The sequence below is a fragment of the Cervus canadensis genome, chromosome 21, assembly GCF_019320065.1.
Source record: "Cervus canadensis isolate Bull #8, Minnesota chromosome 21, ASM1932006v1, whole genome shotgun sequence".
In the NCBI taxonomy this organism is placed as follows: Eukaryota; Metazoa; Chordata; class Mammalia; order Artiodactyla; family Cervidae; genus Cervus; species Cervus canadensis.
In genome coordinates, this window is record NC_057406.1 from 58973133 (window position 1) to 59044673 (window position 71541).

At 47.2% G+C, this 71541-nt stretch overlaps 1 protein-coding gene and 1 pseudogene across 1 annotated transcript; both read left to right on the forward strand.

Annotated features, from left to right (window-relative positions):
• Positions 1–14551: 14551 nt before the first annotated feature.
• Positions 14552–32653, forward strand: NCF4 (neutrophil cytosolic factor 4). Its single transcript, XM_043441316.1, has 10 exons — positions 14552–14748; positions 20908–20992; positions 21388–21541; positions 23711–23781; positions 26721–26848; positions 27862–27919; positions 28594–28692; positions 30658–30788; positions 31055–31120; positions 32288–32653. Exons 1-10 carry the CDS (start codon positions 14717–14719, stop codon positions 32481–32483), a joined length of 1020 nt encoding a protein of 339 aa, XP_043297251.1. The 5' UTR covers positions 14552–14716; the 3' UTR covers positions 32484–32653.
• Positions 32654–42351: 9698 nt separating this feature from the next.
• Positions 42352–42871, forward strand: LOC122423206 (annotated as a pseudogene).
• Positions 42872–71541: the final 28670 nt, after the last annotated feature.

Genomic DNA, 71541 nt, shown 5'->3' on the forward strand with positions numbered 1-71541 from the left:
AATTTCTTCCGCCCCTCTGCCTTTCCCCTTTGGTAACCATAAATTTGTTTTCTAAGTCTGGAGTCTGTTTCTGTTTTACAAATAAGTTCATTTGTATCACTTTTTTAGATTCCACATATAAGTGATATCATATGATATTTTTCTCTGACTTCCTTCGCTTAGAATAATAATCTCTAGGTCCATCAAAAATAGAAATATAAGCTTTTTATTTAGAAATATAGAGACACTTGAAGGAAATAATGAAAAGGGTTTAAGTAGTTCCTTTGGGGATGAGAAAGACGGGGCAAGGGCTTCATAATTTTCTTTTTTGTTGTGAAATAAATGTCTACATCTTCTGTTCACGTGGTGACAGAGGGATGAGAAGAAGTAGCAGGTGCAGTCAGAGTCACTGAATAGAGAGGAGAGCTGGAAAAGAGGGCTCACAGTTGGGAGAAGATTCCTGCAGGGGGCCGTGCGTCCGGCCCAGGACAGAGAGCTGGCAAGCAGCCCCCTACCCCCTCCAGTCATGCCCGTGCCTTCCAACCTTCCTGGAAGACTGTCACTGCGGTCTGAGGGCGATGGGGGCAGAAACTGCCCCATATGGGACACCGCAGGGCCCTGGGGTCGGGCTGGAAAGGTGTGGCCGCAGAAGAGTAGAGGAGACACTGCTCATCCTTGCAGCACGTTTCCGCGGGTGGCACAGAGTCAGTAGAAGCAGGAGCTGGTCAAGCAGAGAAGCCGTGGACATGATCGGGGACCGACCTGCAACGTGAACTGGAATTAGGCGAGGAGGGGAATGAGGCCTGAGTTGGGCTGGATGGAGCCTGGCTTGAATGGAAGCAATCTGGGCTTAGTGTCCTGAGAGCCAGAAGGATTGGAAGGCTGAGAGTCAGATATATTTAGGGAAGGCCTCCCTGGAGCCAGTATGGATGATAAACTGCAGGGCTGAGATGGAGGAAGACCAGTTAGGCAGCTGTTGAAATAACTCAGGCCAGACAGGAGGGAAGTCTGAATTAAGACCAGACTGGGGACTTCCCTGATGGTCCAGTGGTTAAGAATCTGCCCGCCAATGCAGGGGACACAGGTTCAGTCCCTGGTCTGGGAAGATTCCACATGCCCCAGGGACAACTAAGCAGGTGTACCGCAACTACAGGGCCCGTGTTCTAGAGACCAGGAGCTGCAACTACGGAAGCCGGAATGCCCACGAGCCCCACACACCACAACTAGAGAGTAGCCTCTGCTCTCTGCAACTAGAGAAAGCCTGCATGCAGCAATGAAGACCCAGCACTGTCAAAAATAAATAAAATTTTAAAACTATAGTAAGGTCCAAGCTGTAGAGATAGAGAGGTGGGGGAAGTTGGAGGGAACTTGGACAGTAAAATACATTCCCACCCAGTAAGATATAGCAGCTAGAAAGGGATGAGAAGGCCACAGTGACTCCCAAGTTTCTGGCTTTGGTGAATTCGGAGACAGAATGTGTGAGGAGGATCCACTGTGAAGAGAGAGGGAGGCCACCTTTGAGGAGCTGGGGGCACCTAGATGGAATGTCCAGGAGGCATTGGGACTCACAGGCCTGAAACTCTGGGGAGAGTCGGGGGAACCACCAGTGTGCACATGGTCCTGGAGGCAGGGAGTAGATGAAACCCACAGCCAGAGAGAGCATGGAGGGTGAGAAGGGGGCTGAGGAAGCAGATGGCAAAGAGCCTGGGGTGGAGCCCCCAGACTCATAGGAGGAGATGCCAGAGAGGTGGTGCTGGGGAACAAAGGCAACTTCGTGGGCATCAGAAGAGGCCAAGGCTGGAGAACGGGTGCCACAGAAGGCATGGAGTGGACGCACCAACGGTACCACTGGTCACCGTGGTAGGAGGTTCCATCAGGGATGGGAGTAGGTCACCAAAGAGTAAGAGGATGGAAGGGCGGTTATGGGATTTCTCAGACCTCATGTTGCAAAGCTGTCCAGTTCCTGGGTTGCATGTCTGGGAGGTGGAGTGCTCTGGGAAGCTCTTGCACATTGTGGCCTTGGAGAGAGGAAGAGCTTCCTTTAGCACAGAAGGTGGAGCCTTGAGGTGGAGGAGACATATTACCTCAGTCACCAGGGTCCCAGCCTGGCCCAGGGAGTGGGGAGTTCCTGGGACCGGACGCCCAGCCCCAGTGGTCTCCTTGGCCCGCATCCGATTGCCCCCTTCCTCACATCCTCCCTCCCATGACTCCTGTTGGTCCTGCTTTGGACATTGGACTTTGGAGACTCATAGATGAGTATGACACAGTCCTTGACCTAAATGTGTTCATGGTACATAATCCTCAGCAGGAAGAGATGGAAGTCTAGAAGGCACTCTCACAGAGACCCACAACTCCCAGGAGCTGGGAGAGAGGCTGCCCAGTCTTTGACCAGCTTAGGTGATGCAAAGAATTACGAGAATGAGGAAAAGCCACAGAATCACAGCAGTGGGAGGGATGTGGGAAGAAGGCATGGAGAGAGGCCAAGGTGATCTGTAGGAAATATAAAGAAAACATTCCATGGGTGCTTGGGCTGGAGGGAGAGCCTGGGTGAGGGAGGCTCCCCTTTTGGTGCCTTCAAGAAAGTCAGGTTCAAGGGGAGGAGGAGGAGCAAGATAGAGGTAGGGTATGAAGAGTACAAAATACTATAAAGAATCTGCTGCCAATGCTAGAGACTTGGGTTCGATCTCTGGGTCAGGAAGATCCCCTGGAGAAGGAAATGGCAACCCACTCCAGTATTCTTGCCTGGAAAATCCCATGGACAGACGAGACTGGCAGACAGTCCATGGGGGTCTCAAAGGGTTGGACACGAATTAATGACTAAACAAAAACAACAACAACAATATATTGTACAACACAGGGAATATAGCCCATAACTTAAAATAACTGTAAGTGGAGGATAACTTTAAAAAAATCGTGAATCACTATGTTGTACACCTGAAACTTATATAATGTCATAAATCAATTCTACCTCAATAAAAAAAAAATGTGAAAAGAAATGGAATCATTAAAAAGAAATGTGAATTTCCAACATGGCCAGGCTGTGCAAACCACCATCAGAGGAGCCCTTTCTTCCTGGGGCAGAGTTCCATTAGAGGCAGTGAGACAATGGTGGCTACAAGAAAGAGCAGTAGACCGCCCAGGGAGGAGGGGGCTTGGGTCGGGGAGGGCACGCACTCCGGCAGCTGCTCAGCCTCATCTCCACCTGAGCGCTCCTCGGCTCTCCCTCTGTGAACTGTTAGCATGGACACTCTTGGCTCCTAAGTCTGGTGCAGGGATCTGCAAGTACGGGCCGAGGGCCACGTCTGCGACCTATTTTTGTAAGTAAAGTTGTATTGGAAGTCAGCCACACCCATTCAATTATTTATTGTTTATGACTGCTCTCATGCTGTGACAGCAGAATCCAGTAGTTGTGACCGCCGGACACCGGCGCCCTGCAAAGCTTAAAATATTTACTATCTGGCCCTTCACTAAACACGTTTGCCAACACTGCCCTAATGGATACAGTAGAACACAGGCTTCGTTGCTGCAACGAAGGTCAAAATCTCAGTGGCTTGAACACAACAGAGGTTTCTTTCTTTCCCATGAACAATCTGAATGTAAGCTGTGCAGTCTGGTGACAGACCCAAGTGCCCTCACCCGTTCCTTCTCCACCCCGGGCCTATTCAGCTAGCAGGAAGGGGAGGAGCAAGGCGGAGGACACGCCTTCTTCCTTTGAGGGTACAGCCTGGAAGTTGTGCCCGTAGCTTCCCCTCCCATCCCGCTGACGGGCTGTCGGTCACATGGTCACATGTAGCTGCGAGATAAATTGGGAAATGGTACCTTTACCAGAGGGCCATGAGTCCGGTCCAACTTCTTATGGACTTCATTACCAAAGGAAGAAGAGGAAAATGGATTCTAGAGCATTCTCTAGTCAAGAACAGAGTGAGGAGGGAGAGGAATTTGTATTCCCTGGAGGGTCTTGGAATAAAATCTGTAACATGCCCAACTTGAGCAGGTGTTTGTAATATAAAATGTCTCCTTCTCCCATTTTCTTCCTCAAATATTTATTGAACCCTTGATTAGATCAGGCTCCAGCTGGGTGTTGTTTTTTTTTTTTTTTTAACAGATAAGCTGATGGTAAGAGTGGTTAGGTGAGTTGTCTGAGGGCCTGTCTTTTGCTCCAGGCGTGAGCCTCCTCCTGCCTGACCATCCTGCTTTCCTGGAGACAATCTAGCTGGGAGCTAGACTTGTGGCCTGTGAGGCTGCCTGAGTATTGCGGGAAGAGCAGACAAATTATTTTAACAGTCAGAATTTAATATAGGGGATTGGTTGAATGGATCTCAGAAAACTGAAAAGGCAAAAGGAGACACTGAGGTAACCAGATAGTAACTGCTTCCTATAGCCATGGGAATAGGAGGAAGAGGGTGGGGTTGTCCTGACTTAGAAGCCTGCAAGAGGGAGCTGGTGGAGGGAGTGTTGGTGCCCAGCTGGGGCTGGTGTCTTAGAAGCTTGGAAAAGGGTTCTCAGGGAGCTGGGACTCAGAACTTCAGACCTCTGAGGAGTGGGGAACCTCATTCTGGGAATGTGGAAAGAACTAGAAACTAGAGTCAGTGGTTACTGGGACCAACTATGGCTTCCAGGGCAGCAAGACTGCTGGGAACAGTAAAGACATATGAAGGGTTGAATGCCTTCCTCCTCTCCCTCTAGTAGCCCCTATTGGCAGAAGCTATTGGGAATCAGCTGGCAAAGCAGAAAAGTGGTTTGGAGACCCAACTCCCCAGCTCCAAAAAGCTGAGCATAGAAGGGTAGATTTGTTTGTTTTGTTTTTTGGCTGTGCCCCATGCAAGATCTTGGTTCCCTGACCAGGGGTCAAACCTGTGTCCCCTGCAGTGGAAGTGTGGAGTCTTAACCTCTGGACCACCAGGGAAATCCTCAGAAGGGTAAGTTTGGAGCTGAGAGGAGATAATAACTAACCCAGAGGCTATAGCTGCACTTAGACCCCTGGTCTTTACAGATGGAGCCCCCATCTCTGAGCCAGTGTAGACCTGGAACCTTGAACATCTGCCACTTAATACACTGGCTGCCAGGAATGCAAAATGATGCAACCACTTTGGAGGTGTTCTTATAAAGTTAAATATGTAAGTACTAAACGACCCAGCATCCCCCTCTTAAATATTTACCCAAGAGAAATGAAAACTCATGTCCTCACAAGCATTTGTGCTTGAATGTTTGTAGCAACTTTGTTTTAATAACCCCAGGCTTGGAAACAGCCCTGATGTCCATCAGCTTGTGAATAGAGGCCAAATTATGGTATGCTCCTACTATAGGCTGCTACTTAGTGATAAGAAGAATAATTACTGATGTACACATCAACACTGATGACTTATACCCTGTGAAAGGAGCCAGGCACAGAAGACCGCATACTCTGTAGTTAATTCCATTCATATGAAATTTGAGAAATGGCAAAGTGGAATGATAGCACACAGATCAGTGGTTGCCAGGGCCTGGGGTGGGGAACGGAGGAGATTGATGGCAACAGGGCATGATCCTTTGGGAGTTTTTCAGGGATAATGGAAATCTCCTGTATTGTGATGCAGTGCCTACATAATTGTCAAAACTTGTTGAATTATACACTCAAACTTGGCGAGTGTTTTGTTTGTTCGTTAGGTTGTGCTGGGTCTTCGCTGTAGCTCAAGGGCCCTCTAGTTGAAGCACATAGGTTTAGTTGCTGCTCAGCATGTGTAATCTTAGTTCCCTGACCAGGGATCAAACCTGTGTCCCTTGCATTATAAGGCAGATTCTAAACTACTGGACCACCAGGCAAGTCCCTAAGTTGGTGAGTTTTATCATATGTAAATTATACCTCAATAAAGCCAATTCTTAAAATGCTGTTAGAATGGGGCACATAGTCTATTTACTCCTAATACCACCTCCTGGGAGCCTCCGTTTGAGCAGCAGACAAAGGGATCTTTTTAAAACATTAATCAGATTACATCACTCTTTATTTAAACACTCTCATGGATTCTCTTTCCTTTTTTGAATGACATCCAGAGGATTACTGGGACCTACAAGTCCCTATGCCTTGCTTACTGACACCAGCACCACGGGGACTGGAGCAGTAGGACAAATGGAGGCCCATGTACTGTGTGTTTAAGTTCTTATGACTACAGAGCGAGCCAGCAAACTGCTAACAAGACAGTTCTGTTCTTCTGCCTTGAAATTCTTATGACTGCAGAGCGAGCCAACAAACTGCTAATAAGACAGTTCTGTTCTTCTGCCTTGACCAGTAGACCTTCATGGCGAGCTGGAAGGCCAGGTTCACATTTAGAATGCTTAGAATCTTTGCAGTCCTGTGCCAGAGGTGATGGCATGGAAGGCAGACCCTAAGCCACAGTTTGCCCCACCTCCTTGAGCTTTCCATCCAGGCTCCAGCCGCCACTGAAGATACCTGCCAGGCCCCTGGAGACATCTGTGTTTGACATCCCCTGGAGGCTGAAGACAGCATTGGGCGCAGAATCAGGGAAGCTGGATTCTTAACATGTATCTCCTGATTTCTCCCCAACCTGTGCTTTGCTCTGAATGCATGTGTATATATGTGGGCATGCATGCATGTGTGTGCGTGTCTCCATGCGTGTGTGGGTGCACCGTCTGTGTATGTCCACTTGTGTGCAGGTGCATATGCATGCATGTGTGTGCTTGTGTGTATGCACACATGCATACGTGTGTACTTCAACAATGGTGTGAATTCCCTGAAGGCAACCACTGGGCCAGATTCATCTCCATATCCTTTCCACCTATATAGAAGAGATGCTAAATGCTTGTGAGGTGAATATATGAATGAATGAGCCAGTCCAGCACATTTATTGACAGTGTGGGTTTGAAATCAGCCAGATTTAAGGTCAAAATCTTACTTCATCACTCATCCACTAAGTCACTTTGGTTCAGTCTCCTAATCCCATACAGCCTCAGTTTCCTTATCTCAAGAGCAGAGGGAAAATAATGACATAGGGGTTGGAATGAGGATTAAGTAACAATAATCAGAGCCAACATATATTGAGATGGACTTTGAGCCAAGCACTGTAGTTAGGCATTGAAAGTGCTAACTCATACTCGCAATTTTGTGGTGGATGGTTGGTTAGACAGTAAACTCTGAGTATCTTAGCCATTATCATATTGTGATCAAAGGGGAGAAGATTCCAGATCCTTAAGCCTCAGGGGGCTTCTTCTCATGAATCCTGCTCAGATTCTGGCTGATGAGGCCGTGTAGAGATTTGGCTGTGGAGTTCAGCAAGCAGCCCTTTGCCAAGCTGGCTCTCACTATTTGACCCTCTTTTTGGACCGGTCCTTTCGCTTGTGACTTATGATATTTCCTCCTCCAGGTGGCGCTGCAGAGTGGGAACTGGGCTTCTGGGTCGCAGCGTCCCCTGGTGGTCAATTTCCATCAATGGTTTTGATTAGGTACAGAGCAGTTTCCACAACTCAAGTGCAGTGACAGTGGATGATATACATGGGGGAAAAATAGAATTTGATGTAATAAGTTTTAAGTCAGAGGAGAGTGAAGTGTGCATGGGGAGATAGACCAAGAAGGGACCAAACTGTATCAAGGAAATTATCATCAATAATAACATTAACATCAATGACTTACTGTCCATCTTCCACGTGGCAGGCATTATACTGAGTACTTGGCATTCACCAACTTATTTAACCCATCTACAGAAGGTTTCATGAGAACAATGGCTTTCATTGAAGCTGGGCACAAAGTAGGTGTCTGGGACATAGTAAGTGCTCACTACATTTTGAGAAATGAATAAGGCAATAATCCTATGAAACAGGTATAATCATCTCCATTTAGAAAAATGAGCAAGGAAACTGATGGTCAGAGAGGTTACATAACTCAGGTGTGTCAGAGCCAGTGTACCTAAGTTCCAGACCCAGCTCTGCTGCGTGCTGAGACGTCACAGAGGCGGGCAGGCCCTTCTGCCTTCAGGGAGCTTGCTGTCTAGTTGGCCTCATCCACACCCTTCTTGTCTTCAAATGCTGCTTCCTGGGGCCTGCCAGGGTGGCTATTTATGGCTCAGGGAGGAGGTCAGTGAGGTTCCCCTCATAAATTACAAAGAGAGACACATGTGGGTCAGGATTGGGGAATCCAGTACGTGAGGGATCCCCAGGAACCTTGCTCAGTCTAATCTGGGATTCTCCTTCTCTTCCTTAGGAGAGTCATTATTCCAGGCGGTGGGCACTTGCTGACTTCCTGTAAGATGGGCTCCAGGGCCATCTCCCAGTCCTGCCCCAGCCCCTGATCATCATCATGCTCCTGTTTCTGCCACTGGAGCTCTTAGCCCTGATAAACAGCTCCTCAGAGGTGGGCTTCTTCATTTTATCTTGCAGACCTGCAGCACTTGAGTGAGAAAGGTTTGAAAACTGCTGTGCATTTTGTGACATTAAGATCTAGTCTTCATTCAGGACTGGCAGCCCTCAGGTATGTTCTGAGAGTATTGAACCTTTCCTTGGAGACATGGTTATAAATGGATATTAGTGCATACACGCATGCTAAGTCACTTCAGTCCTGTCTGACTCTTTGTGACCTTAGGGACTGTAGCCCGCCAAGGCTCCTTTGTCCATGGAATTCTTCAGGCAAGAATACTGGAGTGGGTTGCCATTTCCTCCTCCAGGGGATCTTCCTGAGCGGAAGAGCCAAACTTCCTCTCCCGAATTGCAGGCAGATTCTTTACCACTGAGCCTCTGGGGAAGCCTATTGAATGGATCTTAGTATACCTTCATAATGCAGCGATGCCCCTTCTCTGGGTGGCCTCTGGTGTTTTTATTTATTTATTTTTTTTAATATATAGCTTCAGTGTCTTCCATTTTTTTCTTCTTTCTTTGTTTACTGCTGTGCTGGGTCTGCATTGCTGTGCAAGGGGTTTGTCTAGTTGCAGCGAAGAGGGGCTGCTCTTCCTCTTGGTGCTTGGGCTGCTCGTTGCAGCGGCTTCTCCTGTGGCGGAGCACGGTAGCTGCGGCTGTAGGATGCAGGCTCAGTAGTGGCCGCACCCAGGCTTACTTGCCTCACACCATGTGGGCTCTTCCTGGACCAGGGCTCGAACCTGTGTCCCCTGCATTGGCAGTTGGATTCCTAACCACTAGACCACCAGAAAAGACCCTAGCATTTGTTTTTGAGTCCTTGAGCCTCTTTATCTTTCAGCATTCTCTTTGGCACTTTACTGTCAGAATGTCACTTTACTGTCATTTGCTTCCTACTGACCCTCGCAGTTTTCTTCCTCCTGACCTCTTGGCCTCAAACCCCTGAGCTGTTAGGTTTGGGTGTACATTCAAAGTAACCTGGTGGGAAGGGAGGGCCTGCAGACTAGCTTCTGTGAGTAAAACATGTGAGCGTTACTGCCTGGACCAAGAGCTACCAACTCGGACAGTTGAATAACTTGTGCATGAGTTTTTCCCACAGGCTGTGGAGAGGGGAGGTTATCACAAGTCAGCTCACAAGATGCAAGAGGTCACTTCAGGCATTTCTTTGTACCTACTCAGAAAGACTCAATACAAACTTGCCGCCTGGAACATGGGAAGGGTTTGGCTTCTCTTCCTGGCAATTCCTCGGCCTCATTCTCTCACCACAGCAGCAGCAGCAGACCAGTGGTGGGGCTGAGGGACACAGGGATCACAGCCGCAGCAGGACCAGGGCCCGCTGCTGACGGAGTGTCTGGCCTCAAATTACACTGTATCAGAGCTCGGGCATAAAATTAGCAGCAGTGTTCTGTGTATGAGGAGCCAGAGAAAACAGCCAGATTCAGCAGAATTATGGGCAGAAGAAAGGGAGAGAAGGAGTTGGGGAGGGGAAGAGCTGGCCCACTGCAGCCCCCCTGGACAACCCTGGACCGCTGCCCCGAGGCAGAGGCAGCTGCCCAGTGGCTGAGTCAGGTCCCCAGGAGGCTTTTTGGGGTGGAGGGGGCTGGGGATGGGAAAGGAAGATCTTGAGAAACCCGGGAAGGTGAAATTGAGGGCTTATCCTACCCTGCACACACACACACACACACAACACAACACACAACACACACACAAACACACTGAAAACTCGGCACAAAATTTAGATATTCCTGTATCTAGGCACTTTTCATGCATTTTTTCTCACTAAGTTTTACTACAACCCTATTTGGTAAGCCTATTTCACAGATAAAAGGATGAAAAAGGACATATTCGCTTGCTCAAGTTCATGTGCTATGGATATATTCATGTTTATGCTCAGTTTGTGCCCACTCAGATTCCAGCATTTCAATATAGCCTCTCTGCAGCCACTGTCGAGAAGAGGATGGAGGTTCCTTAAATGGCTAAAAATGGAGTTACCATATGATCCAGCAACACCACTCCTGGGCATATATCCGGAAAAGACGAAAACTCTAACTTGAAAAGATACAATCACCCAAGTGTTCATAGTAACAGTATTTACAGTAGCTAGACATGAAAGCAACCTAAATGTCCATTGACAAATGAATGGATAAAGATGTGAGATCATACACCCACACACCCCCAATGGAATATCGCGTGCATGCTCAGTTGCTGAGTTGTGTCTGACTCTTTGCAACCCCATGGACTGTAGTCTCCCAGGCTCCTCGGTCCACGAGATTCTCCAAACAAGAATGCTGGAGTGGGTTGCCATTTCCTTCTCCAGAGGATCTTCCTGACCCAGAGATCAAAGATGATCTTTGATCAGAGATCATCAGAGATGATCAGAGATCAAAGATGTCTTCTACATCTCCTTCATTGGCAGGCGGATTCTTTACCACTGAGCCGCCTGGGGGAACACAATGGAATATTATTGCTCAGTGATAAAAAATAATGAAAAAAAAATGCCATTTTCAGCAAGATGGATGGACCTAGAGATTGTTATACTAAGTGAAGTAAGTTAGACAGAGAAAGACAAATACCACGTGGTATGGCTTATGTGTGGAATCTAAAATAATGATATAATGACCTTATTTACAAAACAGAAACAGACTCACAGATACAGCAAACAAATTTATGGTTACCAAAGGGGGAAAGGGGTGTAAATTAGGAGACTGAGGTTAACAGATACACATGCATGTGTGCCAAATCCCTTCAGTCATGTCTGACTCTTTGAGACCCTGTGGACTGTATGCTGCCAGGCTCCTCTGCCTGGGGATTCTCCAGGAGAGAATACTAGAGTGGGTTTCCTTGCCCTCCTCCAGGGGATCTTCCCGACTCAGGGATCAAGAGTCTTATGTCTCCTGTATTGGCAGGTGGGTTCTTTACCACTAGTACCACCTGGGAAGCCCAACAGATACACACTACTGTATATAAATCAGATCAAGAACAAGGACCTACTGTATAACGCAGGAAACTGTATTCAAAACCTTGCAATAATCTATAGTGGAAAAAGCCTGAAAAAGAATACATATATATGGATATTTATATATATATATAATATATCTGGATCACTTTCTATACCAGAAACTAGCACAATATTGCAAATAAATTATGCTTCAATAATAAATAAATATATCTTCTCAAACTTACAATGTCACTTCTGTACACATTGCATGTTCTTAATATATACAATATAAATACCCTCACACTTGTCTACACAGACTCATATATGTTTATAAACATGTTTATATAATATATGTTTTCAACTAAGCGCATGTGATGATACACTCGTATGCCAGTGCTAGGTCATACTTTGTTGCTAAAATCATTGTCACTTCTGTTTTTCCTGACCAGCTGCAAGCCAGTGTCCTCCTGGTCCCCAGCCCCAGCTAGGTGCTTATACCTCTTGGAACTCACAGACATCTGCCACCCGCGACCCCGTCCTGTTACTGCTCATTTGGTTTCATCCTCCAGATGGGGAACCCTGAGTCACTATGACTGGAACAGAGTCATCATTTATATTATTTCTAGTTCTTTGGGTGTGAATTCTTTGGTATGCTGAGTCTATAAGCTATTTTTCATAGTGGAGAGGTTCTTTCCACAATTTGCAATTTTGGTCTATGAGTCTATAGGGAAGTTTTGTTATTGCCTTGCAAGCTCATGGCATCCAAAGTATTTTGATGTTAATTCTTCATCTTGGAATGTCTATACTGCATGGGTAGCTTAGATCTGGGTCTGACACCAGCGCATATTTTATGCTTGAGGCTCTGATCTTGTATATGTATCTCTCATTCTGCCCATGTCCTGGGAGAGTATCTCAGCTCCTGCAGTGAGCCCAGGCTGATAGCGGAGATGTTCTATTGCTTTAATCAGTTCTGACACCCAGCTTCACACTGGGAGTACAGATTTGATTTCCTGCCAGCAGAGCAGGACTTAGAGCCTGAACCTAGTCCCAGACTGGTGGCTAGTCCCTGATGCCTCAGACAGTAAAGAATCTGCCTGCAATGCAGGAGAAATGGGTTTGATGCCTGAGTCGGGAAAAACTCCTGGAGAAGGTAATGGCAACCCACTCCAGTAATTTTGCTTGGAGAATTTCATGGACAGAGGAGCCTGGCAGGCTATAGTCCATGGGGTCACAAAGAGTTGGACAGGACTGGGTGACTAACACTTTCACACTTTCAGTCCCCGATTACGCATTAAGATCTTACCCCTATGAGCCTATTTCTACCCTTGGTTTTCCCACTGGGTGTGGGGTGCCTCTCACTGGTATAGGTTCCCTTCTTTTAGAATCTGAAGATTATTACCCTTTCTTGCTTTTGAGCTGGACTCTGTACGTTTAAAATACTTAAAGATATATTATCTTGCAGCTTTTATATGCCTGGAGTAGGATGGGAAATTTTGACTTGGGTTCACCCTGCCATGTTTATTTCTGTATTCCAAATGCTTCCTGTTTGATAAATAGCTGATTGGGTATATCCCTCCATTTTTCTCATTTCTTCTCTTCTGTCCTCCAACATTGTTCCTGCTTCCCAAGGAGTCCATAAAGAATCTTGATTTCTGAAGAGCCCTTGGCCCTGGCCAGGCTGCAGGAGGAGAGGCAGATCCTCATTGGGTCAGGGTTGTAGTGCCGGGCCCAGGGCAAACTCTATTTAGGGCAGAAGGTCCCTTGGGATGGCTGGGTAGAGTGGGGACAAGGTTCACAGGAAGGGCTTGAGGCTGCCAGCTGCCCTTCATTTGTAAGCCAGACAGCTCTTGGGATCCTAAGAATGACTCATCCCCAGTCTCTGTGTCTGGGAAACAACAGAAGAACTACAGTTGGGAGATCTTGGTTCCAGGCTCCACTGGGCTGGCTCTGTCCCCACAGAGCCTCGTCCCAGCCCGGGGAGTCTTAATTCAGCTTGGGTTTGGGACAGAGCGGGCCAGAAGGGCCCGTTCTGTGACGCCAGAAGGCATGTCTTCTCCATCATCCATATCCTCTTCCTGCTGCTTTCTACTTTGCATCTGTGATGCATGAGTGAATGTGAATGTGTGTGTGTGTGTGTGTGTGACAAGTAGGTGTGGCTCTCTTGGGAGCGCTCCCTTCAGAATTCTATAGCCATACATGTTAGAAGGGCCACAAAATCATATTCATTCCCTGTATGTTGGGTGAGCACTTGCAACATGCTAGGCACTGCACTACCTGGGAAGACAGTTGTCAGACATAAAAATACAAATATGGAGCTACAATAGTTCTCAATGCTCTGAAGCAAAAGTACAGGGATCTGGGAGAGAATAGCAGAGAGAGGGTGATGTATTTAGAGTTCAGGTTCCTGGAAGGTCTCCCTGAAGAGGTGACTTCCCAGATGAGCCCTAAAGCAGACAGGGAAAATCATTCCAGCAGAAACAGCCTGCATGAAGGCTAAGAGTGGAAGACATCTTGGACCATTCTAGAAATGGACTAGAGGCCAGTGTGGGAAGGAAACAGCCCAGGAGAGGGGGCTGGGGAAGCCAGTAGGGTGTTCAGAACTTTGGAGGCAGACAGGACTAGAAGTTTGGGCTTTCTCCTAAGTGCAAGGTGAAGCAGTTAAAGTTTAGGCAGGGAAGAGTATGCTCATATTTGTAATGTGATGCTCACTCTGGTTGGCAGCCCTGTAGGGAGATATGGCTGTGCCAGGCCCAAGTAGGCTTGGGGATCTCGGCATGAGAGAAGTGCAGCCCAGAACTCCAGGAAAGGGGGAATCGGGAAGGGTGAACCAACCCTCACATTCCAACATGACACAAGTGCCTGCGAGCACTAACTTTGTTGGGAGTACCAGGAGGGCTTCCTGGAGGAGGTGGCATCGGAGCGGGGACTTTGGGAAGGAAGATGAGGTGGAGGCCTGCACCCCCAGCCTGGGGAATAGGTTGGGTAAAGTCTCGACAGTGAGGGGGTGCAGGTTGGTGTGATGAGTCAGTGGATGTGAAGTGACTCCCCAAGGATGTAAGCCCCCCTGGTGGCTGAGTCAGCACTGAGGCCCAGTCTCTGGTGAACAGGTTTCTGATGCCCAGCCAAGATCTGGCACCGAGAACTGACATCGAGAAAGTCCCCAATGCCCCCCCAAATCAGTGTACCCCACACACCCAGCGTCAGAGAGTGTGTACTTCCCCAGTTGTGGTACAGCTGCAAGGTGGGGAAGAGGAAGTGTGGGCCACAGGCCAGCCCCAGAGGGCCTGGAGGAGGAGCCTCTTCTAGAGCTGAGAGAAGCTTGGCTGGGGCCTCCCCAGAGGCAGCTCTGGGGACTCCTGGGACCACAGCCGAGACACAGGGGAGCTCGAGGGAAGTGAGAGGTGATCTGGGCCTGGGCCCAGCCGTGAGACCCTCCGCCACCCCTCCCCCGGACTAACAGCCATGGCCAGGGCGCAGCAGCTTCGGGCTGAAAGGTGAGTGCAGGGGCGCTGCCCACCCGGGGCCTCCTCGCTGTTCCAGGCAGGCCTTGCAGGGCAGAGGCCCACCTTCCTGCAGCCGCTTACCAATGTCAAAAGTTGAGAGGTTGGAGTTGAGTCAGACCCCAAATACTCAGAAATACAGACTCTGAGAACTTTTTAAAGGAAACTCCTAGTCGTGGCTCACTTCCTTCAGGCACGGATGAAGATACTGAGGCTCAGAGAGGGGGAGTGACTTTCCCAGCGTCACGCAGGGGTGGGTGGTGGAGTCTGGATGGGAACTCAGGTGTCTGGGGCCCAGGCTGGGCCTCGGTACTCCACACTGTTCAGTAATGGCTTTTCATCTTCTGTTCAGATGGAGGCACAGAATCTGGCTCTTTTCCAGGGCTTGGCTCAAATGTCAACTCCTCCGAGAAATCTTCCTTAACAGCCCCCTCTGAACACTTGCCCTGTTTCCTTCTTTTGTGTAGTCCCTACTTCTCTGGCATAATAGTCTATACACACCCATCTGTTTTCTTTGTCACTGGCTCTGCAGTTAGAAGGAAGTTCCATAGGGTATTTATCTCTTTTGATCATTGCTATATCCCAGGTCCATCTAGTCAAAGCTATGGTTTTTCCAGTAGTCATGTACAGATGTAAGAGTTGGACCATAAAAAGTGCTGAGTGCCAAAGAATTGATGCTTTTTCATTGTGGTGCTGAGAAGACTCTTGGGAGTCCCTTGGACAGCAAGGAGATCAAAACAGTCAATCCTAGAGGAAATCAACCTTGAATGTTCACTGGAAGGACTGATGCTGAAGCTGAATCCACTACTTTGGGCATCTGATGCGAAGAGCCAACTGATTGGAAAAGCTCCTGATGCTGGGAAAGATTAAGGGCAGAAGAAGAAAGGAGTGGCAGAGGATGAGATGGTTTGATAGCATCACCAACTCAATGGACATGAACTTGAGCAAACTCTGGGAGATAGTGGAGGACAGGGAAGCCTGGTGTGCTGCAGTACATGGGTTCGCAAAGAGTCGATATGACTTAGCAACTGAACAGCAAATATCCCAGGATTTGAACAAGGCCAGTACTAAGTGCTTAGTAAATGCTGCTGAGTGAGTGAGTGAATGAATGAATAACAGACTGATGGATGGATCTTTGAGCTGGAAAGTGTCTTTAGATTATTCTGGTCCAATCTTGTCATTGTATGGATGAGAAAACTGAGCTCCAAGGAGAATAAAATATTCACTCAGGGTCACATGGAGTGGCAAGGCTGGGGCTCCCAGCATAGCCTTGCCAGGGCCTCGCCTCATTACTCAGGAGACATTCTCTGAGTTTCCTCAGTAGGCCGGCCTGTGCTCCGAGCTGTGGGGGGATCTGAGGACATAGGGCTTGGCTCCTGCCTTTCTGGATCAGAGCTGCAGATGACATCAGAAAGAGTGTGTTAAAAGCATGGAAGTGGCTCAGAGGGTCACCGGGGATGGGTCAGGCTGGTCTGGCCGAAGTGGGCAGCAGAGGGCCCCTAGTGGACTTGGCGGCTAGAAGTGGGAGCTGGGATGGAATTCCTGAATGTCAAATATCAGAAGGAAGGTACGTGCATGCACAAACATACACACGTGTGTGTGTGTGTTGCAGGAGGGGTATCAAATGCAAATGCTTGGAGGGTGATTCAGGAATGCCCTTCCAGGGATTTTCCTGGAAGTTCAGTGCTTAAGACTCTGCACTTCCACTGTAGGGGGTATGGGTTTGATCTCTGCTCAGAGAGCTAAGATCCCACATGCTGCACAGTGCAGCCAAAAAAAGAAGAAGAATGGTCTTCAAGAGCCACAGAGGGGGGTGCTGGGGACTGGGGTGAGGTTCAGGAAGGCAGGAGCCAAGCCCCATGTCCTCAGGTCCCCCCACAGATTCCAGCTCCTCCAGCCCCCAAGTCCTCAGTGGAGACTGGGCCTGGCATGTGAACCTGCACCCAGGAAATCGCTGCTGTTTGAGGCTGGTGGCACCTCCTGTTTCTCAGGGCACGTGGGTCAGAGAGATGATGCCCAGAGCGGAACCCTGCCTCCCAGTCCTGGTCTCCTGGGAGCTGTGCTTGCCCGTCTAGGGAGGAAAGGTCCCTTCCCCCCTCTTTCATGGGGCTGTAGAGCCGGGTCTGGGGTCTCTGTCTCCCCGCACCTGGAAGCCTCTTTGAAAGTGAGGTCTGGATGCCTGAGACCGAAGTGGAGGATGTAGTGGGAGGGCAGCAGATTTCAGGTAGCAGGACTTTCTAAGTCCTGAGACACCTGAAAGTGGAAAGGACTGCTGTGAGGGCCTTGAGTGCACTTCCCACAAGCATGTTTTGAGCACCTACTGTGTGTAGGAGGCAGGAATCCTGAATTAGCTGCTGCTCTAGGGTCTTTCCACCCGTCACCCAGCCCCTCCTGTCCAGGCCTCCCAAATAGATTTTTCATGAGCAGTATCAATCTATGGGCCCTAAGTGGGCTTCCGTTCAGAGGCGTTCTGGGTGAGGTCTTCAGGGGGCAACTCTTCTAGGGGGACTTGCTGCCCATTTTTTTGCACCCTTGCCTTTGCCCAGCACAACACCTTCTTGGTTCAGCTCCCTGGCCCTGCCCTTCAGGCAGCCAGGCTGTTCCCACGCGGCCCACAGTGGTGGCTTTGTCGCTAAGTCGTGTCCGACTCTTTGCAACCCCAGGGACTGTAGTCCGTCAGGCTCCTCTGTCCGTGGGATGTCAGGCAAGAATACTGGAGTAGGTTGCCATTTCCTCCTCCAGGGGATCTTCCCAACCCAGGGATCTAACCCACGTCTCCCTTGCCTCCTTCAAGTCTCCTACACTGCAGGTGAATTCTTTATGGCTGAGCCACACTGTCAGCCCACAGTGGACTTGCTGTGAAACAGACACAGGGAGTGGGCTTGCATCTCCCTGAGCACCTACTATGTGCCATTGCTGTTCCGGGCACTGGGGATACAGCAGTGAGCAGGGTCCGTGCTTTTGTGGGGCTTCTCCAGCTGTGCTTGTTACAGATGTGACCTCCAAACCCTCCTGGGATGTAAATACTTCCATGGGCCCCGTCTCAGAGTGGTGGAGGGGTCAGAGCTCAGAGAGGAGTCTTCCCAAGTCTGCTGACCTTGCAGTGTCAGAGCAGGAGTTCAGGTCTTCATCTTTCACCTGTGCCCTCCCCTCTGTGACACACAGGTCTCCCAACATAACCCCTTCCTCGCCCTACCACCCCCAGGCGGGGCACAAGTGCCCTTCGTGAGCAGGCGCTGCTGGTCTCCCTGGCCTCGTCCCTTGTAACTTGCCCCTTCTTGCACAGTTGAGGTCTCTGCACTCACTCTTTCTCTTGCCTGTTGTCCTGGGTCGACTCCTCTTTACCTGGTGCCTCTTCTTCTGGGAAGCCCTCCCTGATCACCCTCAGTCTGAGCACACCTTGTCCTCCTTGCAGGTACAGCATCCTTGCTTCTCTCTCTGAAAAACGTCACCCCCATCTTAGAAGTGTCAGCTTGCCGAGCTTTCTTGCCTGCTGCACTACTGATTCTTCAAGGGAGGATAGTAATGGCTGGGCTCCTGCTGCAGCTTGAAACATTGTGGGCTTTTCCTTCACAGCTTCTATGATCACTGAAATTATGTAATTATTTGTCCAGCTCCTCCAATCAACCATGAAACCCAGGAAGGCAGAGGCCACATCCTAGAATTCTTAGGACAGTGTCTGAGCTACAGTAGCTGCTGACAATATTATTACTGTTGTTATTATTTCAGATGGGAGACTGATGCTGTGAGGGGCTGGCATTTACCTGAGTTTAACACACCAGGGCCAGTGTAGCAGTGACTGGGAACAAAATTCTGGAGCCAAATCCCAGTTTTTTTGTTTTTTTTTTTTCACTTTTTTGGGACAAGTTCCTTAACCTCTGTGCCTCAGCCTGGAAAAAGGTTACACTGTCTTAGGAGGGCGCCGGTGCTCCGTGCACTTAGGGCATCATCAGCTATAGTTACCATTACCTGTTTCCCTGCAAAGGGCAGGTTGCTGCCTCTCTGGTTCCTTCCTGCCCCACCGGCCTCCTACTGCAGGTGAAATAGTCAGGAAATTCACCGTCTCCGGGGAGAAAGGGGAGGCGGAAGCTTCTCACAAGGGTGTTACTACAGGACCCTGTGTGGAAAGTGAGTGGGGGAGGCTGCTAGCCTGGGAGCGGTGGGGATTTCCTGTGCATGCCCACTGCCAGCCTGAGTGACCTCTTGTGCCAGCCTCCAGAGTCCGGAGTTAGATCCCAGCAGTCCAGGTCACGTGGGGCCCAGCAGGGGCTGGGACTGGTCCCTGCTGGCTCTGAGGTTCAGGCAGCCCTGCCCCCCCACTCCCACCCTGTTTCCCAACTGCCGCAACAGGAACACGGTTGCTGATGGCTTCTAATTTCCTCATCTGTCCACAAGCAGCTGGACTGGGTGACCCTTAGCTGCTCCTCCTCCCTCGCCTTGGTGTTCCGTTTTCTCTTCCTCCATCCATCCCTCTCAGTCTCCTCCTCTGCTCACTGATTGCTCTTCCCTGGGGATTTTAACCACTAGTCACAGGGCAGAAGGTTCTTACCACTCCCACTCCAGCTGGGACCCCCTTCAACTCCACTCCCTGCCAGACACCAGCTTTTGCAGGACCATGACCTGGGTGCCCCAGGGGCCTCTCAGATTAGCACGTCCCAAAATGAGTCCATCAACCCTCCTCCCCTTCCACCCATCCTGGTCACAATACGGGTAATATGTGGGAGTCACTCTTGACGCTGCCCTTTCTTTCACCTCTATATTCTAACAGTCCCCAAACCCTGCTGGTCATAACCCTGGAATGACTCACAAATTAGCAGTGTATCTGTTGGACATGCAGAAGGCTGCAGAGAACAGAGGAACTGATAAGTGGCTGAAACAAACAGAGGTTTATGCTTTCATATAATGAGAAGTTCAGAGGTAGGCCACAGCTGGTTCTGCTGTTCAGTGACTTCAGGACCAGAATCCCAGAGATTTCTGGGACTTGTTTCTCAAAAACGTGATTGTTCTCACGTTTTTGCCTCATGAATGCAAAGTGGCTGCTGCAAGTCCAGATGTCACATCTGCTTTCCAGGCAGGCAGTTGGGGAAAGAGGAGGAGACCCGACTAGCTTTGTCCATCTCTCTGGATGTTGAAGCAAACCCTCTCCCAGAGGCTCCTACAGCAGATTTCCTCTTAGTCTCAGTGGCCAGAACAGGTCACATGGCTGCTCCTAGCTGCATGTGGCTGCAAGTGGGTCTGGGAAACAGCAATGGGATTATTATGTTTGGCTCAGGCCAACTGTGATCTATCACCTTGGGGCTAGGCTTTGTCACCGTGGAAAGAACTGGAGCTTGATTAGCTAGGAAGAAACTGGGGGCACGAAAATGGAACAGTGTCTGCCGAGGTATCCCTCGTGTCTGTCCTCTCTTCTTGTCCCTGCTGTCTGGCTCAGGCCCCCCTCATCTCTCAGCTGGACCACTTCAGGGCCTCCCAGTGGTGCTCTGTGCCCCAGTCTCTGCCCTCCTTTTTCTCTCCACGCAGCTGCCCGAGTTGGCCTCCTATAGCCAGAGCCCTGTAGTGTTTTCACTCTCTTCTGAAGCCATCCATGGCTCTCTGTTGCTTGTTAAATTCCTCAGCTCTGCGCTGGAGACCTTCCTCAACCTGGCCTCATCTGCTTGTTCAGACTCTGATCCCACCAGACTCCAACCATAGTAGGCTTGTCCTTAGAGCCTTAGCCCGTGCATTCCCTCTGCCAGGAAGGAGGGCAGGCGTTCCCCTGCCCTGGTCCTACCGTGTGGACGCCTATGCCTCCTTCTAGACCTGGCTCAAATGTCAGCTCCTCTGTAAGGATTTTCTCAACCTGAGTATAATGAGCCGTCCTCTCTGGGAAGAATGTGACCCAGTGCCTAGAACAGGATCTGATAGGCAGCGGTGCTTGATGCTCTGTTCCTGAATGAATAACGCAGCCCCAAAGCGATTTGCTAGATTCCAGTATGGTTGTTGACATGTGGCTCCGACTCCAGACGCCTGGTCTGTGTCACAGCCTGGCATGTGAGGGGTGTTGAACGGAGAACGCCAGGTACATGGGTTCCCTTGGCACAGGGCCTTGCACGTACCAGCCCCTCAACACTTCAGGATGATGACCAGCATTTCTTCTCCTCCCACCTCCCTTAGCGACTTCGAGCAGCTTCCTGATGACATTGCCATCTCAGCCAACATCGCTGACATTGAGGAGAAGAGAGGCTTCACCAGCCACTTTGTAAGAGAGACCCCTGCACCCTCACCCTCTGACCTTTGAGCCTCCAATGCTCTCCTCTCCTAAGTTCTATCCTGGTGGTTCTCACCAGAGCCATTCTACCCTCCAGGGGACACTTTGCAGTAAATATCTGGAGACAGTTTTAATGACCACAACCCTGGGTGGGGCATCTACTGCGTGGCATCCAGGGATTCTGGTTCATGTCATGCAGTGCCCACGACAGGGAAATACCTTGCCCCCAAAGTGATACTGAGGTCGAGAAATTCTGATCTAACCCTAGGACCTCTGGACCTCCACCCTCCTCTCCCTCTGGCCTGTGAGGCTTCCCCCAAACCCCTGATCTGCAAAGCCCCAGTCCCTGGCTTGCTGGCTCAGTCTGTGGCCTATGTCTTCCTTAGGTTTTTGTCATTGAGGTGAAGACGAAAGGGGGGTCCAAGTACCTCATCTACCGCCGCTACCGCCAGTTCTACGCCTTACAGAGCAAGCTGGAGGAGCGCTTCGGGCCAGAGAGCAAGACCAGCCCCTTCACCTGTATCCTCCCCACGCTCCCAGGTAAGCCGCGGCTGGCTGCCCCAGGTCAGAGCCCGCCTGCTGGCCTCTCCTCCCAGCTCTGTGGGTGCTGTTCAGTGCTTCTGTTTTAGCTAAACCGTTCTATTTTAGTGAAAACTGTTTGTTTAATCCATGGCCCCCTCCTGCCAGTCACAGGCTGCCGCCTCTAGCTCTCCGGCCTCGGAACCCTTGACCTCTGAACCCTTGACCACCTGTGCTCTGTGACCTTCACAGCCGCCCTGCTTTAGCCAGCCACCACCAGGTTTGAGCGCATCAGCTCCGGCTTCTCCTCCTGGAAGCAGGAATCCCTGTGTTCCCCATGGTAAACACAGACTCATCTTACAGCCCTGTGACTCCTCAGTACCCCATGGGTGCGCCTCCTTCCCTGCTCGGCTGGGACACTGTGGGGGGTGCACCCATTGCTGCTTTTGGACGGGCCTCTCACCCCCTGCCTCCTGGCCTTCCACCCCTACTCGGTCCTGACATGCACCTTGGAAAGGTGCAAACCTCTCGGCTTCTCAAGGCCAGCCTTCGCGAGCCCAGCAGGAGAGAACCCTGACGGAGTGGGGTGTAGGGGTCATGGGGTGGTCTTGGCTGTGCCTGCCACACCCCACAGGCTGTATCCAAGCACCCTTTCCCCAGACAGCAAAATCCTCTCTGATCTTCCCTTCTTCAAGCTCCAAACCCTGCCTCCAGCTGGGGTTCCTGTCTGCCTCAGCCAGTGCCCAAGTTTCCCAGCCAGCACCCAGCCCCAGGGAGGAAACGCACGCATTTCCTCACCCCACCCCTTCCCCATCTCTGGGTGGCAGGGAGGAGGCGTCCTCCCTGATCGCTTGTCTCTCGCGGCCCCTGTAGATTCACCTTCTCCTTCATCTACTTACTGTCTGCGAAGCTTCACCACGGGCGGGCTTGGTTCTCTTTCATCTTTAAGCAAAAATGTATCCTAAGTGAGCATTCTGACCAGAAGCCTCCGTGAGCCCCAAGGGCCCTCAAAGATCTTGCCTTCCTTCCACGATAAATCTTGACTTACTGTCTGACTTTCTCATCTTCCATCCTCTGCTCAACCCACCAGCTGGGTTTCAGCTCTTCCTGCTCTGTGAGTTCCTCTGGGGACAGTGGCCCATGACCTAATCCATGGGTACAACTCAGGCCTCATCTTCCTCATCCCACTTCTTCCTGTGGGATGCTCTCTCCAAACTTCTGTGGTGCCAGCCTCTCCCAATTCCCTTCCTATCTCCCATGACTCCTCCATCTCCTTACAGAGTCGCCCCCTCTGGTGCTCCTGGGAAGGTGGGCACCCATCGTCCTCACTTTTGTCTTCTCACTCCCCTCCCTTCCTCCTCTCCGGCGCCCCGCACAGGCATTTGACCTGCATGCCTATGACTTTAGTTGCCCTTTACTTGCTACTAATCCCCCAGTTTCTCACTACCCCAGGCCTCAGATGTTACTCTCCTGCCACTCCCAGACACCAGTGTGCCTCATGGGCAGTGACCAGCAGGAGCCAGACCTATCTCACATTTGCCTTCTGGAGGGCTCTCTGAGTGGGTGATTCAGAGCCCCCTGAAATTCCCAAAGAGGACATTTGTCTTTGATCAGCATCATCAATTTCCCGTTCCACACAAACACCCTGTCTTGCTTTCAAGGAAGGATTCACCCATCCACTCCTCAAATATTTACTGGTTTGGCCCTTATTCTACACCATGGCTCTTAACCTGGGTGGCATATTGGAAGTACCTTGAGGTTAAAAGATTCTTGATGCCCGTGTTCCACCCCCAGAGATTCTGATTTAAATTCTTCTGGGGTGAGTCCTACGCAATGAGATTTTACACACTCCTTGAGCGACATGAATGCACAGCCAGACTTGAGGACCACTGTTCTAGGTGATGAGACTGTAGTTGTGAGCAAAGCAAAGATCCTGTTCTCTTTCTAAGAATCATGTGTGTGTGTGTGTGTGTGTAAGCAATAGATAAACAGTTAAAACAAGAAAAGAATCAGCTGATGATAGTACAACAGAGAATGCACATTGGATGGCGGCCCCCAGAGTGCCGTGGGCCGATGAGCGGGAGGAGCGCTGCGCTAGTGGGAAGGGTTCCTGCCTCCAGTGGGCAGCTCCGGGCCCAGAGACAATGCTCTTGGGCCAGATTCCCAGGACAGCTCTTTGTGTTTCCTCAGCCAAAGTCTACGTGGGTGTGAAACAGGAGATCGCCGAGATGCGAATACCTGCCCTCAACGCCTACATGAAGGTAAGGCGGGGCTAGGCCACGTGGCTCCTGGAGGGCACAGGGTGCTGAGCGCGGGAGAGGCCCAGGTGCCGTCCCTGAGAGTGGCTTTGGGAACTGGGGCTGGCTCTCCTGCTCTGATGGCCCTCATCTTCCATCCTCAAAGGCCAGACCTGGGGAGAGAAACAGGACATGTTCTCAGGGTTCTGGGGGATGGGGCAGGAGCAGTTGAGGACTCAGGAAGCCACAGCTTCAACTGACTAATGGCTGTGCTGAGCCTCCTGGTACAGAGGAGAGTAAGATCCAATGCCTTCCCCAAGGTCCCCACTGTCCCATGGGAATACAGACAGATGAGTCATGAAACCATGAAGAACAGGCTATATAACAGGGGCATGGCAGACCAGGGCCCCAGCTTTCTCACAGAGCACCTGCATATGAACAGGACACAGGCTGGATTTTAGTGGCATCCATGGGCCTTGGACGGATGCCCTTATGTATTCCCCAACCTGTAAACTGTCTGCATCCTCAGGAGATGGGAGCACAGAGGAAGGGGCATCTTACAGACTGACACAAGGCTGGTTAGGAAAACCTTACACCAGTTAAAGCTGTGCAAGAAACGGATAGTGTTCCTGGGGTAGTGAGCACCCCGTCACTAGAGGTATGCAAGACATGTCTTGATGGCAACCTTAGGAAACTGGAGAAGGCAGCCCTCTTCAGAGCCAAGAGGCATCCTCAGAGACAGTGAGATCACCACTTCCTCTCCTACTCTTATGGGAAAAGAGCACTGAGCTAGGAGTCTCTTTGGCCTTTGCTCTGTCATTCCCTGGGTGATTTAGGGTTAATTGCTCATCCTGTCTAGGCCTCGGTTTTCTTGCCCCCAGCTTTCTGGTTTCACGGGAGGGGGACTGATGTTGAGAAAAGGACAGAAAAGTGCTTTGTAAACTGTGAACCTACTTCCAGAATGTGAGACAGCATGACCCCTAATGGAGTGAGGAGGCAGGAGGAGTGCGGAGGGGGAAGGGGAAGGGAGCAGGAGGCTGGCTTGCCCTCCCCAGCGGCTGCAGGAATCCCAGGCTCTGGGTGGAGAACAGGTAGGGTAGGGAGGCACCTGGGCTCCAGCACTGGCAGCGTCTCCCCTCCAGGGGGCGCTGTGACAGCTGCTTCTTCAGGGGGGCTGGCTCCTGCATTCTCCTGCAGTCTCCTCCAGCAGGGCTGGAAGGAGCCAGAGGGAGGAGGGGTTTGGAGCTGGAGCTCTTCACTCTTCACCTGGTCTTGGCAACCAGCAGCCTGGAGGATTTCATCTCTACCTGTCTGTGTCTGAGTGGGTTCCTTGCAGCCAAGAGGTCAATCAGTGCTATGGTAACCCCACCCTGGGCTTGGAACATTCAGAGATGGGGAGCTCATTACCATTCTCCCTGACCCAGGCTGCTCATCCATTGTTGGACAGCTATTAGAAAAGCCCGGCTTCCTGTGACTTCTACTCACTGGTCTTACCTCTGTCCTCATTAAGAATAGGGTTCATGTGATAACGACAATTGCCTGGAACCAGGTGGAGCACAACGAGGAGGCTCTTGATATATCCATGCATTTGTTGGATAACTGGCTTGTTTAATTCTCTCAATAACCTGTGAGCTCAGTACTCTTATTCCTATTTTAAAGTGAGGAAATGGAGGCACATAGAGGTAGAGTCACTCCCTTGGTGTCACAGAGCATTTAGTAAGTAGGATGGGGGTGAACACATATCTCTGGGACTCCAGAATTTTGCTCTTATCCACTGTACTGTGTTGGAATAAAAGTAATAGCAACAATGATGACATTGAGCTTGGATGGGGCCCCTGCTAGATGCCTATTCTAAGTGTTTTGCACGAATTCACTTATTTAGTCCTTCCACAGTCCTACAAGGGAGGTATCCTCACCTGCATTGTATTAATGAACACACAGAGGCATCCTTGCCCAAGGTCACCTGGATGAGCGGCAGATTCTGTCCCAGGCACAGCCTGGCTCTGTCTGTGCCCTTGAGCTCATCTCTGGGCAGCCCTCTCCCATCCTTCCCATAGAACAACCATGCCTTTTCTAGGCTCTGAGTTTGCAATTCCTCTGGGATGGAGTTCCCAGCCTCCCCCCATCCTGCTGTCCCCATGGGGTTTTCTGGGGGGGGGGGGGGCGGGCTCTGGATGCCTCTGGAGCTGGAGCACCCAAAGCCAATCGCAGTGCTCCTGGGGACCTGTGCAGTGGGCAGCTTAGAGGGATGACCCTGCCAGGTTCTGGGTGCTCTGCACCTTCGCAGCTTGAGGGTCATTGCATCATGGTGGGTGTTGCAACCAGCATCAGATAATCAGTCTCAACCCTACCACTTCCTAGCTCTGCCCGCCCCCCTGACCTGGGCGCTTTCCCACTCTGATCCTATAATATGACATACAGAATCAGGAAGCACCATTTAGGCGGTAATACCACCAAGTGTTGTTAATATGGTTTATCTGGCAGGTACTTCCCCCACCACTGTCTCATTCTGACCTAAGGGATGAGCTTTGGTGACAGATGGCTCTGGGTGACTAGCTCTGTGGCTCACTAGGCTGTGTGGCCCTGGGCAGTTCCTCTCACCCCTCTGACCCGCTCTCCCAGGTTATTGTGAGAGGGAGTGAGGTCACACGGTGTGGCAAACAGTGCAGCGGCTGGGTAGTCACCACATCAGGTCATCTGTTGTGTCTGGAGGCCTTTGGGTCTTTTCCAGACGAGTTCTTCTCAAGTTAGGTGGTCCCTCCTGACCTTGAACCTGGGGGTAGATCTTGTGACATGTTTCATTCACCCTGTTGAAATTTCAAAAATATATCTTGTTTCTTTATCACACAGAGAATGCATTAATGGCCGGGGAATAGTGTGTAGGGGGGTTGGGGATGGAGCGACGGGGCTGGGATGCCAAGACTGCTGACCCCCGACCTGTCCTGCCTCCTCCTCAAATGCAGAACCTCCTCAGCCTGCCCATCTGCGTGCTGATGGACGAGGACGTTCGCATTTTCTTCTACCAGTCGTCCTACGACGCCGAGCAGGTGCCTCAGGCGCTCCGGCGGCTCCGCCCGCGCACCCGGAGAGTGTAAGTGATGGACCCTGGGCTCCCAACGGCCCTGGGCCACCTGCTGCTGACTGGGTGGGCTGTCCTGGAGGCCCCTGCCGCGAAGGCAGTTTCTCCCGTGAAAGAAGGCAAGGGAAAGAAACTGGGTCTCTTGTCTGAGCCTTCCAGGGTGGTTTGAGTCGTTAGGTAAGCTTGGAAAATCAAGCGTAGGGCCTGGACGGACAGAAAGTGGGTGTGTTTTGATGTATGACACGAAGGACCAGAGGACAGGGGCTGTGATGGGAAGATCTTGTTGCCATGGCAACAACTGGCGATGGCCCAAGGGCTTAGGGTGCTTGGGGCGGGCAGAGTGGGGAAGGGAGGAGGAATGGTTCTGTCTGCAAACATTCTTCCATCATCGCCTGGGACACCTTGTCCCTGGTTAGTTTTAGTTCCATGGAGCCGGCTGTGGCTACTGGTGTATCACAGTGGCCACCAGGGGGCGCTGCTGCCCACTCCCTTATTCTAAGCGGCCCACAGCTCCCTCCGGCCCCTTCTAAGCAGGGGGGATGAGGGGGACTAAAAATTCAAGCCGATGAAATAGAGCTGCTGCTGCTAAGAATCCCAGGACAAGGCTCCTGAGCCCCGCCTGCCCATCCAGATCCTCCCTCTGTTCCAGCCAGCATCTCCAAGTGTCCTCTCCATTTCCCGCAGGCACCCAGGCAGGTGTGGCCTGAATTCCAGCTGTGCCTCACAGCAGCCCTGGGTCCTGGAGTGGAGCTCAGCACTTTCTGAAGCCCATTTCCTCAGCCAGAAGATTAGGGGATGAGTGAGGGGAGTAACGGGAAAGAGTTGGCAAGCTACGGCCCTCAGCAAATGTTTATCTGAGCCTCTGCTTTCCGGTCCACAGAGGGGGGTGCAGCCCCTCCTCCAGGGCGATGAGAGCTGGGGGTAGTGTGCTGGCACAGAGGAGCAGTTGTAGCTGCATCTTTAACTCCTCACAGAAGCAGGCACAGGAGCAGGAGGGATGACAAGCCCCTCTTCTCTCTCCACAGAAAGAGCGAGTCCCCGCAAGCTGCTGGCATTGACCGCATGGCGGCTCCACGAGCGGAGGTACCCTTCCGCCTCACCACTGGGCAGCAGCCTGGCTCCACCTCCAGCCCCTAAGCTCGCTCTGCTGGTGCCCGCTGTGTGCCTAGGGTGGGGGTTGGGTACCGGGCGGGGGGAGGGGAGGGCCCACAGCCCCAGCCTCAGACACCTGAGAACTCCCAGCCATTGGGGCAGGGCCTGTGGTGAGCGCACCGAGGCGGAGGGTACTCCAGCCAGCCAGCATTCATTCAGCAAGCTCAGTCCCGCCCTGGGTACCAAAGCTTCAGAGGTGACTTAGACCAGGCCCTGTCCTCAAGGGGTTCACAGCTCCCCAGGGACACACTCTTAAAAATGGGCATTTCAAAACCAATGTGGTCAATGCCCTGGGGATTATGGGGGCACAGGAGTCCCCAGCGAGGCCTGGGGGATGGGGAAGTTACCCAGTCCGGGGAGTTTGAACCCTTCCCTCTCTTGCTCATGCCCTCAGGCTTGGAAAGAGCACCTGCTCTGGAGTCAGAGAGACCTGGGTTCTACTCCTGGCTTCTCCCTAACAAATAGAGTGGGGCATCAGAAAGTCACTCATCTTCCCCGAGCCTCAGGCTCCTCATCTGTTAAATGGGACACTGGAGTATGTAAGCACTGCAGTAGGAACTTGGTGAATATTTCTTCCCTCCTTCCTTACCATATTCTTCTCCCAGGCCCTGTTTGACTTCACTGGGAATAGCAAACATGAGCTGAATTTCAAAGTTGGAGATGTGATCTTCCTTCTCAGTCGGATCAATAAAGACTGGCTGGAGGTAAGTTTGGAGGTGAGCATGGAGATTTTGTTGGAGGTGAGCTTGGAGGTGAGCATGGAGGTGAGACTGAAGGTGAGGAGGAAGTGAGGTTGCAGGTAAGTTGGAGGTGAAGTCGCTTTGATTCTGTGAGGGATCAGAGAAAGAGGAGGGATCTGAGAAGGCCCCAGGGAAAAGATGCTGTCCAAAGGTGGTCCTGGAGATCTGGGCAGGTAGATTGGGGAAGCCTGAGGAAATATTGTGTATGTGACTGGAGCAGAAGATTCTGGCACCTACACTTGCCTCTGACCCCATCAGTGGTCACATTAGACAGTCAGTTAACCCTCTGAGTTTCATTTCTTGTTCTGTAACAGGATCTCTCGGCCTGTTCAATCTGACATTTGGGAGCAGGCAGTTCTCTGCTGGGAGATGCCCTGTGCACCGTGGGGTATTTAGCGGTGACCTTGGCATCCATCTGCTAGATGCCAGGAGCACCCTTCTAGCTGCAACAATCAAGTGTGTCCCCAGACCTCTGGCCCCCAGAAGGTAGAATCACACCCAGTGGAGACGTGCTGTTTGTAATCGGGTAAAGTTACTCACCGCGCAGAGTGAGTGAAAGTGAGGAGGGAGACTCACTTGAACTCCAGCGTCTGACGTCACATCCTAGCTGTTTTTAACTAGCTGTGTGACTTTGGGAAACTTACTCAACCCTGTGGTTTCCTATCCCGTAAATGGAGATAACCCTGGCCGTTTCTTCATAGGTTTCTGGGAAGGGTTGAAGGAGACGCAGCTGTTCGGGGCCTGCCCCATGTAGGGCCTGGGTGTTGGCATCTTGGCCATGCTGGATCCCCGCCAGCAGCAAGCATGGTCCTCACAGAGGCTCAGAGCACGCCTGGAGATGGAGGGGGTATCTCCGAGTGGGAAGTCCTGGCCTCCGTGCAGCCTTTCGGATTAAGTCCTCTTGTTATGAAAGAGTCCCTTTTCTCGGGGCTCCTGAAGCGGTGTGTGAAGGAGCTTATGGGACAGGTCCTGAGGCAGGGCCAGCCGCCAGGGGTCCGGGGACCATTGAGGGAAGGGGAGGGCCCCTGGCGCCCAGGGGCTGGAGAGGAGTGTGAACCAACTGTTCAGCTCACAACTTGGTTTGATTTTTACCTCAGTCCCACAGCTCTGTCTCAGGTACTCATGAGCTCTGACAGCGGAAGGATATTGCTGGGTCATTCTCCAGAAACAGGAAATGTTTGTCGACTTCTTGTTTTCTAGAAGGTTCTGGGTCAGTATGCTAGCTGACTTCTGGCTTCAGATGGATGGGAGGGTTAGGGAAGGAGCACGAGTACTACCTCAGCCTCAGTTTATATGTCTGTAAAAGGGGCTGGAACAGTCTGTCTTCCATAGGGTTATGAAGATTAAGAGAACAGGTGACAGCACCTGATGCCACACACCCAGGCCCTAGTGATGGCTAGGTCTTGGCTGGAGTTTAGGAGAGAGGCCCAGCTGGAGGGAGATTTCTGGTTGTTTGGTCTAGAGCAGGCGGTGTCCATGGATGAATGAATGAATGAATGGGCCCCGCCTCTAACCCTCTCCCCCCGCTATCCTGTTTTCCTCCTGACACCTACCACCATATGACTGCCCGTAAAGTTCTCCTGTTTATCTGGGCCTTGTCTGGAGCACAGTGGAAGCTCCAGGGGGGAGGGCATGGATTTCCATCCCTTCTGAGTGCTCAGAGCCTACCCCTTAGCTGGCACTCAAGAAGTAGTCGAATGACTGAGTGACTGAATAAATGAATGAGATGAAAGCAGGTCTTGACTTGGTCAAAAACGGATGTCTTGGGGTGAACAGCTTGGTGACTTGCCCACTTTTTCTCTTCCCTCTGCATAAAGGGACCCAGACCTTGTCTGCCTTTCCCCATCATTATAAACGGGCAGGACCCCGAGACATGGCCCTGCTGCCTCTCCCAGCACCCACAGGGCAGTGTCTTCTTTCTTCCCTCAGGGCACTGTCCGGGGAACCACAGGCATCTTCCCAGTGTCCTTTGTGAAGATCCTCAAGGACTTCCCAGAGGAGGAAGACCCCACCAACTGGCTACGCTGCTACTACTACGAGGACACCATCAGCACCATCAAGTTGGTGGCCCACTGGGAGGGAGGGATCTGTCCAGCCTCCCTGCCCCTCCCCAACCCTACCCCACCTCTGGGCTCCAAGACCCAAACCATATCACATGTCCCCCGACCAAACACACACACTTGAAAGCCCGCAGTGGCTCCCACCATCCTCCGGATAAGCCATACCCCATCACAAGACTTCAGGGTCCAGTGTGACCCGGCCAGCCTCCTTCCCTTGCCCCCTTCCTGGCCGGCTGCCTCCTAACTCCTGCCCACTCTCTCCTTAGGGACATTGCGGTGGAGGAGGACCTCAGCAGCACCCCACTCTTCAAGGACTTGCTGGAGCTCATGAGGTGAGGGGCTAGGGTGGGAGGGTCGAGGGGCGTCAGACACCCTGCCGGAGAGAATAGCGAGAGGAACACAGCACATTCAAGGGCTGGGCCTTTTGTATCTGTTTCACCTTCTTGTTTCATCCACAGCCCAGCCCTGCAGGGTGGGTATCAGCTCACCACATTAGAGATGAGTGGGGGGCTGCAGAGAGGTAAAGGGGCTTGTGGTTTATGGGCCTGGATTTGCTGAAGTTTTTCTAAGTCAAAACCTTGGACTTGGACCCTCCTCCATCAGGGAACCACCACCTCCCGAGACCCAGTTATGAACAGTTACTTTACAGAATGGAAATGACATTGTTATATTCCTGACTGTAAAAGTAATATCTATTCATTATTTTTTAAAAAAGAATGTCAGAAGTCATGGGAAAGTATAAAGAAGTGAAATCACCTCATATTTTACTCCTCTCATTATCTGATGTGCATTCAGATTTCTTCAGCTCACACCCCACCCACACCCCACTCCCCATAATTTTATTATTTAGTTGGTTACAGAGCATTGTTCTGTGGCTGCACCATAACTAATGCAGCCATCTCCTTTTATTGGCATTTAAGTTATCTTCCACTTTTTTATTATACTACTGTGATCCGCCTATTTGATGTCTTGTCTGATTATTTCCTTAGGATGATTTTCTAGAAGTGAGGTTTGGGGATCAAGGTGTTCACAAGTCAGAGCTTCTGACCCATTTTGTCAGATTTACCTGTGGAAAGTTTGAATAGCTGTTCACCTGTCTACCTGCACCCAGACCAGACACTTCCAATCCTTCATGAGTTCTTTGTGGCCACATGCAGGGCTGGCTCAGGGGCTTTATCCTCCTCTACCTCCTCTATTCTGTGCTCAATAAAACCCACCTCTCTTCCCCATGACAGTTCTTAAGTCTTCAGCACATCATAAGACATTTCAAGCTGTTCCACGAATTTATTGTGAAAGTCCCATTTTCCCCCGGAGGTCTCAGTTTCCCCATCTGTACAATGGGAGATTGGACCACTCGGATGATGGAACCGGTGTCCTGCTCTGACCTCTTCCAATTCTTAGATCCTAGCCATAAATCTCCCCCCATCCCCTCTCCCTCCTCCCACACCTAGGCCTGGAGGCTGCTGGGCCTTTCCTGAACCCTGATCTCTCCCACCCAGGCGGGAGTTCCAGAGGGAGGACATCGCCCTCAACTACCAGGATGCTGAGGGGGACCTGGTTCGGCTGCTGTCGGATGAGGACGTGAGGCTTATGGTGAAGCGGGCCCGAGGCCTCCCCTCCCAGAAGCGTCTCTTCCCCTGGAAGCTGCACGTCACCCAGGAGGACAACTACAAGGTCTACAACACGGTCCCCTGAGCTGGTGGTGTCCCTGGGGCAGTGAGGGGACTCCTGGCAAAGAGCCTTCCGAGGGGATTAGGACCCAGAAAGGCTGGGCATGTGGGACAGACTTCCTGGTTCTGAGTGGGACAGACCTGCTGACCTTGGCGTGTACATTTGGTCTCTGAATTAAATAAACCATTTCATCTTAAAGGGGCAGGCTGAGGAAGAGAATGTCTTCGGAGGAAAGAGAGGAGAGGAAGTAAAAACCCATTCATGAGTATCACTGAGGGATCATTTATATACAGAAGAGGGCCCTGGCTTTGAGCTTCTAATCCAGCCACCTGTTCCCTCACCTTGTCCTCTTGTGTGCGGAAACCCAGTGACACTCCTGTCCCTTCTGGTCACTCCCTTTTAAACCCTCTCCTAGGAGTAACCACTTGCCTCATGGAAGCCATCTTTCCCTGGTACCCTCTGGGTCAGGCCAACACCAAGCCCTCTGTGTGACCAAGGTCAGGGGCTTCCCTCTGCCCTCTTATTCCTGCTCTCTGCAGAAGGGCAGAGACCCGAGTCGTCGTGTTGGTGGTCTTCATTGTAAGTAAGGGGTGAACGGAGGGCAGACTCTGGCCCCTCTGGGGGGGAAGAAGAAGCAGAATGGCAGGATCTCCCTCTGTGAGCTGAAGCCTTTTCTCTCCTAAGTAGCCAAAATGTCAATAAGTATCAACTTCAGTAAGACCTCAGGAGGAGCTTGGCAGACCCCTCTTCTCTGTGAAACAAACATTTAACTGATTTAAAAAGTACTAAAAACCAACCATTCAAAGTTGAGAGGCCCTACTGCTGCAGCACAATGAGACCCTAGATAGCACACACTCTTTGAAGAATCATGAGCCTAATAAGAAGCAGTGGGCTCTCCAATGATCCTCCCATACCACTACCCACTCCTGCTGAAAAAAAAAAAATCCCATGATAAGACCTGGGGTCAGAACCCACAGCCTCTGGGAGGCTGTTCTGGAATGCAGAGGCAGTGCTACTGTTAGAATGCTGAGGCCCAGGGAGGCTGTGCATAAAGAGCTTGGACCAGGGGCTCTTGTGCTAGATCAAGACCTAGGGGTAAAGGATGAGGTGATTCTGAGAGAGTGGTATCCCTGCCTCTAAGCAGAAGAAAGTCCCCTCTGGAGTGAAGTGTTCCCAGTTAGGCTGACTGGAGCCACCTTAATTAAAATTCAACAAAATCTCCTAGTCAAAGATCACTGAATCTCTGTGAGTAACAATAGGCAGTGAGAATATAAATGATAGCTTTAGACCCCCAGGGTCTGAAGATTATTGAACTGCATGGCTAAAGTGTTCAAAGAAATAAAGGATGAAATCATAAAAATGAATGAACTAAAGTGAATGACCAGGCAGATTTGCAAAAGAAAAATGATTTATGTATAGGTGTATGTGTGTGTACATCTGTTGAGGCAGAAAAGGCAGTGAATGAGTTAAATAGTATCAAAACATTACACACAATTGATGAGAAAATTAGTAAATTGAAAGATAAATCCAGAAATTACCCAGAATATAACAGACAGACAAGTAGTTGGAGAATATAAAGATGGAAATAAGAGATGTAAACAATAGAATGAGATTAAAAAAAAAATCAGAATCTCAGTGTGAGAAAATACAGAGAATGGCAAAGAGGTGATGTTTAAACAGATGGCAGATATAGTATTTCAAAACTGATGAAAAACTTAAATCTCTGGATACAAGAAACATGTATGGATAAGCAAGATGAATAAAAAATGGTCATAACTGGCTACAGTAGATCAAAACTACAGAACATGGAAGCCCAAGAGAATATGTTAAAAGCAGTCAGAGAAAGTGGAGATCACTATCAAGTAACAATTAGAATGAGAAGCAGACTTTTCAATTGCACCAATGGAAGACAAAACCATTATAATTGTTCCTTCAGATTTTTAGAGAAAATAACTTTCAATCTAGAACTTTATGCTCAGTAAAGTCATCTTTGAGTAATGAAGGTGAGAGGACTTCTCTGGTCGTCCAGTGGTTAAGAATTAGCCTGCCAATGCAGGAGACATGGGTTCAGTCCTGGTCTGGGAACTAAGATCCTACATGCAACAGGGGTAACTAAGCCTGTGAGCCACAACTACTGAAGTCCAAGCGCTCTGGAGACTGCGCTCCACAACAGAAGCCACCACTCGCCACAACTAGAGAAAAGTCCACGCAGCAATGAAGTGCTCAAGTGCTGAAACAAAGACCCACTGCAACCAAAAATACATAAAAATAATGAAGGTGTGCTCAGTCATGTCTGACTCTTTGTGACCCCATGGACTGTAGCCTGTCAAGCTCCTCTGTCCATGGAATTCTCCAGGCAAGAATACTGGAGTGGAACAGCCATATGACCCAGCAATCCCACTCCTGGGCATACACACCGAGGAAACCAGATCTGAAAGAGACATGTGCACCCCAATGTTCATCGCAGCACTGAATATAATAGCCAGGACATGGAAGCAACCTAGATGCCCATCAGCAGATGAATGGATAAGGAAGCTGTGGTACATATACACCATGAAGTATTACTCAGCCATTAAAAAGAATTCATTTGAATCAGTTCTAATGAGATGGATCAAACTGGAGCCCATTATACAGAGTGAAGTAAGCCAGAAAGATAAAGACCAATATAGTATACTAACGCATATATATGGAATTTAGAAAGATGGTAATGATAACCCTATATACAAAACAGAAAAAGAGACACAGATGTACAGAACAGACTTTCGGACTCTGTGGGAGAAGGCAAGGGTGGGATGTTTTGAGAGAACAGCATCGAAACATGTATATTATCAAGGGTGAAACAGATCACCAGCCCAGGTTGGATGCATGAGACAAGTGCTTGGGGCTGGTGCACTGGGAAGACCCAGAGGGATGGGATGGGGAGGGAGGTGGGAGGGGGGATCGGGATGGCGAACACATGTAAATCCATGGCTGATTCATGTCAATGTATGGCAAAAACCACTACAATATTGTGAAGTAATTAGCCTCCAACTAATAAAAATAAATGAAAAAAAAAAATACTGGAGTGGGTTGCCATTCCCTCCTCCAGGGGATCTTTCTGACCTAGGGATTGAACCCAGGTCTTCTCCATGGCAGGCAGATTTTTTACTGTCTGAGTCAGCAGGGAGGCAATGAATGTGAAATGAAGTCAAGTATGGATACAAATGGAAAATCTGTCAAGTTACCTGAACTATGCTGTATATCAGAAATTAGCCCAACATTGTAAATCAACTATACTTCAACAAAGCAAAAAGATACCTGAACTGAAAGTATCTTTAAAACACACGCTTCAAGAATAAGGAAAATGGCCCTTGAGGGATAATCTGAGATGCAAGAGTAAATGATAAACAAATAATCTTTGGACTTGTGTTGACTTAGCTAAACTGCAACTGTATTTCCTAGAATTTCCTTCACTGCATGAATCCAGGTTAGCATGAGCCAAAAGAGACATTTTGCAAGAGACATTTAGAAAGCGATTGTGAAGCAGCAGCTAACCTCTTTTTGGTTTAGATAAGACGTGTTGTCCACTATTGTGCAAGCCAGACAGCATGAGTAACCAGAGAAATATCATCTGACTGATTAGCAACCACTTTGTGCCCGTGGTGCATACTCAGTGCAGGCATTCTGGACGAGAAAAAAAAACAACAAACCAGACTGGTGAGATGTTATCATCCTTCCTGGAAAACTGTTATGCACACCCCCTTCCTGAACTTCTAATGAAAAGCAGTGTTTCAGTTTTTATTTCTCCCTAGTGGGATTTATGCATTACAGTCCTTAAACAAAGAATTTTCAAGCAAGGGTAAGCTCATTTTTTTCCTGACTGTGCTTGCTGCAATCACAGAGCCCAAGATTCTGACACTGTTGAAAGAGTTCAGTCTTAAGGATGTCATTTACAGAACTTCCAACGTTTAAGATGATGTTGATAAATCAGCATTGACAAATGCTGATACAGACTCTGGCCATGTTGATGTCAGTTCTTCCCCCTGATCCACAGGGATCCATGGGTTTAATGCAATTAGGAAATACACTCCAAATAATTTTTTTGTTGTTTAGAGTTTCACACACTTATTCTAGAATTGATAGGAGAAGAGTAAAGGCCTTGGAATAGTCAGTACTCCTGAAGAGAATAAAGTGATGAGGCATGCCCTCCAGATAGCAAGACTTATTATAAAGCAACGGAAAAGAAAATGGCGTGGTATTTGGACAGGAATTGACAGTCTGGCAATGGAGAACAGAGAGCTCAGGAACATCATGCATAAATGGTATTTGATATATGATAGAAGTAACTTTGCAGATCTGTGGACTTCCCAGGTGGCTCAGTGGTAAAGAATCTGCCTGCCAATGCAGGGGATGCAGGTTCAATCCCTGGGTTGGGAAGATACCCTGGAGAAGGAAATGGTAACCCACTCCAGTGTTCTTGCCTGGGAAATCCCATGGACAGAGGAGCCTGGAGGGCTACAGACCACGGGGTTGCAAAGAGCCGGGCATGGCTTAGTGACTAAACAGCAACAAAGTTTTGCAGATGTGGTCTTCCCTGATAGCTCAGTTGGTAAAGAATCCACCTGCAATGCAGGAGACCCCGGTTCGATTCCTGGGTCGGGAAGATCCCCTGGAGAAGGGATAGGCTACCCTCTCCAGTATTCTTGGGCTTCCCTTGTGGCTCAGCTGGTAAAGAATCTGCCTGCAATGTGTGAGACCTGTCTTCGATTCCTGGATTGGGAAGATCCCCTGGAGAAGGGAAAGGCTACCCACTCCAGTATTCTGGCCTAAAGAATTTCATGGACTGTATAGTCCATGGGGTTGCAGAGTCAGACAGAACTGAGCGACTTTCACTTTTACTTTCACATGGGAAAGGAGGCAGAAAATCAAAGAATGGTACTTGGGCAAATTGTTCAACCATATGGAACTCAAAATGAATGAGACTGAATCTCTAAGTCAAACAATTCCCAAAGGCAGTTTTAGATGTATTACGTTGTAGGAAGGAAGAACAATACTTAGAGAAGATACACCTAATATTCCCTACCTAATCTTGGAGTAGGGAAGAAATTCTTAAACAAAACAAAAATAAATATTAATACATTTGACCAAGTTATACAAAGTTCTGTTTATCAAAAGATGCAAGAGAAAAAATAAGCCAAAAGCTAAAAGATATATCTGCAAGATATATAACTGACAAAAGATTAGTCTAGAATATATAAAGAATTCCCACATATAGAAAAGAAAAATACAAACAATTCTATTTCTATTTAAAATGAACAACAAACATGAATATGTTTTCCACCAAGGAGGAGCAAATAAATGGCCAATGAATAATGAAAAGATGCTCAGTAATAATAAGAAGGATGTAAATTAATTCACCCTGTTTTGAAAACCATTTTCCATTGTTTTGTAACGTTAAATATTCATGTAGTTTATGATCCAACAGTGAATTCTTGCACGGGACTGGGATACAGCAGCTCTCTTTGCAGTAATCCCCAACAAGGTTATCCACCTGAGCTCTTGTCCAGAGAACTGTAGACTCATTCATTGATTTGAACACAATGGTGAAATACACATGGCAACATGAAAGAGTTTTAGAAACATAACTGATTGAAAAAAATTAAGTCTCAGAAGATAAGCTTCTATTTTTATGAAGCTCAAAGACTATGAAGAAAAAAATAGCAAACACAAAATTTTGGGTAGGAGTTGCTTCCAGGAGGAAAGGAGGGAATACATAGGGGAGAAAGACAGTTGGGTAAAAATGATGGGTAATGTGTTGCAGGACTCAGGTGTGAGTGGTGGGTTCACAACTGTTATACTTTGTAGCTTACATACATGTTACACATATTCTTTTCTAAGTATCACTAAGACATTAAAGGTATCCTAGAGATTACAAATTTAGAATGGGGAGGGATAAATTAGGAGGTTGGGATTAATGTATACACACTAATATATATAAAATAGAAAACCAGCAAGGACCTACTGTATAGCGTGGGGAACAATACTCAATATTTTGTAATAACATCTAAGGGAGAATAATATGAAAAAGAATATATATATACATGGACTTTCCTGGTGGCTCAGATGATAAAGAATCTTCCTGCAATGTGGGAGATCTGGGTTTGATCCCTGGGTTGGGAAGATCCCCTGGAGAAGGAAGTGGCAACCCACTCCAGTATTTTTGCCTGGAGAATCCCATGGACGGAGGAGCCCAGTGGGTCACAGAGAGTCAGACACGACTGAGTGATAAGCACAACACAGCACTGCATAGAAAACACAACCTCAGCAGGTTCCTCACTCAAAAGCGTTTCTCACCAGTTCCCCAAATTAGACATCTTTACACATTTTGAAGTTCTTCAAAAGTTTAAGATCTATACAATACCAGGTGTCATATTCTTCCATGTGAATAAGAGTTCTTCTAAGTCAAGAATCTGGCCTGACTTTTTAAAACATCATGATGCTTTTACTAACATTCATTGTAATTTTTCCTGATTATAAAGATGATATTTAGTCCCTTTGGACTTTCCTGGTATCTCAGTAGTAAAGAATCCATCTGCCAACGCAGGAGACGCAAGTTCGATCAGGAAGATCCCCTGGAGAAGCAAATGGCAACCCACTCCAGTATTCTTACCAGGGAAATCCCATGGACAGACGAGCCTGGTTGGCTATGGTCCATGGGGTCACAAAAGAGTTGGACACGACTTAGTGACTAAACAACAACAACAATATATTCCTCTTAGAAAATACAGAAAAATATGAAGTGACACTAAAAATCACCCATAACCTCACAATTCATTCCAGTCATTTGAAAATATTTCCTCCTAGTCCTTTGACCTTTGACAGATGATTACTTTAAGAGCTAGTAACATTTTCCCCCACCCTACCTATATGATGGAATCACTTTGCTGTACATCTGAGACTCACACAACATTTTAAATCAGCTTCAATTTATAAGCAGTTTAAGAGTTAGTTTCCATGGGAGGTTCACGCTCTCTGGTTTTCACAACTTCAGGTTCATTTTGTGTGAACTAATTATTCTCTCTATGATGTTATGAAAGCATTGGCTCCCTCCCTTGGGTCACTTTGGACATGCGTGGACATGAAGTGACACTGATCAAGTCTCTCTCCTGGCTCCAGAAGGGGCGTGGCATTATTGAGAGCTGACATTTCCCATCTCTGTGATAAACGGAGGATGCCGCTTTTCTGGGAGGGAGTGACTTCTATTCTTTGCAGTGCTCAAGGCTGAGATCCGTGAATGTGATCTGAATATGTTTCCTTGACTCTTCTGGCTGATGGATGTGATAGAAGAGGGGTTTTCCTGAAAGATAGGGCCAGATGAGGTTGTGGATTGACAAGTCTGGCTTTGGAGAAGAGAGGCCAGGGCAGGGATCCAAGTAGGCACTGTTGTGGTGAGAGACTTGGAGCCCTCTTCCCAGGCTGTAAACTTTGGGACTTTCCTCCTTTGCAATTCTGGCTCATGGCCCATTTCACCAGAAGTTGGTGCAGTAAACCCTCACAACAGTCTTGGTTTGGAGATTTGCTTTTAGGGGTACTGAGGGATGGATGAAAGGAAGGAAGTGTGGGGCCAACTTTTGGAAGGCGTGGGGCGGAAAGGGAAAAGCAGTTGCCAGCTGGAGGGAGGCTGTGACTAGCATGAGAACAGGCTAGGCATCTGGGTCCATGGGTGAAAACATGGGTCCTGTCTTCATCACTTTCTAGCTGGGTAACTTGGGTTACAGACTCAGTTTCCACATGTGTAAAATGGGCTCGTGATAGTGGCGCCTTCCTTTGTCACAGAGTTTGTGAAAATAAGGACGTCTAACTTGTACATTCCTTGGCATATAACACTCACCTCCAAAACACTGACTTAACAAGGAGGAGATCGCCTGGAAAGAAGTCTAAGCTTTAACAGAAACTCTGAGCATTTGAGCTGGGGCCCCTGGTCCCACGGGGAACTGGGCCGCAGTGCAGGCTGGCTGGAGTCTGGAGGGAATTGCAGACACTTTGGTCATACTTTCCTACCCTACCCTGCCCACCCCCATCTGGTCCCGTAAATACAAAACCATCCAGGGACTGTGCTGGTGACGTGGCTATTATTGTTAAGTAGACTTTTATAAGCCACGTCCTTTTCTTCTCATGCCTGTTGAGAATTCATCAGGAGATTTCCTATAAGGCTGGTTTGATTTTTTTCACCCTTTTGATATAAATAGCATTTGGACCCATTGGGATGTTTGGTGATTTTGGACCGGGGCTTGCATCCTTCCTGTTCAGAAACTGGGATCTTTGAGAAGCAGTTCTTGCGGATGCTAAAGTCTTATAACCTCAGAAACCTGAGCAATTGGAATCCTGGAACACCCAATGTCTGAGTCACAGAATCTCTGAAGATCAGGGTGTGTGTTTGGGAGAGTAAGCAGGGCAGAGACTTCCCAAAAAACAAACTAACGTGGGACAGATGAGATCAAAGTTGTACAAAAAGGAAAAAACATTTCTGCCACCTGAAGCCGAAAGACTCCTGGTGATGGCCCAGCAGTGGTGCTATCTGTCCCCTTGTCCCAGGGAAAGAAAGTGAAAATGTTACTCACTCAATCCTGTCTCACTCTTTGTGACCTTATGGACTGTAGCCCACCAGGCTCCTCTGTCCATGGAATTCTCCAGGTAAGAATACTAGAGTGGGTTTCCATTCTCTTTTCCAGGGGATCTTCCCTACCCAGCGATCAAACACAGGTCTCTTGCATTGCAGGCAGTTTCTTTACCTCCTGAGTCACTAGGGAAGCCCTGGTCCCAGGGAAAGTGGAGGTTATCTGGTAGGAGCCATTGCTGCCAGCCTTCTGCAAAGGGGCAGGCAGAGCAGGAAGCCAGATGCCTGCCCACCCCACCCCCCCCATTTCCTCTGAATATTTTGTCAAGGCTGTTGGCACCTAATAAGTGGCTCAGACCTGTATTGGCAGGCAGGTCCTTTACCACTATTGCTACTTGGGAAGCCCCAGATACATACTTTCGTTGTTGTTCAGTTGCTAAGTTATGTCCGACTCTGACCGCATGGACAGCAGCACGCCATGCTTCCCTGTCCTTCACCATCTCCCGGAGTTTGCTCAAACTCATATCCATTGAGTTGGTGATGCTATCCAACCATCTCGTCCTCTGTCATGCCCTTCTCCTCTTGCCCTCAATAGCTCCCAGCATCAGGGTCTTTTCTAATGAGTCGGCTCTTCGCATCAGGTGGCCAGAGTATTAGAGCTTCAGCTTCAGTGTCAGTCCTACTAATGAATATTTGGGATTGATATCCTTTAGGCTTGACTGGTTTGATCTCCTTGCAGTCCAAGGGGCTCTTAAGAGTCTTCTCCAACAACATAATTCAAAAGCATCAATTCTTTGGTGCTCAGCCTTTTTTATAGTCCAACTCTCACATCCATCCATGACTACTGGAAAAACCATAACTTTGACTAGAGAGACCTTTGTTGGCAAAGTAATGTTACTGCTTTTAAACACTGTCTAGATTTGTCATAGCTTTTCTTCCAAGGAGGAAACATCTTTTCATTTCATGGCTGCAGTCACCATCTGCAGTGATTTCGGAGCCCCCCAATATAAAGTCTGTTACTGTTTCCATTGTTTCCCCATCTATTTGCCATGAAGTGATGGGACTGGATGCCATGATCTTAATTTTGTGAATGTTGACTTTTAAGTCAACTTTTTCACTCTCCTCTTTTACGTTCATCAAGAGGCTCCTTAATTCTTCTTCACAGTAATATACATAAAGTAGATGAACAATAAAGTCCTACTGTATGGCCCAGGGAACTATATTCAATACCCTGTAATAAACCACAATGGAGACCTTGCAGAGGCTGCCACCCTGGAGCCTCTCATGCTGTCAGCCATGGTCAGCCGCACTGTATTCTTCCACATCGCCACTGATGGTGAGCCCTTGGGCTGCATCTCCTTTGAGGTAAGAGACCTGGAAACCAAGAAGTGGCAGCTCATCTAGTAAAGCTGTTAACAGATTGGAGCTGTTTGCAGACAAAGTTCCAAAGACAACAGAAAACTTCCGTGCTCTGAGCACTGGGGAGAATAATTCCGGGATTCGTGTGCCAGGGTAGTGGCTTCACAGGTCATAAAGGCACTGGTGGCAAGTCTATGTATGGTATGAAGTCTGATGATGAGAATTTCATCCTGGAGCATATGAGTCCTGACGTCTTGCCCGTGGCAAATGCTGGTCCCCACACAAATGGTTCTCAGTTTTTATCTGCAGTGCCAAGACTGAATAGTTGGAAGGCAAGCATGTGATCTTCGGCAAGGTGAAAGAGGGCACGAGTGTGGCGGAAGCCATGAGACGCTCTGGGTGCAGGAATGGCTAGACCAGCAAGACAGTCAGCACAGCTGACTGTGGACAGACCTAATAAATAAATTTGATTTTTGTTTGTGTATTTATTTATTTTTAGCTGTGCTGGGTCTTTATTGCTGCGAGGGCTTTTCTCTAGTTGTAAGGTGCCAGCCTCTCACTGTGGCGGCTCTTCTTGTTGTGGAGCACGGGCTCTAGGTGAGCAGGCTTCAGTAGCTATGGCACGTGGGCTCAGTTGCTCCATGGCATGTGGGATCTTCCCAGACCAGGGATCAGACCTGTGTCTCTTGCACTGGCAGGCAGATTCTTTACCACTGAGCCACGAGGAAAGCCCTTGACTTGTGCTTTATCTTAACCACCAGTCTGTTCTTTTGTAGCTCAGGAGACCACCCCTACTCCCCCATCTGCTCAAAATACCCTATAATCTTTGTGCTCTCACTGCAGTTCTTTGGGTTCCACATTTTCCTAATCTCCCTCCAAGTATAGTTGGATGGCAAAGTGAAGTTTATGATTATAAAATAAAAACTAAACAAAAAACCACAAGGGAACAGAATATGAAAAAATATGTAAGTATACAGATGCTTGCTCAGTTGTGTCCATCTCTTTGTGACCCCATGGACTGTAGCCCGCTAGGCTCTTCTGTCCATGGGATTTCCTAGGCAAGAATGCTAGAGTGAGTTGCCATATCCTACTCCACGGGATCTTCTTGACCCAGGGATCGAACTCGTGTCTCTTGCATCTCCTGCACTGGCAGGAGGATTCTTTACCACTGCACGACCTGAGAAGCCCATGTGTGTATCAGTTCAGTTCAGTCGCTCAGTTGTGTCTGACTCTTTGCGACCCCGTGAATCGCAGCACACCAGGCCTCCCTGTCCATCACCAACTCCTGGAGTTTATCCAAACTCATGTCCTTGAGTCGGTGATGCCATCCAGCCATCTCATCCTCTGTCGTTCCCTTCTCCTCCTGACCCCAATCCCTCCCAGCATCAGGGTCTTTTCCAATGAGTCAGCTCTTCACATCAGGTGGCCAAAGTACTAGAGTTTCAGCTTCAGCATCAGTCCTTCCAATGAACACCCAGGACTGATCTCCTTTAGGATGGACTGGTTGGATCTCCTTGCAGTCCAAGGGACTCTCAACAGTCTTCTCCAACACCACAGTTCAAAAGCATCAATTCTTTGGCCCTCAGCTTTCTTCACAGTCCAACTCTCACATCCATACATGACCACTGGAAAAACCATAGCCTTGACTAGGCGGACCTTTGTTGGCAAAGTAATGTCTCTGCTTTTCAATATGCTATCTAGGTTGGTCATAACTTTCCTTCCAGGGAGTAAGCATCTTTTAATTTCATGGCTGCAGTCACCATCTGCAGTGATTTTGGAGCCCAAAAAAATAAAGTCTGACACTGTTTCTACTGTTTCCCCATCTATTTCCCATGAAGTGATGGGACCAGATGCCACATATAATATATTCAACTGAATCATTTTGCTGTACACCAGAAACTAACACAACATTGTAAATCAACTATACTCAATTTTAAAAATGATGTACTAAGATATACATTCAAAACAGCATAGACAAATCAAAATTAACTAGGGAAAATTCTAGAATGTGACCTATAGAAAGGAAGGGAAAAAAAGAGAAGCAAAAAATAAGATAAAACAAAAACATACAGGATAATGAAGCAGAAGCATATACTGAACATATACTTTGCCGGGGCAGGCTCTAAGCCCATTCCATGGATCATCCCACTGCACCTTCATAGCATCCCCAGTTTGGAAGTGAGGAAACAGAGGTATGGAGAGATTGAGTAACTTGTTTGAAGCCCTGCTGACAGTAGGATTTGAACCTAGGCAGTTCTGTCTCAGCCTTTTCAATACTTCTTATCTTACTATGAGAGCATTTGCCTTTATTTTTGAAATACAGTTGTTTGAATGCTTCAGTTCCTTCCAATATTTTTTCTTAATTTTTGAGATGACATATTTTCTCCTGTGGAACTCACGGACTACACCATTCCTGGGTTTCTTGACATCAAGATGTGGTTAGACAGAGGTTCGTACTAATTCCTCTAGTCTTGAATTGTGGATGTTTGCCGTGTTTGGAACAAGTTTGAGATTTTATTTTTACTTCTGGTCTAGTGTCAGAATCTCCTTGGTTAGGCAGATGAGGCTACAGGCGTCCAATCCACACCAACCATCACCCTTGTCCATCTGCCCTTCCAAGGGCTTCTCACATCCTTCCTGATGGTACAGCTATCTTTAAGTATACTAGCAGTTTCAGTGACTAGGAAGTTTTTGCTTCTCTTTTCTTGCCCTGTTCATAAACAATACATGCTGAAAAATTAGAAACTACAGCTAAGCAAAGAAGTAACCCAAAATCACCCATAGTCCTAGCCAGAGAAAAAACTTCTGACATTTTTTAGCATAGGCTCTTCCAGTCTTTTATATTTTTATATTTAAATTTCCTTTTATATTTGCATAATTTATAATTTGGGGACAAAAATTAGATCAAATATTATTTTTCAAGCAGCATTTTTACTTAACAATACATTGAGAACATCTTTTTATGGTTGTGTTTGTTCCATAACTTATTTAACTGACATTTTCATTTAATGTTTAGATGGTTTCCTTTTTTACTTTGTTTCTCTTTTTTGCTATAAAAAGCACTTCAAAGAACTTTCTGGGATTTCTCTGGTGATTTGGTGGTTAAAACTCCATGCTTTTCATGCAGAAGGCTCAAGTTTGACCCCTAATTGGGGAACTAAGGTCTCACATGCCACAGGCATGGGCAAAAATAAAAACAAAAAAACTTCCTGGTACAAACCCATGTACTTCTCTTTAAGTATCTCCTTCAAATAAATTCCCAGAAGTGAAATATCTGGTTGAAAGGATATACATAGTTTTACTTAAAGCTATTGATACCTATTAACAAGTAGTCCCACTGAAAGTTTGCAATACTCTCACCAATAGTGTGCAAGAATTTGAGTCCCTCTTCTTTTACTAACTTTTGGCAACACTGAATGTTAGTATTTTTTCAGTCTATTATTCTTACTGAGAAAATGGTATGACGTTGCATTTTCTTGGTTAAACTTTTTTTCACACTTATGGGGCATTTACATTTCTTCCTTTATGAATTGTTGTTATTTGGTATGTTCATGTTTTTCTTAAGTATTTGTAATACCGTTCTTCCTATAGAGATCAGCTCTGTGTCTGGAATGTTTAGAAAAATTTTGCCCTCAGCCTGTCACTTTCTTGATGTCTTAGAAGGTCGCTTACCACATCTTAGTCCTGTGCAATTACAGTTTAGCTTTGGGAGGTGTGATCTGCTTTTTAAATCCTGGAAGAAGGTCATTCAGTGGCTCTCAGAAAAAAAACAAAGGCGTAGATAACTAACAAAGACCTACTATATAGTACAGGGAACTCTGCTCAGCACTGTGTAATGACCTAAATGGGAAAAGAATTTGAAAAAGAATAAATACACGCATATGTGTAACTGAATCACTTTGTTGCACACTTGAAACTAACACAATATTGTTAATGAACTCTGTTGTTGTTTAGTCACTCAGTATTGTAGACCTCTTTTGCAGCCCTATGGACTGTAGCCCACCAGGCTTCTCTCTTCATGGGATTCTCCAGGCAAGAACACAAAAACATTTCCTTTGCCAGGGGGTTGTCCCGACCCGGGGATCGAACCCATGTCTCCTGCACTGGCAGGTGGATTTTTTTGTTTTTTAACCACTGAGCCACCTGGGAAGCCTATTCCAATATAAAATAAATATTTAAAAAGGAAATAAAGCAAAACAAGGGATTCCCTGATCAGCTTAGTCATAGGAATCCAGCGGGATATTTTTTGGGGGGGGGGTGTTATGGAAGATTTTTCTAAATTGTATCTCCTTCAAATGCATAATAAATATATAGGACAAAAATTGCCATTATAAGTACACATGTATTGGCATTAATTATGAAGTTTATCTTTTTATTGGGTAACCCAGCCCCACTCAACTCACCCTGCCCCATTTCCTTATTTTTCTCCCACATCGATAACCCACCTGTACTGGTTATTAAACTATTGTCTCTTAGCTCCTTCTGTTCTCTGCTTTGTTGCCATGTGAGTCCTGAGACTCCCCAACCACATTCCTGCTCTTTCAGTTGGTTCCCTCTTCGTGTCTGTTAGTGGGGATGCAAGAGAGATGCTGCGAGGCTGGAGGAGGCAGAAAGGACTTGCTCCTTCCTGCCTCCTCGCTGTTCTAATGAGCCTCACTCTGGGAACTCCACCTCACCTCACCAGTGGCAATTCTTTCCTATCTATTTGCCATTTTTCCAGCCCTGGCCGTACCAGTTTCACTGGGCAATTCTGCCCCCACCTCCCGAGACAGCAGCACCTGCTGAACAATGCTGTGTCTTCGGACGTCTGAGCTTGGCCTTACTGGGGTCCCTTCTCCCAGTTTCTAATTTTTTATAATGCCAAACTCTCCCCTTTGTTCTCTCAGACCTCAGGCTGGTAACCGCATCCTACAGTTGCTACCTCCGTGACACCTTAAATTCTCTATCTCTCTTTTTAACCTTTTAGTTACCAACTTCATATTAAACAAGTATTCATGTCAAATTCTCTCTGGTTAAATAAATCATGTAATTTTAAAAATTTCTTTTATTGAAGTAGAGTTGATTTACAGCATTGTGTTAATTTCTGCTGTATATATAGCAAAGTCAAATCACATAATTTCTGTCTCTGGATTGGACCTTGACTTATACACTGAGTTAATTCTGTTTATTGCATTGTCACTGTCTGAGACTTAGAAAGTCTGTATCCCATACGTGATTCTACCATCAATATATAAACTAACCAGTATATAAAGAATATAGTATATAAAGTAATCAAGTAAACAATTTCTTGGCTTGTTCCTCTCATTCTGCTATCATCCTCTTGGGTTACAAAGTTCTACCTGCTAGACTGCTTTTATTTCCAGGATATACTAATATTTATACTAATACTAATACTAGCAATTTTAGGGGGCTGTGTGATACAGCATGTGATACCACAAAGATCCCATGGTACAAGGATCTTAGTTCCCTGACCAGGGATTGAACCTGTGCCCCCTGCATTGGAAGCGTAGAGTCTTAACCATGAGACGACCAGTGAAGTCCCAACATTAGCATTTATTATGAGTTTATTACGTGGCATATTTGTCTCATTTATCTTATTTCTCATTTAGTCCTCAAAACAACTTCATAAAGTAGATGCTAGTCTTATCCTCACTTTATAAGCAAAGACACTGATACCCAGAGAGGTTAGATGTGCCTGAGGACTCAGCTCTAGGTGGCAGTGACAGAAGTCAACCCAGGTAGATTAACTCCAGAATCCAGATGCTTCACCTGTCAGCTGTGGGATTGTAGAAGGAAACAGACTCTGAACCCCAGCCCTGCCGCTCATCTGATGAGTGGTCGAGGGGCCAAGGTACTGGAAGGATCAATCTTGGAAATGATGTGAGGGGAGAAGACAGCAAGCCAGGTCCTCAAGCCATCAGTGATTGACAGGGGTCTTTTGGGATGTTGGCAGATGCCAGGAACATGGAAGGGAGCCAGGTAGAGTCTGATGCTGTGAACTTCAAATGAGTAGGGGATGGATTGGGAGAAAAAAATCCTCCACCAGAGAGAGCTGCGGAGGAGGCAAGTGTCCTGCAGGGCGGGCAAGTTTGAGTCAGAGCTAGACGGGAATCACAGTTTTCTGGGGCTACCTTAACACAGTAGCATAGACTGCATGGCTCAACCAACTAAAATTTGTCTTAACTCTGGAGGCCAAAGGCTAAAGCCAAGCTGTTGGCAGGGCTGTTTCCTTCAAGGGCCAAGAAGGAAGGGTCTGTTCCTGGCCTCTCTCCTTGGCTGTAGATGGTGTTTATATTCACAGAGTGTTCTCTCTGTACATTTGTCTATCTCCAAGTTTCCTCTTTTTATAAGGATGTGCCTGCCTCCAAGTTTCCTCTTTTATAAGGATGTGCCTGCTTCCAAATTTCCTCTTTTTATAAGGATACAAGCTATACTGCATTAGGGGTTGATTTTGACCTCATTTGACCCATAGTGACCTCATTTTAAACTGATTACCTCTAAAGAGCCTCTGTCTCCAATTAAGGACACATTCTGAGGTCCTGGGGGTTAGGACTCCAGCATATGGATTGAGGGTAGATCAGTTCAGTTCAGACACTCAGTTGTGTCTGACCATGGACTGGAGCATGGTCTTTGTGACCCCATGGACTGCAGCATGCCAGGCCTCCCTGTCCATCACCAGCTCCCAGAATTTACTCAAACTCATGTCCACTGAGTTGGTGATGCCATCCAACCATCTCATCCTCTGTCGTCCCCTTCTCTTCCTGCCTTCAATCTTTCCCAGCATCAGGGACTTTTTAAATGAGTCAGTCCTTTGCATCAGGTTGCCAAAGTATTTGAGTTTCAGCTTCAGCATCAGTCGTTCCAGTGAATATTCAGGACTGATTTCCTTTAGAATGGACTGGTTGGATCTCTTTGAAATCCAAGGGACTCTCAAGTCTTCTCCAGCCCCATAGTTCAAAAGTATCAAATTCTTCGGTGCTCAGATTTCTTTATAGTCCAACTCTCACAGCCATACATGACTACTGGAAAAACCATAGCTTTGACTAGACAGACCTTTGTTGGCAAAGCAATGTCTCTGCTTTTTAATAAGTTGTCTAGGTTGGTCATAACTATTCTTCCAAGGAGCAAGCATCTTTTAATTTCATGGCTGCAGTCACCATCTGCAGTAATTTGGAGCCCAAGAAAATGAAGTCTGTCACTGTATCCAGTGTTTCCCCATTTATTTGCCATGAAGTGATGGGACCAGATGCCATGATCTTAGTTTTCTGAATGATTAGTTTTAAGCCAACTTTTTCACTCTCCTCTTTTCACTTGTATCAAGAGGCTCTTTAGTTCTTTGCTTTCTGCCATAAGGGTGGTGTCATCTGCACATCTGAGGTTATTGATATTTCTCCCAGCAATCTTGATCCCAGCCTGTGCTTCATCCAGTCCAGCATTTCTCATGATGTACTCTGCATATAAGTTAAATAAGCAGGGTGACAATATACAGTCTTGATGTACTCCTTTCCCAATTTGGAACTAGTCTTTTGCTCCATGTCCAGTTCTAACTGTTGCTTCTTGACCTGCATACAGATTTCTCAGGAGGCAGATCAGGTGGTCTGGGATTCCCATCTCTTGAAGAATTTTCCACAGTTTGTTGTGATCCAAACAGTCAAAGGCTTTGGCAGAGTCAATAAAGCAGAATTAGATGTTTTTCTGGAATGCTCTTACTTTTTCGATGATTCAGTGGATGTTGGCAACTTGATATCTGGTTCCTCTGCCTTTTCTAAATCCAGCTTGGACATCTGGAAGTTCACAGTTCATGTACTGTTGAAGCCTGGCTTGGAGAATTTTGGGCATTACTTTACTAGCATGTGAGATGAGTGCAATTGTACAGTAGTTTGAGCATTGTTTGGCATTGCCTTTCTTTGGGATTGGAATGAAAACTGACCTTTTCCAGTCCTGTGTGGCCACTGCTGAGTTTTCCAAAGTTGTTGGCATATTGAGTGCAGCACTTTCAGAGCATCATCTTTTAGGACTTGAAATAACTCGACTGGAATTCCATCACCTCTACTAGCTTTGTTCAAAGTGATACTTCCTAAGGCCCACTTGACTTCACATTCCAGGATGTCTGACTCTAGGTGAGGGATCACACCATCGTGATTATCTGGGTCATGAAGTTCTTTCTGTATAGTTCCTCTGTGTATTCTTGCCACCTCTTCTTAATATCTTCTGCTTCTTTTAGGTCCATACCATTTCTGTCCTTTATTGAGCCCATCTTTGCATGAAAAGTTCCCTTGGTATCTCTTATTTTCTTGAAGAGATCTCCAGTCTTTCCCATTCTATTGTTTTCCTCTATTTCTTTGCATGATCACCGAGGAAGGCTTTCTTATCTCTCCTTACTATTCTTTGGAACTCTGCATTCAAATGGATATATCTTTCCTTTTCTCCTTTGCCTTTCACTTCTCTTCTTTTCATAGCTGTTTGTAAGGCCTCCTCAGACAACCATTTGCCTTTTTGCATTTATTTTTCTTGGGGATGGTCTTGATCCCTGTCTCCTGTACAATGTCATGAACCTCCATCCACAGTTCTTCAGGCATTCTGTCTATCAGATATAATCCCTTGAATCTATTTCTCACTTCCACTGTATAATCCTAAGGGGTTTGGTTTAGGTCATACCTGAGTGGCCTAGTGGTTTTCCCTACTTTCTTCAATTTAAGTCTGGATTTGGCAATAAGGAGTTCATGATCTGAGCCACAGTCAGCCCCCAGTCTTGTTTTGCTGACCGTATAGAGCTTTTCCATCTTTGGTTGCAAAGAATATAATCGATCTGTTTTTGGTATTGACCATCTGGTGATGTCCACGTGTAGAGTCTTCTCTTGTGTTGTTGGAAGAGGGTGTTTGCTATGACCAGTGCGTTCCCTTGGCAAAGCTGTATTAGCCTGTGCCCTGCTTCATTCTGTACTCCAAGGCCAAGGCCAAATTTGCCTCTTACTCCAGGTATTTCTTGACTTCCTACTTTTGCGTTCCGGTCCCTTATAATGAAAGGGACATCTTTTGGGGGTGTTAGTTCTAGAAGAATTTGTAGGTCTTCATAGAACTGTTCCACTTCAGCTTCTTCAGCATTACTGGTTGGGGCATAGACTTGGATTCCTGTGATATTGAATGGTTTGCCTTGGAATCGAACAGAGGTCATTCTGTCGCTTTTGATACTGCATCCAAGTACTGCATCTCAGACTCTTGTTGACTCTGATGGCTACTCCCTTTCTTCTAAGGGATTCTTGCCCACAGTAGTAGATATAGTGTTCATCTGAGTTAAATTCACCCATTCCAGTCCATTTTAGTTTGCTGATTTCTAAAATGTTGATGTTTACTCTTGCCATCTCCTATTTGACCACTTCCAATTTGCCTTGATTAGTGGACCTAACATTCCAGGTTCCTACGCAATATTGCTCTTTCCAGCATCAGACTTTACTTCCATCACCAGTCACATCCACAACTGGGTGTTGTGTTTGCTTTGGCTCCATTTCTTCATTCTTTCTAGAGTTAGTTCTCCACTGATCTCCAGGAGCATATTGGGCACCTACTGATGTGGGTGTTCATCTTTCAGTGTCCTATTTTTTGCCTTTTCATACTGAGAGTAGGTGGGTGTGTTCTTAGTCATTCAGTTTTGTCTGATATTTTGCAATCCCATGAACTGTAGCCCATCACTCTTTTCTGTCCTTGGGATTTCCCAGGCAAAAATACTGGAGTGGGTTGTCATTTCCTCCTCCAGGGGATCCTTAGGACCCAGGGGTCAAACCCAAATTTCCTGTGTCTCTTGCATTGGCAGGCAGATTCTTTACCACTGAGTCATCTAAGAAGTCCATGAACTGTGTTGAGGGGAGATGCAATTCAACCCCTAATAGGAATGAAGGGAAGAGTCAGAAAAGGGAACATGAGCTGTTGTTAGACCAGGAGTTACCAAGAGTGCAGGGAAGGGCTTGGAAAGGCTGAAGGATCAGACAAGAGTCCAATTAGGAAGCATACATAGAATTCAGGAATGAAGTTCTAGGTCATGGGGGAAGCCCTGGGCATCTGAAATTCTGGCAGTGGCTGGGGTGAATCAGGAAGAAGTCAATGTGCTGGGCTTGGCCCTGATGACCCTTTGAGGAAAATGATAACCAGTTCCAGCTGGCCTGGGGCCACTGGGCAGCTGACCGCTCTTCCGTTCTTGATAGTTCAGGGCCAAAGCATGAATGAAAGCTTCCTCTCCCTCAGGCAGCATTGAGGATGAGTGGGGTTCGTTCTTCTAGAAAAAAAAGGACAGGTGATCTTCCCCAAGGTCATTGAAGCCAAGATAACATCACTGAGCACCATTGACCCATTCTGTGCAGAGGAAGGTCCATGGAAGTTCCAGAACCTTTATTGTTGTTGTTCAGTTGCTCAGTCATGTCCAACTCTTTGTGAGCCCATGGGCTGCTACACACCAGGCCTCCCTGTCCCTCACCATATTCTGGAGCTTGCCCAAGTTCATGTCCATTGCATTGGTGATGCCATCCAGCCATCTCATCATCCGTCACCCTCTTCTCCTTCTGTCCTCAATCTTTCCTAGCATCAGGGACTTTTCCAATGAGTTGGCTGTTTGTGTCAGTTGCCCAAAATCAGCTTCAGCTTCAGCATCAGTCCTTCCAATGAATATTCAGAGTTGATTTCCTTTAACATTGACTGGTTTGATCTCCTTGCTGTCCAAGTGACTCTCAGGAGTCTTTTCCAGCACCACAGTTCAAAGGCATCAATTCTTTGGCATTCTGCCTTCTTTATGGTCCAGCTCTTACAACTGTATGTGACCACTGGGAAGATCTTAGCTGTGACTATACGGACCTTTGTTGGCAGAGTGATGTCTCTGATTTTCAATACACTGCCTAGGTTTGTCATAGCTTTCCTGCCAAGAAGCAGTTGTCTTCTGATTTCATTGCTGCAGTGATTCGTGAAGGGGAGAACCTTTGTGACTTCCCTCAGTTAACCAGATTTATTACCTCTGTCAAGTTTTATCTTGTAATCAGCAGGGAAACAAAGTCCCAAGAATGTGGAATGCCCTATGGCACTTTTGAGGCCTCTTGCCTTAGTGGGTATTGAGGCTGCAGGGGGAGTGTTCCCTTGAAAAGAGATAGTGATACAGAGAATTTCTGAAGCCCACAGGAGAACTAGCTGCATGAAAAGCCACCCCATCAGCCAGGCTGGGAGGAGAGAGCAGTGCCGGGGCTCAGGTCCTGGGGCAGCACTCAGATGGGAGAGGCCCTGATGGCCTTGGACCCTAGCCAGAGCTGATGACCCCATGCGTCTGAATCTACTCCACTCTCCTCATCTTCCTTCCCACCAAATTCCAACCCCACCCTGGCCTCATTGCCTGACCATCTGGTGTGAGAAACCCATCTGTACAGTCAGTTTCCCTACTCCCATGCTAATCACCCTAAGACACATGCTTAACACTTCCTCTGTTGTACTCAAGAAATTATCAATTCAAAAGAATCAAATTATGTAACAGAGAGCTCAGTCTAGAGATAGCACCAAAACCACAGCCTAGAGAGAAGCAGGATCTTATGCAGTATCCCTGAGAAAATGCATCTGAACCTGGGAACAGAGGCTGAGCTCTCCCTGAGGCTTGGGCAGGTCCCTGCCAATGGTGGGGTGAGATGGTGATCCTTTGGATGGGAAAAGGGGCCATGAGGGGCTTAAGCTCCCTCCCATCTCTCTGTCAGCTCCCCCAACCAGAGCTAGTGATTCTGGTTCCCAAAGGCTGTGCAGGATCCTAGACTAGGCGGCTCTCTCTGAGCTCAGCACTCCATACCCCATTCTCCTGACTACTCCATCAGACATCTGCCTTCAGAGTCCTTCAATCAGAGTCACAATCACAGGATCTGTTTGTCCAGGCCTCTTCCCAAGATGTCTTCCAGGGGTCTCTGAATTCTTGCCTGGAGCACGGTCTTCAGTCTCACAGGAGGGCATTCTCAGTGATGTTCCTAGGTCCTCCTTTCCCATGGCTAACCACTGTCTCCTCATTCCCCAGCTGGAGGCTCAGATCCATCCTGACCTACAACAGGAAGAATAAACACAGACGTAGACGTTTCCCAGCTCTCCTTAAGACTCTGTTTTTGACTCTGGGTCCAACCTTGTTTCTGCAAGCCAGAGGTACTTATGCCTGACAACTGAATCCCTACATTCCTCTCCATGACAAACTCTCTATTCTAAAAACTCAAGATGATCCTCAACTTCATAAAGAATATCTACCAAAAGACCTACCACTAACTTGATAGTAATGGTGAGAAACTTGAAACTTTCCCCCTAAGATCAGATACAAAATAAGGATATCCCCTCTCAGTACTCCTTTCCAACATTGTACTGAAAGTTCTAGCTTATGCAATAAAACAAAAAAAAGGAAATAAAAGGTGCACAGATTGGGAAGAAAGAAATAAAACAGTCTTTATTAGTGGCTGACATGATGATCTGTGTAGCAAATCACAAGAACTGGCCCAAAATATTGTCCTGAAAATAGTAAGCAATTACAGTGCTTGCCATATCTAAGATTAATATTCAAAAGTAAATCACTTTCCTGTGTACTAACAATGAATAAGTGGAATTTGAAATTAAAATGAAATATCATTTATGTTAGCACCCCAAATGAAATACTTAAGTATAAAGCTAACAAAATATGTACAAGATCTACATGGGGGAAACTCTGATGAACAAAATAAAAAAACCTAAATATATGGAGAGCTATTCCATATTCATGGGCAGACATACTCAATCTTGTAAAGATGTCAGTTCTTCCCAAATTGATCTGTAGGGTCAATCGCATCCCAATCAAAATCCCAAGAAGTTATTTTGTGGATATCACCAAAATGATTCTGAAGTTAATATGGAGAAGCAAAAGACCCAGAATAGTCAACACAATATTGAAGAAGAATAAGTTGGAGGACCAACACCACCTAATTTTGACTCACTGTAAAAACTATAATAATCAAGACAGTACAGTATTGGTGAAAGAACAGACAAATAGATCAATGGACTAGAATACAGAGCTTAGGAATAGACCCACAGAGATATAGTCAGTTGATCTTTGACAAAGGAGCAAATGCAATACAATGTAGCAAAGACAGTTTTTTTCACAAATGGTGCTGCACAAATTCAATCTAGACAAAGAATTTATATCCTTCACAAAAATTGACTCAAAGTGGATCGTTCTGTAGATCTTGGTATAAAATGCAAAACTATCAAATTCCTGGAAGGTAACACAGGAGAAAGTCTAGATGACTTCGGTGTGGTGATGCCTTTTTAGGTGCATGCAACCAAAGATACAATCCATGGAAGAAAAAACTGATAGATTGGACTCCATTAAAATTAAAAAAACATCTGCTCTGTGAAAGACAATGTTAAGAGAATGAAAGGACAAGCCATAGAGGGGGAGGAAATATTTGCAAAAGATACATTTGAAAAAAGATTATTTTACAAAATACTCAAAGAAACTCTTTAAACTCAACAATAAGGAAATGAACACCCTGATTAAAAAATAAACCAAAGACTTTAACAGACGCCTCACCAAAGAAGATATGTCATCAGGGAAATGCAAATTAAAACAACAATTTTACACACCTATTAGAATGGCCAAAACATCTTTACATGCCTATTAGAATGGCCAAAATCCATTGACAACACCAAATGCTGGTGAAGATGTGGAGCAGTAGGGAAGTTTATTCACTGCTGATGGGACTGCAAAATGGTACAGCCACTTAGGAAGACAGTTTGGCGATTTCTTCCAAAGGAGGTGAAAACTTACGTTCACACAAAAACCTGCATATAGATGTTTATAGCAGCTTCATTTAGAGTTGCCCAAACTTGGAAGTGTTCAAGATGCTCTTCAGTAAAGTGAATGTGAAAGTGAAAGTCACTCAGTTGTGTCCAATTCTTTGAGACCCCATGGACGATACAGTCCATGGAATTCTCCAGGCCAGAATACTGGAGTGGGTAACCTTCCTCTTCTCCAAGGGATCTTCCCAACCCAAGGATTGAACCCAGGTCTCCTGCATTTTAGGCAGGTTCTTTACCAGCTGAGCCACCAAGGAAGGCTGCTCTTCAGCAAGTGAATGGATAAATAAGCTGGGATATATTCAGACAGTGGACTATCACTCAGTACTAAAAAAAAAAAAAAAGGTTATCAAGATGTGAAAAGACACAGAAGAAACTTAAATGCATATTACTAATGAAAGAAGCCCATCTGAAAAGGCTACATACTGTGTGATTCCAACTATATGACATTCTGGAAGAGGGAAAACCTTGGAGACAGTGAAAAGATCAGTGATGGCCAAAGGTTAGGAGCACACAGAGGATTTTTGCAGCTGCTCTGTTGTGATACTGTAATGGTGTACACATTAGACATTTGTCCAAATCCAGAATGGACAACACCAAGAGTGAACCCTAATTTAAGCTATGGACTTTGGGAGACAGTAACCTCTAAGTCTCCTTTCCAGTGCTGGAGCAGTGGCTGCATGGTGCTGGAGTGACTTTGAGGAGATACCCCACGTCCAAGGGCAAAGGAGAAGCCCCGGAAAGATGATAGGAGGGTCGAAACTATGTTTAGATTCAAACCCCACATCTGCCAGGGATGCTCAGAGGGCTCAAACCTTGTGCATACAGGGACCAAGAGATCCCACGGAGACAGACAGAACTGTGTTTGAGTGTCTCCTGAGGAGGTACAGGTCAGCAGTGGACTGTTGAGGGGACAGGGGCTCTGGGTGCAGCAGACCTGGGTGTGGCAAAAGCCCTCTTGAAGGAGGTTGCCATTAACCCCACCACTGAGCCACCAGAACTTATACGGGACTGGGGAAACAGACTCTTGGAGGGCATAAACAGAAACTTGTGCACACCAGGACATAGGAGAAAGGAGCAGTGACCCCACAAGAGACTGACCCAGACTTGCCCGTGAGTGTCCAGGAGTCTCTGGCAGAGGCGTGGGTCAGCGGTGGCCTGCTGCAAGGTTGGGGGCACTGAGTGTATCAGTATGTGCATGGGACCTTTTTTTGAAGGAGGTCGCCATTATCTTCATTACCTCCACCATATTTTGGCCTCAGGTCTAATAACAGGGAGGGAACACAGCCCCGCCCTTCAACCGAAAATTGGATTAAAGATTTACTGAGCATGGCTCCACCCATCAGAAAAAGACCCAGTTTCCCCTCAGTCAGTCTCTCCCATTAGGAAGCTTCCATAAGTCTCTTATCCGTCTCCATCAGAGGGCAGACAGACTAAAAATCACAATCACAGACAACTAACCAATAGGATCACATGGACCACAGCCTTGTCTAACTCAGTGAAACTATCAGCCATGCCATGTAGTGCCACCCAAGAAGGACAGGTCATGGTGGAGAGTTCTGACAAAATATGATCCACTGGAGAAGGGAATGGCAAACCACATCAGTATTCTTACCTTGAGAACCCCAAGAACAGCATGAAAGGCAAAAAGATAGGACACTAAAAGATGAACACCCACATCAGTAGGTGCCCAATATGCTCCTGGAGATCAGTGGAGAACTAACTCTAGAAAGAATGAAGAAATGGAGCCAAAGCAAATACAACACCCAGTTGTGGATGTGACTGGTGATGGAAGTAAAGTCTGATGCTGGAAAGAGCAATATTGCATAGGAACCTGGAATGTTAGGTCCACTAATCAAGGCAAATTGGAAGTGGTCAAATAGGAGATGGCAAGAGTAAACATCAACATTTTAGAAATCAGCAAACTAAAATGGACTGGAATGGGTGAATTTAACTCAGATGAACACTATATCTACTACTGTGGGCAAGAATCCCTTAGAAGAAAGGGAGTAGCCATCAGAGTCAACAAGAGTCTGAGATGCAGTACTTGGATGCAGTCTCAAAAGCGACAGAATGACCTCTGTTCGTTTCCAAGGCAAACCATTCAATATCACAGGAATCCAAGTCTATGCCCCAACCAGTAATGCTGAAGAAGCTGAAGTGGAACAGTTCTATGAAGACCTACAAATTCTTCTAGAACTAACACCCCCAAAAGATGTCCCTTTCATTATAAGGGACCGGAACGCAAAAGTAGGAAGTCAAGAAATACCTGGAGTAAGAGGCAAATTTGGCCTTGGAGTACAGAATGAAGCAGGGCACAGGCTAATACAGCTTTGCCAAGGGAACGCACTGGTCATAGCAAACACCCTCTTCCAACAACACAAGAGAAGACTCTACACGTGGACATCACCAGATGGTCAATACCAAAAACAGATCGATTATATTCTTTGCAACCAAAGATGGAAAAGCTCTATACGGTCAGCAAAACAAGACTGGGGGCTGACTGTGGCTCAGATCATGAACTCCTTATTGCCAAATCCAGACTTAAATTGAAGAAAGTAGGGAAAACCACTAGACCACTCAGGTATGACCTAAACCAAACCCCTTAGGATTATACAGTGGAAGTGAGAAATAGATTCAAGGGATTATATCTGATAGACAGAATGCCTGAAGAACTGTGGATGGAGGTTCATGACATTGTACAGGAGACAGGGATCAAGACCATCCCCAAGAAAAATAAATGCAAAAAGGCAAATGGTTGTCTGAGGAGGCCTTACAAACAGCTATGAAAAGAAGAGAAGTGAAAGGCAAAGGAGAAAAGGAAAGATATATCCATTTGAATGCAGAGTTCCAAAGAATAGTAAGGAGAGATAAGAAAGCCTTCCTCGGTGATCATGCAAAGAAATAGAGGAAAACAATAGAATGGGAAAGACTGGAGATCTCTTCAAGAAAATAAGAGATACCAAGGGAACTTTTCATGCAAAGATGGGCTCAATAAAGGACAGAAATGGTATGGACCTAAAAGAAGCAGAAGATATTAAGAAGAGGTGGCAAGAATACACAGAAGAACTATACAGAAAGAACTTCATGACCCAGATAATCACGATGGTGTGATCCCTCACCTAGAGTCAGACATCCTGGAATGTGAAGTCAAGTGGGCCTTAGGAAGTATCACTTTGAACAAAGCTAGTAGAGGTGATGGAATTCCAGTCGAGTTATTTCAAGTCCTAAAAGATGATGCTCTGAAAGTGCTGCACTCAATATGCCAACAACTTTGGAAAACTCAGCAGTGGCCACACAGGACTGGAAAAGGTCAGTTTTCATTCCAATCCCAAAGAAAGGCAATGCCAAACAATGCTCAAACTACTGTACAATTGCACTCATCTCACATGCTAGTAAAGTAATGCCCAAAATTCTCCAAGCCAGGCTTCAACAGTACATGAACTGTGAACTTCCAGATGTCCAAGCTGGATTTAGAAAAGGCAGAGGAACCAGATATCAAGTTGCCAACATCCACTGAATCATCGAAAAAGTAAGAGCATTCCAGAAAAACATCTAATTCTGCTTTATTGACTCTGCCAAAGCCTTTGACTGTTTGGATCACAACAAACTGTGGAAAATTCTTCAAGAGATGGGAATCCCAGACCACCTGATCTGCCTCCTGAGAAATCTGTATGCAGGTCAAGAAGCAACAGTTAGAACTGGACATGGAGCAAAAGACTAGTTCCAAATTGGGAAAGGAGTACATCAAGACTGTATATTGTCACCCTGCTTATTTAACTTATATGCAGAGTACATCATGAGAAATGCTGGACTGGATGAAGCACAGGCTGGGATCAAGATTGCTGGGAGAAATATCAATAACCTCAGATGTGCAGATGATACCACCCTTATGGCAGAAAGCAAAGAACTAAAGAGCCTCTTGATACAAGTGAAAAGAGGAGAGTGAAAAAGTTGGCTTAAAACTAATCATTCAGAAAACTAAGATCATGGCATCTGGTCCCATCACTTCATGGCAAATAAATGGGGAAACACTGGATACAGTGACAGACTTCATTTTCTTGGGCTCCAAATTACTGCAGATGGTGACTGCAGCCATGAAATTAAAAGATGCTTGCTCCTTGGAAGAATAGTTATGACTATACTGCATATTAAAAAGCAAAGACATTGCTCTGCTGACAAAAGTCTGTCTAGTCAAAGCTGTGGTTTTTCCAGTAGTCGTGTATGGATGTGAGAGTTGGACTATAAAGAAAGCTGAGTGCCAAAGAATTGATGCTTTTGAACTGTGGTGTTGGAGAAGAGTCTTGAGAGTCCCTTGGACTCTCAATGAGATCCAACTAGTCCATTCTAAAGGAAATCAATCCTGGATGTCATTGGAAGTACTGTTGCTGAAGCTGAAACTCCAATACTTTAACCACCTGATGCAAAGAACTGACTCATTTGAAAAGACCCTGATTTGGGGAAAGATTGAAGGCAGGAAGAAGGGGACGACAGAGGATGAGATTGTTGGATGGCATCACCAACTCAATGGACATGAGTTTGAGTAAACTCCGGGAGTTGGTGATGGACAGGGAGGCCTGGCGTGCTGCAGTCCATGGGGTTGTCAGACACAATTGAGCGACTGAACTGAACTGGACTGATGTGTCATTGCAGGTCATCACTAGTGACTAATGCATAGGTCTGGTTCATGGGGGAAGCTGCCCAGATGTAGGACAGGTATATGGGAAATCTCTATACTTTGCTCTCAAGGTTGCTATGAGCCTAAAATTGCTCTAAAGAAAAGTTTTAAGAAATTTTTAAAGCTCAAGTTGGAGGCCTGCCTGTTCTGTCCTCACCCCAACCTCTGCCCCATCCCAGCTGGCTTCCCTAAACTTGCACCTGGTACCCTGGGTCCCAGTCCTGGTGCATGAGGCCCAGCTCCCCCTTGACAGCAGCACTTCAGAACAAACCAGCTTTCACTGTCACTGTAACCAGGGGTGGGGACACCCTTCTCCTTGGGCAACAGCTGTCTGTCACTAGTGATCGCCCGGAGCCTCTTAGCTTCGGACTCCACTGCTCAGAGACCCTGTGAAACAGCCCAGCATTTGAGGAGGGAGCCTGGTTTGTCACGCAGGGATTTTGCTGGACTTCGTCACAAGAGGCAGTTGTTTTATCTGTCTCTGCATTGATGAAACGCTGACAGGCTCTTATCTTCCTTGTGACTCCAAACCACACAGCTGGGTTCCTGGTATCTCTACCACCGCCTTGACCCACCCTTGAAAAACAGAGATGGTTTTGTGCGTGGTTATCTGGCCTCATTTGCAGTTCCCCATTTTTGGCTCAGGTGCCCCTGCCAGTGGGGAGATATGTGGGGGCGCATCTCTGGTCCTGGAAGAGCTAGTGGTCCAGGGCAAAGCCATTGAGATGGTCCAGGGAGAGCAAAGGGAGGAGGGAGAGGAATGGTGATAGCAACTGCCCTCGGAGGTCTCGTCTGCGCCAAGGCCTGCTGCTCCTGCACTCCATCCATCCACTCAGCTACAAAAAGAAATGCCTGGGGCCACCCCCCACCCCCCACCCCACCAGAACTTCAGGGTTCTGTGATTATGTCATCCAGTGCTCTGTGATTCAGTTCAGTTCAGTTCAGTCTCTCAGTCTTGTCTGACTCTTTGCAACCCCATGAGCCGCAGCACACCAGGCCTCCCTGTCCATCACCAACTCCCGGAATTCACTCAATCTCATGTCCATTGAGTTGGTGATGCCATTCAGCCATCTCATCCTCTGTCGTCCCCTTCCCCTCCTGCCTTCAATCTTTCCCCAAATCAGGGTCTTTTCAAATGAGTCAGCTCTTCACATCAGGTGGCCAAAATATTGAAGTTTCAGCTTCAACATCAGTCCTTCCAATGAACACCCAGGACCGATTTCCCTTAGAATGGACTGGTTGGATCTCCTTGCAGTCCAAGGGACTCTCGAGAGTCTTCTCCATCACCATAGTTCAAAAGCATCAATTCTTTGGCACTCAGTTTTCTTTATAGTCCAACTCTCACATCCATACATGACTACTGGAAAAACCATAGCCTTGACTAGACAAAGTAATGTCTCTGCTTTTTAGTATGCTGTCTAGGCTGATCATAACTTTTCTTCCAAGGAGTAAGCGTCCTTTAATTTCATGGCTGCAATCACCATCTACAGTGATTTTGGGGCCCAGAAAAATAAAGTCAGCCACTGTTTCCACTGTTTGCCCATGTATTTGCCATGAAGTGATGAGACCAGATGCCATGATCTTAGTTTTCTGAATGTTGAGCTTTAAGCCGACTTTTTCACTCTCCTCTTTCACATGTATCAACAGGCTCTTCAGGTCTTCTTTGCTTTCTGCCATAAGGGTGGTGTTATCTGCATATCTGAGGTAATTGATATTTCTCCCAGCAGTCTTGATTCCACCTTGCCTCCAGCCCAGCATTTCTCATGATGTACTCTGCATGTAAGTTAAATAAGCAGGGTGACAATATATAGCCTTGATGTATTCCTTTTCCTATTTGGGACCAGTATGTTGTTCCATGTCCAGTTCTAATTGTTGCTTCCTGACCTGCATACAGGTTTCTCAAGAGGCAAGTCAGGTGATCTGGTATTCCCATCTCTCAAAGAATTTTCCACAGTTTGTTGTGAGCCACACAAAGGCTTTGGCATAGTCAATAAAGCAGAAATGGATGCTTTTCTGGAACTCTCTTGCTGTTTTGATGATCCAGTGGATGTTGGTAATTTTGATCTCTGGTTCCTCTGCCTTTTGTAAATTCAACTTGAACATCTGGAAGTTGAAGCCTGGCTTGGAGAATTTTGAGCATTACTTTACTAGCATGTGAGATGAGTGCAATTGTACAGTAGTTTGAGCATTGTTTGGCATTGCCTTTCTTTGGGATTGGAATGAAAACTGACCTTTTCCAGTCCTGAGGCCACTGCTGAGTTTTCCAAATTTGCTGACATATTGAGTGCAGCACTATCAGAGCATCATCTTTTAGGACTTGAAATAGCTCAACTGGAATTCCATCACCTCTACTAGCTTTGTTCAAAGTGATACTTCCTAAGGTCCACTTGACTTCACATTCCAGGATATCTAGCTCTAGGTGAGGGATCACACCATCACGATTATCTGGGTCATAAAGATCTTTCTTGTACAGTTCTTCTGTGTATTCTTGCCACGTCTTCTTAATATCTTCTGCTTCTTTTAGGTCCATACCATTTCTGTCCTTTATTGAGCCCATCTTTGCATGAAAAGTTCCCTTGGTATCTCTTATTTTCTTGAAGAGATCTCCAGTCTTTCCCATTCTATTGTTTTCCTCTATTTTTTGCATTGATCACTGATCTGAGGAAGGCTTTCTTATCTCTCCTTGCTATTCTTTGGAACTCTGCATTCAAATGGGTATATCTTTCCTTTTCTCCTTTGCTTTTCACTTCTCTTCTTTTCATAGCTATTTGTAAGGCCTCATCAGACAGCCATTTTGCTTTTTTGCATTTCTTTTTCTTGGGGATGGTCTTGATCCCTGTCTCCTGTACAATGTCACGAACCTCCGTCCACAGTTCTTCAGGCACTCTGTCTATCAGATATAATCCCTTGAATCTATTTCTCACTTCCACTGTATAATTATAAGGGATTTGGTTTAGGTCATACCTGAATGGCCTAGTGGTTTTCCCTACTTTCTTCAATTTAAGTCTGGATTTGGCAATAAGGAGTTCATGATCTGAGCCACAGTCAGCCCCCAGTCTTGTTTTGCTGACCGTATAGAGCTTTTCCATCTTTGCCTGCAAAGAATACAATCAATCTGTTTTCAGTGTTGACCATCTGGTGATGTCCACGTGTAGAGTCTTCTCTTGTGTTGTTGAAAGAGGGTGTTTGCTATGACCGGTGCGTTCTCTTGGCAAAACTCTATTAGCTTTTGCCCTGCTTCATTCTGTACTCCAAGCCTGTTACTCCAGGTATTTCTTGACTTCCTACTTTTGCATTCCAGTCCCTTATAAGGAAAAGGACATCTTTTTTGTGTGTTAGTTCTAAAAGGTTTTGCAGGTCTTCATAGAACTATTCAACTTCAGCTTCTTCAGCATTATTGGTCGGGGCATAGACTTGGATTACTGTGATATTGAATGGTTTGCCTTGGAAACGAACAGACATCATTCTGTCTTTTTTGAGATTGCATCTAAGTATTGCATTTTGGACTCTTTTGTTGACCATGATGGCTACTCCATTTCTTCTAAGGGATTCTTGCCCATAGTAGTAGATATAATGGTCATCTGAATTAAATTCAGCCATTTTAGTCCATCTTAGTTCGCTGATTCCTAGAATGTCAATGTTCTCTCTTGCCATCTCCTGTTTGACCACTTCCAATTTGCCTTGATTCATGGGTGTAACTTTCCAGGTTCCTATGCAATATTGCTCTTTATAGCATCGGACCTTGCTTCCATCACCAGTCACATCCACAACTGGGTGTTGTTTTTGCTTTGGCTCTGTCTCTTCTTTCTTTCTGGAGTTCTTTCTCCATTGATCTCGAGTAGCATTTTGGGCACCTATTGACCTGGGGAATTCATCTTACAGTGTCCTATCTTTTTGCCTTTTCATGCTGTCCATGGGGTTCTCAAGGTAAGAATACTGAAGTGGTTTGCCATTCCCTTCTCCAATGAACCACAATCTGCAGACCTCTCCACCATGAGCCATCCAGCTTGGGCGGCCCAAGAAACACGGCATGGCTTGGTTTCACTGAGTTATATAAGCCGTGGTCCATGTGATCAGATTGGGTATTTGTCTGCAATTGTGCTTTCAGTCTGTCTGCCCTCTGATGCCCTCTCTCAGCGCCTACCGCCTTACTTGAGTTAGCCGCAGGAGCCGGCGAAGAGGAGCTACCCCATGTCCAAGGTCAGGGGCGGCAGCTGCACTTTGCTGGGGCAGCCATGAAGAGGCACCCCACGTCCAAGGTAAGAGAAACCCAAGTAAGACGATAGGCTCTGTGATTGTATCCTTTAAACGTGTCTGGAATGTACTCACTTTTCTTTCCCCACTGTCACCACCATAGTCCCCTCCAGCATCATCTTCATCCAAATGACTCCCTACTCTGTGATAACCCTGTCTCCAGCCTTCTTAGTGTGGCAGCCTGAGCTGTCTTGTCAAAAAGCAAATCTGGGGCTTTCCTGGTGGTCCAGTGGTTAACAGTCCACCTGCCAGTACAGACTGGTAAAAGGTCACAGGTTCAGTCCCCGGTCTGGGAGGGCCAACTAAGGCTGAAGCCACAACTCCTGAAGCCCGTGTGCCCTAGAGTCTGTGCTCCCTGGGAGGAGAAGCCACAGCAGTGAGAAGCCCACACCCTAACTAGAGCATAGCCCCTACTTGCCCCACCTAGAGAAAGCCTTCGTGCAGCAACAAAGACACAGAACAGCCAAAATATTTTTTAAAAGAAAAATTATAAAGAAACGAAAAAGCAAACCTTATTCTATCCCTGCTCTGTTGGAAATTCCTATAACTTCTTAGTGCTCTTAGGCTAAAGTCCCAAATTCTTACAGTGGCCCAAGAGTCCCCCTAGAACGCGAGCTGTCAGCAAATCTCCATCTCCTCATGTCCCCCACTCTTCCTGTTTCCCCAAATAGCTCATATTCTTTTATTTCGGGGACACTTATTAGACAAGTCTTCCCCCCCCAGCCAACTCCTACCCCCACCTACCCCTACTCCCACCCTTCTGGTCTCCCTTTAAAAGACACTTGCAGTGGGATGCTGCCCTCAAGTTCAGGCTTGATCAGGCGACCCTGTGGTTTGCCTCCTGTAGCAGCTCTACTTTTCCTTTTACAATATTTTGAAGGGTCCATCAGATTTTTGATTGTTATCTCTGTCTTGAGCAAAGGTTTAAACTTTACCAAGGCAGGACGATGTCCGTTTGGTTCACTGCTCTGATCTCAATGTTCTGCACTGTGCTCCAAAAATAGTAGGAGCTTAGATCATTCAATTAGGATTGTATTCATTTGCAATTGTTTAATTTCTTTTCACAGAATAAATCTGGAAGTGAGGTATCCCAGTGTTGGTCCATTGCCCTGATGATGTCAGAGACAGTGTGTGGATGATTCTCTTGGCTTTTCCCATCCCTGTTGTTCCATGGCTGGAAGAGAGTTGTGCTCAAGGCTTTAAGTTCCTGTTCAAGGACAGAGGAGGGGGAAGACAAGAGGGCAAAGGCCATCTCTTCACAAACCTGTATCTTTTTATTTGTGAAGTGGTGCTCTCTCCTACCCTCCTTGTTTTGGTCAAAACAGGTCAGATATTCATACTGTAGGCCAGTCACTGCCCAAGCAGAAGGAAGCTTCCAAAACTGCTTTATTAAATTATGACTCTTTTTTAAAAAGTCATGATTCTGATTATGGATTGCAATAAAGAACCATCTTCCCTGAGCATAAGGATCTCCCCAGACACCTGGAAAATCATGGTTCTGTTAGAAGAAGTGGAGAGCAGTTGGGAGGAGGACATAAGTTGTTGCTGGGTATTGAGTCACTCCAAAGTCAACTATTTAAAACAATGAACATTGACTCATATAGTCTCATATGAGGATCAGAAAGCTGGGAGCAGTTAGCAAGGTGGTCTGGCTAAGGATCTCTCATGAGGTTTTAGTCAAGCTGTTGGTTGGGCTGCAGTCAGCTGAAGGCTGGACTGGGGCCAGAGGATCTGCTTTCAAGATCACTTCTGTGTTTGTTGGCAAAAGACTTCATTTCCTTGTCATGTGGGTTTCTCCATAAGGCTGTTCATGACGTGGCAGCTGGCCTCTTCAGAGTGAATGAGCTGGGCAAGAAGGGTTGGGAAGGAAGGAGGGAGGAGAGAAAAAGAGGAGGAGGGGCAAGATGGAAGCTGCAGTGTTTTTATAACCTAATAGCAAAAATAACATGCTACCTTCTGCTCAATTCTACTGGTCACACAGACCAACCCTGGCCCAGTGTGGGGTTGGACTACATCAATGTGAATCAGGAGATGGGATTCATTGGGGTGATCTGGGAGGCAGTTAAAGCAGGCGTGGAGAGTAGACAGCAGGCCTGGAGAGTAGACAGCAGACCTTAGCTGCTACGGTGTACCTTTGTTGAGTTGAACTGATTGAAATGAAGGAAATGAGTAGAAATGAAGTGTTCTCGATTTCAGGGTGAAGACAGGAATGGTATAAGAAAGCTTACACAAGTTTCATGCCTACTGTACACTAGCCATGCAGCATAGGTAACTGCATTGACTTTCCCCAGCAGTGCTGTGACAATTAGGGGGTGACATCTCCATCGTACAGAAAAGAGCACTAGGAGCCCAAAGCTCAGCCTGCTTCCTTTGCATCTGATTCCTTCGAAAGTCATCCCAACCCACAGCCAGCTGTCAATCCATGATACTTGGCCTAGCTGAATCTGATTCTCTTCTGTGAACTTGAATGAAGAAGACTTGGTCAAAGAGTGAGGAGATGATCACGGGAGCAGAAGCTGCAAACCACACTGTGGTGGACACAGATACACACTGAGACGGCCACAGAGAAGGGTCTGTTAACTCCGGGGCTGGGGTGCTGCTGACTCCATTGAAAGCCCGTCAAGGGAGTTCCACCTTGCCCAAGTCATGAGCTTTCCCAAGGGACAAGGGAGAAGATATATAATAATTAATGGGTGTAACACAAAGGCCTGGACATCTCGGCCTGATGCAAGACAACTCTGAAGGAACATTTTAGCTCCTATGGGATTGGCCAGGACACTTGTGGGCCTGAATCACAGTTCAACTTCTCCCTCTACTTAGTCCTGTTCCCACCCCTTCCCCTCCACGGTCTTTGATTCTAAGGGTGTTCCTTAGTAAACACCCTGCACACTGGACTGTCTCCAAGTCTAATTCCTGAGAAACCTGACCTGCAACAATCAGTAGCTGGAATGGTTCAAGAAAGCTGGCACAAAGATAAGGCTTTGGATCTGCCCAGCCAGGAGTGGGACCCCATGACTGGTGGCAGGTTGAGCTTAAAGAGCCCCCAGCACAAAGCAGCAGGTCAATGTTAATGTTTGTACCAGTGGCAAATGACAGTGGCAGATGTTAGTGTCCCACTTAAAGATCTAAAGGATGCAGAGAAAAATAAATAAATAATTGAAGGATGTGGAGGTAGTGGTCTCCATCGTGACCCCACCGTGTTCATCAGTTAATGTCCACTGAAAAAAACACTGAGATCACAGAGAATGGCAGAGGTGTGTTACAAACTCAACCAAGTAGCCGCAGCTCCGATTGTAGCTGACATGGCAGATGTGGTGTCCTTGAAAGAGTGGATATACTTGGCCTTATGTCCATGGTATGTAGCCACGGATTTGGTGAACTTGTTATTTTCCACCCAGTCAGAAAGGAGGATCAGAAACCATTTGCCCTGGCATGGAATGGACATAGTCTACAGTTAGAGATTTTCTGCAGAGCTCTGTTACATCTCCAACCCCAGGTCACAATAGAAGACATTTGGACACCCTGGAGAGTATCAGGTTGACCCACTGAGTCAACGATACCATATTCATTAAACCAGATAAGCAAAAAATGCCCAGCACACTCAAGGCCTGGATAGTTCACATGTATCACAGTGGGTAGGATATAAAACTTATGAAAATTCAGGGCTTTCCATTTCAGTAAAAATTTCAAGGGTCTAGTGGTCAAGAGAGTACTGGGACAGTCCATCCAAAGTCAAGGACAAAACATTGTGTCTTTGCATATTTCACCACAAAGGAGAAAATCCAGTACTTTCTAGGCTTCTGCAAAGCTTCTTTTCAGCCTGGGAACACTTCTCTGACTCACATACTGGACCACGTTAAAGCTGCCAGATTTTTTTAAGTTTCTTTTTAAAAATGACCATTTATTTATTTACTGGGGTACAGTGGGTCTTCATCGCTGTGCTCAGGTTTTCTGTAGTTGAAGCAAGCGGGGGCTACTCTTCACGGAGGTACACAGGCTTCTCACTGTGGTACTTCTCTTACTGCGGAGCACACACTCTAGTCACATGGGCTTTAGTTATTGCTCCACATGGGCTCGGTCATCGGGGCACACAGGCTTAGTGGCCCTGAGGCATGTGGAACCTTCCTGGGCCGAGGATCGAACCTGTGTCCCCTGCATGGGCAGGTGGATTCTTAACCACTGTACCAACAGGGAGGTCCAAGGCTTCCAGATTTGAGAAGGACCCAGAGAAGGGAAGGACTGTGTAGCAGGGTTGAGATACAGAGCAAGCAGCCCTAACACTTGGGTCCTAAGGCTCAGTAGAATTTATGATGGTGGAGGTATCAGCAGCGGGAAAAGATGCCATGTGATAAGCCCTGGTGGGAGAACCGTAACAGAGACCCCTGGGGCCCAGGGGCAAGGCCATACCTTCTGCAGTGGAGAACTGTGCACCTTTAGGAAAATAATCCTGTGCCATCGCTTTGCAGGGCCCAAGTAGAGACACAATACTTGCCTATGGGGTACCCTGGGATCACATGGCCGCAGCCGGGCATCAGGGCTTCACTTTGTGCACCACCCAAGCCTTAATGTGGGGAAGGCTCAGAGCATTATGTCATCAGATGGAAGTGGTCCACCTGGGGTTAAGCGTGAACAGGACTGGGGGCTGGGGAATGAAATCAACAAACCGCATGCCCCCATGCCTTTCCCCCAGCTCATGCTTAGGTTACATAGGGTGGGAGGGTTGCTTAGGACAAGCCGATAGAGAGAGAAAAAGCTTGGTCCATTTATGGGTCAGCTAGCATGTGGCTACCCGCAGAAAGGGCATGGCGGTTGTGCGGCAACCCCAGTGATGAGTGGTCTTGAAAGATTAATGAAAAATCCCCCAGTGGGCCATTATGAGTGGAGCATTTGGCTATATGTATAGAAGGAGAAGTGGCCCAGGGTTAGGATAAATACAGACTTAAGTGCTGGCTGTGGTGGGGCCTACATCACAACTCAGCTTCTGCTGCTAGTCCTGCTTCCTCTCCTCTTCTCTTACAGGTTTTGATCCCAGGACACATCTTAATAAAACTCCCACCACACACTAAACATCATCTCAGAGCCTGCCTAACAGAGAGCCCAGCCTGGGACATAGGGAGAGAAAGCAGATGGCAGGGAGCCTGTGATGGAAGAGCCCATGGGAGCCATGATCAATATGGGGATTCGGGCTGAGGATGCTGACAGGCAGGGAGGGGCAGGAGGGAGGGGGTGGAAATAGAGGGGAGTGGTCGCTGTGGTGGCAGGTGCGGCTGCTGAGTGGTTGACAGTGTAACCGGTCCCTAACACTGTCTCAAATCTCAGCCACCTGCAAGTTCCCAACTACTTTCCCAGTTCTGCAAAGCTTGGCTCTGTGGGTGCCTGGGGATGTCCATTATCCTGCATGGGGCAGAGACAACCCACTGTCCTCAGTGTCTGCACTTCCTTTTTCCTAATAAAAGGGTCTGTGGTGGATACAGAGTGCAGTGTGTTCTCCAAAACATGTCAGCATGCCAACCCCCCACAACATGTAAATGTGACCTTATTTGAAAAAGGAGTCTTTGCAAATGTAATTAAGTTAAGGATCTCAAGATGAGACCATCCTGGAATATCCAAGTGGCCCCTAAATCTGGTGACAGGTGTCTTTAGAAGAAGAAAGCAGAAGATAGATACAGAGGGGAGGAAGGACCATATGAAGACAGAGGCAGAGATTGAAGTTTTACAGCCACAAGTCATGGAACACCTGGAGCTATGAGGAGCTGGAAGAGGCAAGGATGGATCCTCCCCAGAGCCTCCAGAGAGAATACAGCTTTAAGACACAACAATTTTGCACTTTTGTTTTCTGAAACTGCAAGAGAAGAGACTTCTGTGGTTGTGAGCCACCAAGTTTGTGCTCATTTTTCACCACAAGCTGACATACACAGTCGCCATGAATAAAGACTGAGTTTCCCAGTTTCCCGTGCAGCTGAGTGTGGCCATGAGACAAAGCCCCATCTGTGGGAATAAGCAGAAGTGATGTGTGCCTCTCCTAAGCTCCGTTTCTACCAAATGAGGCAGCTTTGAGAAACTTAGAATCCAGGGGAAGAACAAAACATACCTGCAGAGGTACCTACCTCTGAGAAAGAACAATAAACCAACTCTTCCCAAATTTGTGGCCAAGATCAAGCTTTCACCAGTCTGAAATATAATGGAGAAAGTTAAAGCAATTATATTCAGGACTCCCATGGTGATACAGTGTAAAAGAATATGCCCGCTAATGCAGGAGACACAAGTTCAATCCCTGGTGCAGGAAGATTCTACATGCTGTGGAGCAAAGAAGTCCAGGAGCCAAAACTACTGAGCCTGTGAGCTGCAACTACTGAAGCCATGCCCCTCAA

What these genes read in the sequence shown, in the direction of transcription:
- NCF4 (XM_043441316.1), top strand. Translation starts at nt 14,717, where the DNA reads ATGGCCAGGGCGCAGCAGCTTCGGGCTGAAAG. An exon ending in CAGCAGCTTCGGGCTGAAAG is followed by an intron (nt 14,749 to 20,907) that starts GTGAGTGCAGGG and finishes CACCTCCCTTAG; the next exon opens with CGACTTCGAGCAGCTTCCTG. An exon ending in CCCTCAACGCCTACATGAAG is followed by an intron (nt 23,782 to 26,720) that starts GTAAGGCGGGGC and finishes CCTCAAATGCAG; the next exon opens with AACCTCCTCAGCCTGCCCAT.